The sequence below is a fragment of the Myripristis murdjan genome, chromosome 18 (genome assembly GCF_902150065.1).
Source record: "Myripristis murdjan chromosome 18, fMyrMur1.1, whole genome shotgun sequence".
Classification (NCBI taxonomy): Eukaryota; Metazoa; Chordata; class Actinopteri; order Holocentriformes; family Holocentridae; genus Myripristis; species Myripristis murdjan.
Window position 1 is genome coordinate 22,784,772 of NC_043997.1, and position 72,089 is coordinate 22,856,860.

The following is a 72,089-nucleotide window of genomic DNA, read 5'->3' on the forward strand; positions in this document are numbered from 1 at the left end:
GATCTACGTTTGCCCCTTAGAGACCACTGCATGCTCAGTACAGTGTAAAAAAGCACAAATTATAAACTATCCCCAGTTACCTGCACTATCTGTTGTCATGCTGATATTCCTGTTGTCATTCTGCAGGAGTCCTATAACAACGTCAAGCAGTGGCTTCAGGAAATCGACCGCTACGCCAGTGAAAATGTCAACAAGCTTCTGGTGGGCAACAAGTGTGACCTGACCACCAAGAAAGTAGTGGACTATACAACAGCTAAGGTACCAACATTTGTACAATTATCACACCTTTTCTTTGGTCTGACCTATAGTGGATAAGTTGACTTCATCACATTTTAAGGTGTGGTTCATCTAGGTTCCCACTACTCAGATGAAAACAAACCAGTGCTCGTAAACAAAAATCACACAGGCAAAACAAATCTGATCCCAGTGGCTGTAACTCTAGCTAAGTATGTGTGCTCTTTCCTCTGCTGTTCCTAACCAGTAGCTGAATATGACCTTCAGTCTAGACTTTAGTTTGTTATACTAGGCTTCTGAGCACAGGGGCAAGCACTGGCAGTGAGATGCCAGCATCTGCCTCCTTACATCCATAAACCCCTGTGTTTTTTGGGTTGTTTGCTGCATTTGGTCCACATTACAGTTGCAGTTTATTTGGAGAGTTAGAAAGGGAGACAGATAGTTTGAAACCAGAACTTGGGACCTAGACCTTTTCCAGTGTGTTTGTGAGGTTATTTAAGTAAAACACTTCCAAAGCCATATCAAGCCATGATGCACACAGACATGTTATAGTTCCTCTCATCATTGCAAGAGCAATATGAAAAGCTTCTGTATTCATTGTTCAGTTGGTTCAGTACAAGTGTTGTTCATAGTTAACAGCTGTCAATTGAAACTGCATGAAAACAACCCGCAAGATATTTTTGTGTAAGTTATAGGCTGAATAATCTTTTAAAAACTTTTCATATTTAGCACCAAAAAGTAGCCTGATGCATATGTATATTTTTATAAGTTGAATTGAAAAAGTAGTCCATGGCACTACAGTGCAGTGTTATATTACCTTTATATGTCAGTGTGCATTGCCACTGTGGCATTTCTTTCTTTCACTCAGTGGACATTTTTTCTCAATTAAATTTCAACAAATTCAGGTTAAGGGCTTCCCATGGACAGCCACTAAATGTAATCAGTAAAACTGTGTCATACCAGAGACGAATAGAGCCTTTTCTTAGCAGCTATTTTGACATGGAACAGTGGGGCAAACACTGGTGTCACTAAACACCTTGATTATGGTTCTGTTCCTTAAGCCTAAACGGAACCTTAATTAAGACCATAACTAACTGTGTTTACCCTGCTGTTTCATGCCAGAAAGGCAGGTATTGACCCCATATCAGTTTAATCTCGGTCATAATGCATGTTCGTCAAACAAGGTAGGGAGTGCATAATGTGGGTAATTATTTCCTCTGCTCTGTCTGGTAGGAGTTTGCTGACTCCCTGGCTATCCCCTTCTTGGAGACGAGCGCCAAGAATGCCACCAACGTGGAGCAGGCCTTCATGACCATGGCTGCCGAGATCAAGAAGCGCATGGGACCCGGGGCCACAGCTGGCGGTGACAAGCCCAACTTGAAAATTGAGAGCACCCCTGTCAGGCAGTCCGGTGGGGGCTGCTGTTAAAGGACCCTGCCGACCCCTCCCCCCGCCCCACCACCACCACCACCGACCACCAAAACCTCCCTCCCTCTTCCTCTGTCACCTCCCAGCACCCCCCCTCCACTACCATCACCAGTCTGGGCTCCTCATCTTGGCCTAAACCTACCACTCCTCCATAACATCTTGTTACCTGCAGACTAGCTCCCTGCCCCCCTCTGTCAGGCCACCAACAACCAGTGGGATAGAGATATAGGGATGACTAGGCAAACAGAGGAGGTGAGACAGAAAAAGTAGATGATAGGAAGAGGGGGAAAAGATCAAAGAACAGAATGAAACTTGGAGACAGTTAATTGAGGACTGTATCTCCACCAAATGACAGAGAAGAAGGAAATAGGCTTGAGAGGGAGGGAGAGAAATAGTGGCAGAGGCAACTTTCTCATTTTTGCCAAGAGGACAGAAAGTAAACACATATAGGGGAAAGATTGGTATTGATTTAGAGTGGAATGGGGGCGATGGAAGATTAGGTTTAGATTCCAGCTAGCTTATCTCTACATAAACACACACACACACACACACACACACACACACACACACACACACACACACACACACACACACAGACAGTATAGTAGGTGAAAGTAGGGTGGCAGGGGTTAAAGTGATTTGAGCCTTTTGGCCAGACATTTAACGGCCGAGCGGTGTTTCGGTGTTTCCATTTTCCCCTCCGGCTCTGTCTGTCTTTGCTGATCTCATCATCCAGGCTCCCACCTCAGCCCAAACTTCTTGATCCCTGGAATAATCTGCGTGACTACACACACACACACAAACACAAACACACACACACACACACACACACACACACACACACACACACACACACACACACACATGCACACAGCAAGTTCAACGTGCCTGAGTCACCCACTGTTGATGCTCAATATGCAGTAATGAAAGCTGCATTCATTATTAGGAGGCTGAATGGCATTAGTGATGTTAACAGTGACTCATCATTGTCATTTACTTATGAAGATCCAGGGGAAGCCTATTCAGTGAGCCTCTCTCCCTCCTTCCTCTTCCTCAGCTTAAAGCCTCACTAGTCTGAATGAAGTGGAATCGCATATACAGGAGGGAGAGACACAGTCCAGCTCATTTACTTCACATCTAGAGTAGGGCTGAACAATGTAGTAATCATATTGTGATTAAATTTGCAGATACTGTGATATGATTCACGAATTTAGTAAGGATGATAACTTGTCTGTACAAAAAAACATGTTATCTTACAACTGGAAAATATGATATGTAGGATAGGGATCTCTGTAGCAACATAAGACTTTTTTTTTTGTTTGTTTTGTCACTCATTTCACATCCAAAAATTGCAGCTTTTGCAATTAGGATATTGCACTTGGCCATATTGTGATTCTGATAAATATTTTGATTAATTGTTCAGCCCTAATCTAGAGGTAGACATCTAGTTGGAGCCGAGGTAGAGGCAGTAGTTGTGAGCGCTGTAATATATGGTGTTGGCTAGTCTTCATTACCCCTCAAAAGAAGGAAACATGTAAAAGGAAAGAAGAGAATATAACTTGATAGAAAACTCAGTGTTGTGCATTTTGGTGATCCTTAAATGACACTAGATATTGCGGTATGCGTCGGCATTGCACACATACAGATAACAAGGCATGACAAACTAGGTAGGGGGGCAATGACACATTCAATTTGACTTATGTGGACAACCAAGAGAAGCAATTAGCAATATTCTGCGTCCATCAAAGTAGATTCTTACAGTTACTCTTTTATTATTATTAAGGTTTTATTATTTTATTTTATTTTTTTCTCATTGATTTTTTTGTTTGTTTTCCTTTTGTTTTTCTAATGGAGAAAGCTTGTACAATTTGCTTAATGCTCATGTTCAGTATACATGGCATGGTGGGTTTTAGGATGTAGTCTGATATTTGCTTTGTGCTTGTTTGCGAGATGAAGCTGGGGTAGAGCTGCGGTGTGGGAGTGTGAGGAGGGCGGGTCTTACAAAACATGCTGTTCCTTCCCTGAGATTGACTTGGTCATTAGTTGAAGGACCATAGCAGTGATTTTGCTTGTTACGCATAATCTCTACAAAATGTCGCTCTGCTGGAAAATAGTCTCCGCGGAAACTGCTTTATACAGCCAATTATCATTTCTGTGCTTTAAAAATAGTGACAACTATGTTAGCTACAGAAGCAGATCATTATAAGGTGGGTGTTGCAACCAAAAATTCACATTTAAAAATCAAGGGATTTTGGGTATATGTTGTGAAATCTTTAGTACCCCCATATGATTTGCAAAATGGTTTGTTGCAATGTAAATGTGGGGAAATTGTGGTAAATGAGCCAAAAAAATCACAATCACCGGTATGGTCCTTTAAGCATAGTTTGTCACATCTCACAGTTGGTGGTTCACATTAGCCTGTCGACAGTTCCTTTACGTCCCTAAGCGTTTGTGTTTCCTAAGCAGTTGTTTTGGTGGAGCTAGCCTTAACGTCCTAGAGGCTTAAAGTGAATTTTAATGTCAGCAGTAGAACATTTCTCACACCTGCCAGCGACTTGTGTAATAACATCAACAGCAGAGAAAGTGGTTTGAGGTCTTTTCATTGCTTGGAGCTCTCGGACTTGTTCTTTGGGTCTCACAGCAGTGTGTTATTTCTCACTTGGCGTTTCCTTGGATCCTGGTAGGAATTTGGGGGAAAGAGCAACCTCTGACCTCCTGTCATCAACCTGAGCCGCAGCTTTTTACCCCATTTTAATAAACTGTAAAGAACTGGAAACTAATACAGACATTTGCTGTAGTAGCTAGTTTACTTTTTTACATACTGTCAGACAAGTAGCATCATGACCTTCAGAGAACTAGTTTGAATGGATGCCAAGTTCTGTTTTGCTGCCCCTCCTTAAGAGGCAAGAATGTCCACTATCAGTCCTTTCTCTTGGCAGCCTGTGGTCTAGTTACGGATGTTAACTTAGTTCTGAACACAGCTATACGCCTTACACTGCAGGGAAACGTCCATGCTGAACGGTAGCTGCTGTGTGCACATTCTGGTCCAGGTTATAGTCTGTTTCATCGGGTTGCACCCTGTCTTGGAGCGCCTGGAGGTCAAGGGACTGACTGGTCTTGGTTAGTAGACCGGATATGAACTCCCGACTCTCACCTCCGGCTCAACCGCGTCGCCGCAACCCAGTGAATCCCTCAAGATTCTCCTTGACCGGCGCCTCTGCTTCGATAAGGGAATCTCGTCTAGGTTTTGGTTGCATTCCTGATTCTGTTTGGCTCTCTCTGCAGCAACCCTCTCAGCATTTCAGGTACAACGCCTGTGGCAAGGTGTTGCAAAAAGTGCAATTCCAGCTTCTTCAAAGTGAGACTTGAAGTGAATACAGAGGAGCACATGCCATCTTCAAAACACTAGCCTGAGGTCTCATCGCTCTTTGAATGACGTGTGGTCAGACAGCCGCATCTACTTAAGTGTGAGCTAAGGAGTCATTTTTCAGTATAGATGTGTCAGTGTAAAGATAGCGGACGATGCATTAGAATCGTGTGGTTTGGTTTACACAGGTGTAGTTTTAGCTTTTTTCCCCCCGACCCTGTGATACAAAACTGGAAGGCTGTAGTTCGCTGCGCAGGATTGGAATCCGGTCGGCCTGAGTTGTCAGCTGACACTGAGGGGAAGGGAGGGAACAGCAGTATGTGTACGTATGTGTGTGTGTTTATGTGTGTGAGGAGCAGGGTGGGGTTGCGTGTAACATTCCTTAGCTTTTTGGACACATACCGGCTTCCCGGCATTACACCAATCTCACTTGAGTAGATGCAAAAAAGAAAAAAGAAAAAGAAAAAAGGCAATCATTTGAAACTACACATACACACACATGCATGCAAGTCTCACACACACAAACACACACATACATAACAGACATTTTGCACCATAATGAGTGAGTCCCTTTTTTTTGATTTCCTCTTGAATGTTCTTTCTTTCAAGGAGTCTTGATATTCTACTGATTTTAATATATTCATTGAATACTATACTGTGGTAATATTGTGTCCGGTCCATCGAAGGATAAGGGGACGCTGGGTATGAACTCCTAGGGGTGGGGCATCCAATGTGGGGGTGGGGTCAACAGGATTTAGGGTGGGGTTTGCTTATGAATGTGATTCTGATGGAACGTCACTCGACTTTTTCTTCTTTTGTCCCCCCCCTTTTTTTGTATTCATTTGGGAAAAGGGGGTATTTTCCATGTCATTTGCACACATCTTCATTGCTGTCCAATGGCTTAATAAAAGCACTCACTAGGTGGTGTTTGTTAATAGCAAAGCACCGGGCAGGACCTCGCCTGTCAGTCACTTTCTGTCTTTTCTGTTTCGCTTGTTCACTTTGGTGCTCTGTCTCACTGCTGAGTTTGATCATGTTTTTTTCTGTACATATTATAAATATATATATAATAAAATGATGAAAAAGATCAATGTTAACATGAGTTTGTGGTTGTTTTTCTTTTTAATTAGTGCTACTCCGAAGATAATTGTTGATGACCAATTTAATATTTCTTAAAGCTTGAATATTTTCTTGCCTGAAAATAATTCAGTGTTTCCTCCAGCATTGTGTTCTTGTCAGGGTGGAAACAACATTTAGACCACGATGAGATACAGACTCGACAGTGAGCACTGAAACTTCTACATTATTCAATGCAGCCTGATCAAAATGTGCAGTTTAACCCTCTGAAACCCTTGTGCTATTATTTTGACGTTTCATTTAGACCTTTGAGCAAAGTCCCCTTTATTTCTTCTTTTTTAAAATTGTCAATTGCTACTTTAGCCTATGAAGATTCATATTTTTGGTTGGAATGTCTAGAGATATGAAAAACCCTAATTCTAGAGAAGAGTCAAAATGTGTTCAATTTTCTGAGAATTTTTATAGGTATTTTTCTTTCACAGTATCATTTTTTAAGTATAGAATTTTCAAAACTGAAAGCCATCTCTGGGCTCATAGATCTCAGAGGCGTAAGAACTTGCCATGGACAGCCAGTGCAGACCTGATCAATATGTAACCAGACAAACTACATCAAATAATAGAGGCAAATTACACTGATAATGAAATCAAAGCCCGGTACACTGCATGTCTAGCTGTAATTAATGCTGCTTGTTATGTGCTAATACACAAAGAGTCACAGTGTTTCTCTTGAAGGGAGGTGAGTCACTTCCTGGGCCAGGGGTTTTCAAACTTTTTCATGCTCTGACCCCCAAGTTGACTTTGATTAAGCTGTGGCCCTCCATTTGAATAAATTTTGCCCTGCAGGGACCCTTATATCAAGAGGGATTTTTTAGATGAGCATTTAAACAAAAGAAATCTGAAGTCGATCCAAATGTAATTTTCAAAAAAGCATTTTTTTTGTGTGCAAATTTTCTGGTACATTTTTTTTATTTTTATTTTTTTGCACATATTTAATATTTCATTTTTCTAATTTGTCTAACTTCACCTTTCTTCCAGCAAACTCACTTGATTTCTTTCAAAAACATGAAAAAGGTGATGAGTAAATGAAATCAAGAAATAACCCCCAAAATAAATGGCCAGACGCAACAAGAAAATGACCAGAAAATTTTCACCAAAATATTTGTTTTTGAAAAATGACAAGTGATTAAAATGATATACCGTATGTAAAGGTCAGATCAGTGATGGTGATAAGATGTCTTGTGTTTCCCTCATGCCTCAGTTTCCTGAGGTCTCTGGGTCTCACTTTGAAAGCCACTGCCACTACACTGACACACTGTGCATCTCCACTATCTGCTGTCATCCACATGGTGTGTGGCCTTAATCTGCACTTCTGCCTCTCCCTTTAAACAGCCACACACCCCGACCTGATGATCTTAAAGAGCACGATGGTCATAATGCACGTTGGGAAATGTTCAAAGTTCAGTGAAAGGGGCTCCTGGTGGTGAATAATGCCATGCTGGACTATTACTGGTTGTGCGTGCAGAGATGTGCAGGGCCTGATTCAGACAGCTGATTTTAAGATGCTGCAGACAGCCCCTCTTAGGACTGCTGCTGCCTTCTGCAGTAAGAGCTTTTCAGCAGCAGTATCTGCTCACTCCTATCCTGTCAGGTATTTACATGAACATTAACATGTTGAAGATATGCATTTAGGTGCAAGACAACTGAATTCTGCAAAATGCTCCTAAAAACCTGGATTCGACACTTGCTTGGATGCTGAGTGGATGACAGGCAGCTCTTCTGTTGTCCTCCATTCCTCTCTGTCTCCTGGCGGTGAAGCAACGGGGTTGCTGGTGACCTTGAGTTATTTATAGCACAAAGGGGGCGCTGCAGACTGGTAGTGAGGCTGCACAGACACTCCTCAGGGCCTGGAGCTTACCACGTTGTAGCTGCACCTCCAGAGGGAGGGGCTTCCTACGGGAGAGTCCCTACTGGTCATCTGGCTAAATGCATACAGGTCGTGCAGAACGGGCCCTGCTGCCAGAGAGCTGAAGCTACACAGGTCCTGCAAGTGAGGGAGAGCTAAAGATCACCAAACACACATGTTCATTTCAACACAATTTATTTACATCCTCTCCAAACATTTCATTTTCCATTTTAAGCCTTGGCATCTATTATTCCATGTCATTTTAACAGTCTTTCCTTTCCTGTTCCCAATCAGTTCTTTGTCTTTGAACCCAGACTCGAGTGCTCCGGTCTTGCAGACAGTCTTTAGTGAGTAGTCCCATCCACCGTCATGTTCTTCTGACTAGTGCCCAGCTGTGGCCTCAGTCGACGGGGCCCTGGAAGATGAGTTTGATGTGGCCCTGCTCCCCGGTCAGCCAGGTGCCACAGAAGGGGCAGGCAGCGTGGAAGGCGTGGGTGCCGTGGGGCAACGGGATCTGGCTCCACCCCACCACTGTCTTTTCTGAGCACACGTGGCCGCAGGGGCAGAATGCATGAGTAGGCGGTCCGGCGTCCAGGTACAAGCCGCCCTCGCAACCCAACCACAGTGGCACGTAGGGCCCCACCCGCCGGCACATGGGGCACTCCCTCTCCCCGGTGCTGGCTGGCGCCGTGCCCCCTGGGCCGGCGGGACCCTTCTCCTTGCGGTAGCCCCAGTTGTGGTAGCCGTGCACGTGGCCGCAGTTGACGTAGACCCAGGGCTGCTTCTTGTCGACAATCTCGCGCTGGGCCAGGCTGGGGAAGGCCAGGGTGTTGAAACCCACGGGACACTGGGGCCGCGCGGCGTTCAGCTCCTGACGAAGGGACTCCAGCTGCTTTAGGGTGGGGGTGCGGCGCAGTCCGGCAGGCGTCCGCCACAGCAAGGTGGCTCCACACAGGTCAATCAGAGAGCCGTCCTGGAGGGTGTTGGACTCATTTTCCACCTGGGAAGGATGAAGAAGAGGTGGAGAGGAGTGAAGGACAGGAGTCAGTGTCTGTCACTCAGTTTGTGACACTCTGCACAGAGGAACCTTCCAGCATCTCCCTGCTGTCCCACCACATGATGGCACTGTGGGCATCCAGTTCAGCTGCAGCCAGCTTGTAATTCAACTATCTCAAAGGCCATCATTTACATGCACGCATCACATTTACAGTGAGGCTACTTCCAATTAAATAAATAGGAGGGGAACATGTATTTAGACATTTCATGACCTAATACAGAAGAAATGAATACAATGCACATTTTGGACAACATGTTTTCCTCATATTATCATTTATCTTATCACTTACCTCCTACTGCATACACCATATTGTTGCTATATTTTCATATCATACTTAAGATGTACTGTTACTGCTGTCACTGGTCTCTGCTGGAAAATATTCCCTCTTTGCTTTACACAGCAAATGATCAGTTTTGTGGTTTATGAACAGTGCCAACTTTGCCAAAGAGATAGAACATTATGAAGTGCATGTTTCAACTAAAAAATTTCAAAATTCAAATAATCAAATCAAGGGATTTTGAATATATGTTGTGAAATCTTTAGTACCCATACACGGTTGGCAAAATGGTTTGTTGCAATGTAAAATATGGGGAAATTGTAGTAAACAGGCCAAACATTCAAAATCACTGATATGGTCCATGACGTTGGAAGATTTTTTTGGTGTCAAATCAAGGTCACTAAGCGCCCCTTGTGACCATACCCAAGCAGACTTGAGACTCACTCTCCCATCAGCCCCCTCTTCGTCTTACCAATTTTCCCCTCTGCTGAGCTGAGCGGGTCTCCCTCAGGGCGAAGACGTTGCCGCACACCGAGATCTCCCTCCAGACTCCTGGCGCCGGCTCCGACACAAACTCCCCCGCCGGGTGCATCACCAGCACCCCGTTGGTGGTCAGGCCATCCATGAGGCCATCCGACGTCCTCCACTTGGCAGCCCGCTCCTAAGAGACCGCCCACGCCCCCCCGGCATACACACACACACACATACGCAGACAGAAACAGGCAGACATCAAGGTTAGGGGAGTGATGGGGGAGCACAGGGTCAGACAGAGGGATGCTGCTGGAGGTGGATGTCGGCGGCAGTTTGCAAGAAAAACAGCCAGCATTGCTCTTCTGTGCTGCTATATTTAGCTCCATACAGAATGACTACGGCACTGATTAATGGCAGAGATGCACATATGCCTAAGAATAAACACAATCCCAGAGAATGAAAGGAAAATATCATGACCACAAATGTGCTCTTGTGGCATTAAAGGGAAAGTTGTTTAACATTATTTCACTTCTCTATTTCACTTGGTGCTATATCGGATGGTAGTGGTGCTCCAAACTGTTAGCCTTGTACCACTGAGGTGGACTTCCCCTGGTTATATATCTATATCTATATCTATATCTATATCTATATCTATCTTAATAGATATGTTGACCATTAAATAACGAATCAACAGTAGAACTCTATTCTCATGTGGTCTCAGTTCTCTGTGCTGGTCCTCAGCTCCTACGGTGGCTGGCAGGAGCCTGAAAGGTTTGTGAAATGTGAGATAGAGGGGAGTGGAGGAAAAGAAGAAGCTAGCCAAGAAGCTAGGAGAAACAGAAATAGCCTATCATAGCATATTTAGTGAAGAAAACAAATGATAGCAAATTCAATCAATCTACTTCTGTCTCTGTGGTGGCTGTTGGTGCAATACAGTGCAGAAGTTACCGGATCTTTCCGGATGTTGATAACAGTAAAAATATAAATATTATCAAAAGTATCATCTGCGTACACTTGGTAATCGTATGTACATTTTATTTTTGGAAAGTGACACTTGTAACTTGATGCTACAAGTGTTTTGAATAGATTAAGGTGGGTTTTTTGAGGAATATTAGCTGGGGGGAAGTCCACCTGAATGGCAGGAGGCTAACAGTTACTATTTGGAGCATCCAGCCAGTATCCAGCACTCAGTAACAATGAGAGGAAGGTAGCACCACTACTGTCCTACAGAACAGCTAAGGGGGAAGTAAAATATGCAATATTCCAAAATGGGTGAACTGTCCCTTTAAAAAAGGTCTAGAGGGTTTTAATTAAAGTTTCCAAGCTTGTACTTGGAGAGGGCTTAGACAGGCTGACGTTTTAGTTCTAGAAACATTTCTTGGAGGCTGAGCTGCTTTGGAATCACTATTATCTCACTGGTTGAAATCTCAGTGGGTGGAGCCAAATAACCATACATATTTATGTAACCAGCATGTAATCTCAAAACGAGGCCAAAAGCCCAAAGTATCAAAAAATAGGGATGAAATTAATAACTTTTTCCACTCATTCATGGCCATGACATACGTGCTGTTGGAGGGTCAGCGGCCTGGCTAACTAACTAGATTTAGTGGTAGAGCTGCAACCTGCACCTGAAACACTTACATGTACCTTGCTTCTTCCATTCTCCTCTATCTTTCTCTCCTTCTTGTGCAATCATGAGCTCCGAGAGCCGCTGATTGTTTCTGGGAAACCTCAAGCACTCTTAGCACCTCTCCTGAAGTCAGCCATTCATTCTGATCGCTGGCAGAATTCAAAGCAGTCACACCAAGCAAGGAGCCCCAGCACCTACGCTGTATAATACCCTGGCAACACCCCCTCCCCCATACTCTCTCCATGTGTCTCGATGTCTCTCTCTCACTGTGACAGTTGACCTCGCAGCCTGACTCTGCATTCTGCCAAGGACAGTCTGTTGTGTTCCTCCAGTTGAACACGAGACTTGCTGGGTGGCCGCTTCACCAACAGCGATTATCTGTCCTTCTACAAACAGACTGATATGGTTTTTAAAGGACAACACCACTGATACTTTTGGATTGAGGCTGCCATAACCAATATTTACATACACATATGGTGTGCATGTAAACATTGTCAGTATGTTTACATGCACACCATATTCCGATTCGGGTCAATATTCCAGTTAAGGTAATTTTCTGAATAAGGTGTTTATATGCGCTGCAGCAACTGGAATATTCCGTTTACATGTTACTTGGCATATTCCTGTGTTTGGGTGTATTCCACGCTCTTATTTAATACAACAACACTCAACCTGCGGGGGGCAGCAGTGCGCTTATAGGCATCTGGTCTGCTGGAAATACAGAAGAAGAAGAAGCTGTCGCTATTTCTGTGTTTTCTCCCATTGATATACTCCATGATATTTAAGTCTTTCATTAGCTGAAGGCAGACTGCAGTCTCCTGGCTCTTGCTGCTGTTCGCCATGTCGTTCTCCCCGATTGCAGTAACCATAACAACAATGACGTCCCTGATTCCTTGCGAATCGAGCATGCACAGATGTAACTGAATATTCCGGTACGGGCATTTTCTGATTAAGGTGTTTACATGGCACAATGTTCCGGTTGGAACAGGCATATGCCAGGGGTCTGATTAGAAGTCTCTCCAACTGGAATATGACCTTAATCGGGTTTGGTGCGTGTTTACATGACTCATGTGCAACCGGAATATTGAGTATATTCCGAATAATACAGGGATATGGTGTGCATGTAAACAAGGTCACTGAAAGGAAGATAGTACCACTACTGTCCTACAGAACAGCTAAGAGGGGAGTGAAATAATATCACAAATTTCAAAGTGAGTGAACTGTCCCTTTAAGTATTTTGTGTCCCATTATTAATGTTTTTTGCTAAAGTTTGATTTTAAAAAGAAAAGGGAGCAATGCATAAAAATTACAAGACAAATTCAGTTCAGTCACTAACATTAACTCGGGTTAAGGTCTTCCCACATACAACCAGTGTATTAGTTCTACAATAAAGATACAATCAGTCATACTGTCTCAAATCCATCATATCAGAGGAGGAACAAGCTGGACCAGATCCACTAAATAAATTGAATAAAGGGACAATATGAGACATGTAAATCATATATCAGCCTAGGCCTGGTAAATGTGCAAGGGAGGGCCGGCAGGGTGGACGGGGAGCCCGGGGCTCCTGTGGAGGTGACGGTATTTTCAGATGGCTGGGCGACATGCTAAGATGAGTTATACAAGTCTCAGTGGGGGTGTGTGTGGAGCGCTGGCTGCTGGGTTGTGACGTTATCTCTCTGGCTGCTGTCCTAGTTGTCGGGGGTCCTGATGAATGTTGCATGGGATGAAGTCATGCTGTCATGAGAGAGGGCTGTTATTGGTCTGCCTGGGTTTGCACACCTAGCTGTCACGTTTTGGTCCGCCCGACCCCAGACACAAGGTTCCACCGAGACTGGATGACGCAATCCCGTGTCTGTTGTGTGAGGCTGTAGCATATTTGCGTGGGTGATGTCATGTTGTTAGGTGTACCTCAGCGTTATTCTTTTGGGATACTGTAATAAATTGTCAAAAATGTGTCAAAAAGTCCCATGAAAAAGTTTCAAACCATAATAATGCCTAATAAATGTAAGAAATCCCCAGCATAATGTACTGGGAATTTATTGCTGAATATTATTACTAACGATACAATAATAATTATTCTGAGTAGCGGTGAAAGGATAAAGAGAATACAATATTGTGGATTATTACATCCCTTGTAAATATTATCATAGTCATGTTTGACTATGACTATTATTAGTGACATTTTGTTTTTTATTTAGAATGTTTTTCACATTGTTTCATTTCATGCGAGATTTAAAGACTAATTGTTTCAACAAGGCAGTGATCTCCAGTATAATCCAAACAGGCCAAACAGACCAAACCTCAAAACTTGCTGGCAAAGTCTAGGAAAATCAGACTCAGGTTGAAAATAACCATTATTATCCTTTAAACAAGATTGACTTTTTTGTTTTAAAACTGATCAGCCACTTAAGTTCTTGTAAAAGAGCACTGATTTTGAAAATTTCAGAAGAAATCAAAATGAAATGAAACTCAAAATCCAAATAAAATATGCTATACTGATTATATGTTTATTACATGAATGGGCTATAGTTTTGACCTGTTGTTTTATTGCATTTTGATAAGCCATTACATGATTCTACATGCTCCCTGAAGTTTCCAGTGGACTACTCCACCCAGCTTCCTGAGGGAAGTTTCCTTTAGGAATCACTGCTGACCACCAGCATGCAATTTATCAGAGTGTATTTATTAGAGGTAGAGTGTTGGGTTGTTGGTGCAGAAAAATTCTCATGAGTTGCTCTGTGCTCCTGTAGACTGCTTATCCACAATACTGTATCTCTGTGTCCATTCACTTCCATAGCAAAACAGCTCCCAAAACAACACTTTTAGCACATAAAATACACTAACAAAGTGGATTATGCCAATATAAAAAAAATAACAAGACCTGGTACCCATTTTGTGTGTGTGTGTGTGTGTACCTGTGAGAGCACTATTAGGTCTCTTCTTCCTGGCACAAGTTCACTACACAGAAGTGTCCTGCAGATGCTACCTGCTGGAGCTATTCTCCAATTGCAAAAGGAAAATAACAAGAGAAAAGATGTTAAACTTCCTCAAAAAATGGGTACTGGGACTTGTTGTTTTTTATATTGGCATAATCAGCTTTGTTCGTGTTGGTTTATATGCTGGAAGTGTTATTTTGGGAGCTGTTTTGCTGTAGAAGTGAATGGAGAGACAGAAATACAGTATTGTGGACAAGCAGCCCACTGGAGCAAGGAGCAACTAATGAGGAGATTTCACCACCTATATAACACCTGTATATATAGAAACTATACAACCCATCACTAAAAGTTGAGTTTTGTTTTAAAACGTTGTCTTGAATGGCAATGCTTGACTCTGGTTTCGATCTGATTTGAGTCTGTCTGTAACCCAGAGTCTGATTTCCACTGACAGAGAGTGAGGATTTCTGGACTGCATCCATAACTTCCTCTGTAGGTTTCCCAATTACACAGCCACCTCCACGGGAGCGCCGGGTTACCCATCCACCCTGCCAACTCTCCCCTGAGCATTTACTAGGGCTAGACCGATATATTTTATGATTTACATATCTGACTGTATGTTGATGACACTGTCTTTTCATTAAAAATCTGATTTTCAGATTCTATGATAATCAGATTGATTATCATAGAACTTTTCTGTACTACTGCCTGTAAATAGGAAGATTTTAATTCTAGGAAGACATTTGATCAGATTCCAAATCATGCTTGTTTAAAAACCTAATGATCACATTTAAAGATCCTGACAAGCAGCACAAAATAAGTGCTTGTCGTGGTTTCACCTCCAGAATGTCGGTATTGGTACTGTCATTCAAAATCCTGCACCAGTCGAACCCAAATGCATTCAGCACCCATGTTCATCTCTGAGAGGCTCAGTCTCAGCTCGGTGCCCGGGGGAGGGAGGCAGGAATCAAGCACCTTTGCCAGAATGAATCAAAAGCTTATTTAGTCAATGAGTAAGCAAGTGTCCTGCTGCCCCTGGGCTCTGCACAGTGCACTGTCCTTTTTACTGCCTGCTGTTGTTGCAGAGATACTGGAATAACAAGAACAAAAGGCAAGCATAGCTATAATTAAAGCTGCTACCTGCGGCATTTTACCCGTCTGTATGTCACTGTCAGTTTATTTGTATTACCATGGTAGAATTACCATAAAAACAAGATTAACGTATTGATTTACGGATAGTAAAATACTAAACTCACCTAAACTAGCACTTTTAATGCATTCTCTCATTCTCTCTCTCTCTCTCACACACACAGATACCCATCCATTTGAGGGGGGCGGGGGGTATTAGCCCAGATAGCCTCATCATCTTTCTTACCAAAGAAAGAGTAAGCTGCTGCTAGAAGCTGTGTGGCTGGGCTCCAGACAGACCTGCTCACTGAACTCGAGATACAGCAAGACAGAACAGTGTGTGTGTGTGTGTGTGTGTGTGTCTGAGTCCAGCTGAGGACTGCTGAGTTGGCCGGGTGGTGTATGTGTACTACAGTAACGAACATCAGTCTCTGTTTCTAGGATAAAACACCAAACAGCTGAATAATTTTCTCTACACACATAATATACTGTGTGATGCACATATTGATATATTATGTTACATAAGAGAGCATTCACTGGAGCCTGTATATTACTACCACATGCTGCTGTAAACAGGATGCACATGATTATGTAACTGGACATATAATGCCCTTCTTTTTCTCTAATAGGTCTACGTAATAACACACGACCGGAAACAGCAGATTTAGGCTGGAGCACATTCATAACACACATGACTAACAGTAACAGCAATTCCCACCCACGCACACACACACACACGTAGAGAACACTGCCCCTTCCTCCGCTGTGCTTCCTCAAGCCAGGTCAGATGCACCGGCACCCATCCTCACAGCTATGATGTCACCCGTGGGTGGCACGAGGACGCCCCTGCTGTTGCGCTCGCTGTGGTTGCCAGGGTTACCAGCCCCCGGGCAGTTAGCCAGGAGAAGGCTGGAACCCACGGGAGAAACACTCACCCCCAGAAAGATGTTCTTGGAGGAGTCGAAGCCGGCGGCGTAGATGCGTGCCGTGTAGGGAGCGCTGCGTTCGCACATGATGCGGCAGGCGTAGCGGGAGATTGTGCTCTGGGCTGACTGGCCGCCGCTGCCCCCCTCCCCTGCCGCCCCTCCGCCTTGACCGCCACCGCTGCCACTGCTGCCCGCTGTATCTGTCACCACAAAGTCAATCATGCTTTCCGTGGACCGGCCAATCTAAGAGGACCAAGAAAAAGGGGTTAGTATTATAATAGTAACAATAACACTAATAATAGCAATACAATCTTCACTACTGTAACTATTCATAAAAGTAATATTTATTATAGTTGTGTGACTCAGCTCAAGAGCCTGGGGGGGTATTCCACAAAGCAAATCACTGTAAGCAGATAATAACAAAATATCCTCTGAAATTTTGTATTAGCAAAAATCAACAGGGGTGAATGAATCATATCCATAAACCATTCAAAACAGGTTTTATAGATTTAAATCACAATCACTGGCATACAACATAACTTTTCCACAGTTATGGATGCACAGTACAGTATAGGATAGTACTGTATGCAGGGGTGCAATATAGCAGTACAGTGTAGTTAGGTTTTTCTTCTGTATAGCATAGTGTAGTACTGTATAGGACAGTACAGTACAATGTTGTGCAGTATAGCATAGCATAGCATTTCATAGTAATGTAGTATTGTGTAGTGCAGTATAGCATAATATAATATAGTATTGTAGAGCATAGCATATCATAGTAATGTTGCATATTGTAGCACAGAATAGCACAATATAGTATAATACTGTATGGCATAGCACATTATAATAATGTAGTATAATAATGTAGTGCAGTATAGTATAACAGAAGAAATACACTATATTATATTATGCTCTGCTACTATACTATAGAATGGTGTAGCATAGCATAGCACATCATATTATAGCAATAAAGTAGTATAGTATAATGTAGTATAGTATGGTATAGTACGGTATGGTGTGGTATAGCATAGCATAGTATAGTGTAGTATAGTATGGTATAGAACAGTATAGTGTAGTGTACTGTAGTATGGTATTTTATTTAAAATGGTTTCACTTTCATACACAGTCATTTGAAGAAAACTGTACCATAAACCAAAGTCAAACCTCATCAGCTCACATCTGGTCACTAATACATGCTTCCTCGATACACAATACAACACAGCACAGTATAGTAATAGTAATAGTAATAATAATAACAATAGTTATTAGTAGTAGTATAGTATAATATAGTTTAGAGCAGTGATAATCAAACTAAAAGTCATGAATTTTTGAGGGCCACAAGATAATTAAGACATAAGTGAAAGAACGAAAAAAATTTTAACCTGCACAACTGATTATTGATTAAAATGATTCATTTTTTATATGTTACTCTTTTCTGTTTTCTCATGAAATGCTGAGTATTTTAAATGTAACGTCCCCACTGATACACACACACAATTGAAACAGCCTAAACGGTGACCTCCTGTGACAGGAGGTCATGAGTAGGCACTGGTTTGTCTTAAGACTGAGAAGCACTGGTTTCGAGTAGAGTTTTGTATATGATCGTATGGTGCAGTATAGAATAGTAAAATCTGTTTGTGTATGCCAGCGAGGTGAGAGTTGATCATAGCTTTACTACACTTTTCTAAGACCAATAAAATGAGTCATGCCATCTACTCTGGCAAAATACATCAGAGATTCAGCCAGTCCTTCCAACCACACCATCTGTTTCAGAAGTCTTCCAGAAAACACATGTGTAGTACGCTCTATCAGTTTTCATATGATGCAGTGGACAGAGGGGGGAAGAGGCCGATACACAGACAGGTAGATCCAGTGGACTGGAGCTGTGTGGCTGCTGTCTGCTGGAGCCACAGCTTTACATTTATCTCCTGGAGGGGGAGAGATGGACGGCTGGAAAACACAAGTGTAGCTTTGAGCTGCTGAGAGCAGACCAGTCTGACTCATTCTCTCTCTCACATATTTTATCTTCTCATTCTTTCTTGCCCTCTCTCCTTCTGGCTGATACTCTCTCTCTCTCTCTCTCTCTCTCTTCCCTGGTCTTTCTTCTTCCTCCCTCCATCCTTCTGTTTCTCTCCTGACGCCTTCCCAGTTCTCTCATGACTCGGCATTCTTGAGAAGCCCGGGGAATCTGCTAACAAATGACTTTCTCCACTCGCTGAGAGGCGTGTGTGAATGTGTGTTGTTGTTTTTTTGGTGCACATACACTCTGTATCTCCTTTACAGGGTCGAGAGGTTCACTTGATGTTCGGCTCAGTAGGCTATTAGACTGGCCAAGATGCCTGATTATAGCTGCTTTGTGTTTGGTGTGATGGTTGGCGGCTCTTTGGATTTTGGCACTACAGTGTGTACAGTTTATACAAAAATGTGCCATGACCAAAAACATCAGCCACGGTGTGGGGAATGGTTCCTTGGCTCACATTAGGCCCCACTACACGGATGATTGGCATACATATAAAACTGGTGTTTAATGATCAGCCGGAGGTGTTTGACTTACTTTAACACCCTGGAGATTTCAAATTACAAGACATTACAGCAGCTTTTCAAATTTAGCAAGCAATGTAGCTTGTTTTGTAGGTAGATACTGAGATGCATTTGTTTCTATTTTTTTTTTTTTTATCCAAGTGAGGAATCTTAAATGACACGTTTGTCTCATTGCTGATGTTTGATGTGTGTCTCGGTAGCTACACCACAGGAACCTGTAGCTGGGCTCTACTTGTTCTTCCAGGTAGAAATTCCCATCTCAAGTGTGACATAACTTCAAACTGCAGCTGCATGAATGAAGACTATAGGGTTTCACTCGGACACAAAATTATTCGGAGTGAGGGAAAAAACTGATACAGCAGTGTACCGCAATATTTTACATAGTAATACGGTAACACAAAGTATTGGTGCACCATTTATGATGGGTTTTTATGACAGAGTTGGTCAGTCTGTCTTGACAAAATTTTCCTTTGGGGACAGAATTTACAGCTGAAAAAAAAAAAGTAATAATATGTTAATGTTAATATGTTATCGAAATACACATATCGTGCAAAATGTTTAAAATTGCAACGCTTTCATCTTGTGATCTAAGTATCGTGATAATATCATATTGTGGTCCCTCTGGTGGTTCAGACCCCTAATAAGTATGTCTAAATATTGGAACTCGTAAGGTACATACCTCATATCTTTACACATAACACTTAGCCCCGGATTAACTGGCTTTTAACACTTGCAATCTGGGATGTCACCCTGGGCTAACCAAACCCTGCTCCAGAGCATGGGCATCCCTTTTTTATTTGGTGATATCCCCAAAAAGTCTGGCTCAGGTCTGTAGTGGGAATCAGGGTTGGAACAAACAGCAACAGAATGTTTGTGGTCCAATCAAAAGTGTGCTAGAGGGGTTCTGAGGACATTAATCCTGGGCTTTGATTTTCAAAGTGAATCCTTAACCCAGGGCCAGCTGTTAACCCAGGGTTACACAGTGTGAGTGTGAACCTAAGCCCTGGACAACAGGGAGCCAGTTAGTTTAGGGCTAAGGAATGCAAGTTGTAGTCTAGCCTTTGTCAAATGAAACAAGATCTTCAGGAACACGGAACTGACTTTAGTAACCAATCGCAGGATGTTTACGGCATGAAGGTGCCGCTGAAAAATTTGCAGAACCACATGGCACTATGGATCCCTGCAGAACTCTTTCATCGTCTTGTTGAATCCAGACTGTGAAGAATTCAGGCTCCACTGAAAGGACAAAGCGTCCTAAGTGACATCAGTGTCCGATGGCTAATGAGAACTGGATTTCACATGATCAGATCTGTCAGTCTGTGTTTACTGCAGGCCTTTCAAACACTGAAGATACTTATCTCTCTTTTGTTACTGGGTTATGCTACTTCTGTAACCATTTTGAAGCTTTTTTATAAGTCAAATAAATGGTTGCGGGACTCTTGTCTTGCAGCAGCAACTGACTTGATCAGGTCCTTAATACTATTCTGATCATCTGTAAAAAACATTGTTCTATTAGCCAACAAAGCTGACTTTATGACAGAGAAGTACATTTGCTAGACTGTGGTGAAATGCACTCTAGTCTGCTCTGCTCTAACTCAAATACAATAAGATATGATATCCATGTTCCACCAATTTACATTTGGCTTCTTGTCAGTTTTGCCCCCGAGTTCTGGACCTAAAAACAGTGGGCAGAGGAAGAGGGGGCCAGCAGTCGCAGAGATAGACAGATAGACAGAGATCCAGTGGACTGGAGCTGTGTGGCTGCTGTCTGCTGGAGCCACAGCTTTACATTTATCTCCTGGAGGGGGAGAGATGGACGGCTGGAAAACAGAAGTGTAGCTTTGAGCTGCTGAGAGCAGACCAGTCTGACTCATTCTCTCTCACATATTTTATCTTCTCATTCTTTCTTGCCCTCTCTCTCTCTCTCTCTCTCTCTCTTCCCTGGTCTTTCTTCTTCCTCCCTCTATCCTTCTGTTTCTCTCCTGACGCCTTCCCAGTTCTCTCATGACTCGGCATTCTTCAGAAGCCCGAGGAATCTGCTAACAAATGACTTTCCGAGAGGTGCGCGTGTGCCTCGTTTTTAACTTAATTACTTGTTAATTTTTGGGTATGATAAAGCCAAGGGGTGTTTGAATTTTTTTGGAGAGGAGCTCTGAAGTCTTTCAGTGGAAGTTAAAGGGCAACTTTGCCAACTGTCAGCCCCAGGTGACAATAAGAGGTGACTATTTGGATTTTAGAGACTTCATTACCAACATCTCCTGTAATTTGATGCCAGTAACCGTGTGTTCAGACCAAATGCAAAGTGAGGCTTTAATGCTGCGCAAACATGAGAAATTCATGCCATTCGTGCGAGTTGAAAATTTTCAACGCCAGCAAAAACTTCATGGCCGCATTCACGCAAGGCTGTGACATGAAAACTCTCCTTGCGTTGGGTCTGAACACACGGTAAGGGGTTGATTTATCGAGCGTTGCAATTTAGTGCCTGCAATTTAGACTGATATTATAAATGAATTCATGTCCACACAACTGTGATTCGGTCAGTGTGACCAAGATCCACACCTCACAGTTAATGTGACCCGGCGTGGCTGCACCGGTTAAAGGTGCTGCAAAGGAATTCAAATGTTTGTTTCGGAGGTGTGAAATTACAGGCACAGTTTCCTTTACCACACCAGCCACAAGTCATGATAAGTCAGTTTTAGCCTGTCATTTGAATAAATTTCCATTCTCTCCTCCCATACATCACAACAATCTAAAATACATATGCATCCAATATTCAGTGACGCTGCTTTTCTTTTGATTTCACTGGCTCATATCTGCGCGGCAACACCTTGGTAGATCAAGGGTGAGGACGAAAAGTCATGCAAATCCTTGATAAATCACCCCGAAATGTTTTCTTCTTTGTGTGTGACGGTGGAGGAGGTGAAGAGGCTGAGTCATCACTTGTGAGTCCAGCTCACTCGGTGCTGTGTAAGAGACAATTTTGGATTTCACTCTTAAGTTGTGAAGTGTGTGGGGATTTCCCACAAGTGACTATAGCAACCCCAGAATTTAATCTGAGCAAATATCGGCTGTGTCTCATCTCTGTTGCAGCCTTACTTTGTGTTTCAAGCTGGCTGTAATTTGGAAATTCATCTAAAAAAAATCCTGCCCAATCTATTTTTAAAACCTGAAAATCAACGAAACTGGAAATCTTTAAAGGATTTTTTTTTTTTTTTTGTGGAAGCGTGTGTGTTTGTGTACATGCCTGTGCCGGGTTTGTGTTTTCCTGCATGTTCAGCAAGGTCACACCCAGCCACCTCACTGACGCTGACCTCTACTGGCTTGGTTTTATTTCTTTTTTTTCCAGCAGGTCACAGCTCATATGTTGAGTTTGCATGGCACGTGTACGCACGTGTGTGTGTGTGTGTGTATGTGTGTGTGTGTGTGCATGTGTGGGTGTGTGTGACACTGACCTGAAACATGTCTGTGTTGGTGTCATGGGTGTACTCCACAATAACAGAGTGGCTCCGTGACAGTGTGTAGGAGATGCTGTGCTGGCTTTTGTTGCTGAGTGCCTGTCAATACAAAAGACATTATCCAGGTCACATCGCAAGGAGAGCTCAAGGTTTCTGTGCCTGGAGGAGCGCTCTGCCTCCAAACATCTGACAGTGGAAAACCAGGCTTGCATTACAAACATTCATTGAAAAGATTCTTGCAATTTTGTAAGTTCACTTGCCATTATGAAGGGGTTAGATCATGAAATTATCTGATTCCACATTTTTACAATAAAGGGAAAAATTAAATATAATTGCATGTTATTTTCAATAAAAAATACATTGAAGCTGGTGATGGCTCAGATTTTGTGTAAATATTTAACACCATGAAATGTGACCATGCTCAAGCCAAACATTCCAAGTATCCAGATTTTATCAAAATTTTATTCCAGTCAGGGGAAGAAAAAAGCATTTAAACCATGACACACTAAACTGCAACATTTTCATCCAGGTGATAACATATTCATGCAATTTTATATGGAATCCAATCCAAATTGAGAATATCAAACAGCAGATAACACAGAAAAAGCAGCTCTCCTGGTATTCTCCGCCGGTGTTTCCTCTGTGCTCATTAAGCAGCGGTGGGCCACCGCAGCACCAACATCGCCACAAGAGAAAATGTGAAATTAAAACAAGATTTTCATTTAGCCCAATTTTCTCAATGCCCCCTGATGGCTAACGCCTAAAATTAGCATTTTCATCATCGTGAAATGTTTTAGAGCTGCAGCCTGCACTCAAACCAAAACTAGGACCGAAAATAATCCCTATCCCCTTTCTGCTTTTATACTGAGGCCTCTCACAGTGATGTGATTCAGATGTTTTCATACCTCACCTCCTTAAACAGCTGGAATTGTTTGCATTATATCTGAATCCCCCCATTTTTTTTGGTTTCATTTACAGTACAGTCTATTTTTCTTTCCTAGGTCCTATTGCTATTCGTGCTGAAACATGCAAATACACCCACAGGAATCATTAAATACTCATTCAAATATTATATCTGAACAAAACATGGATGCAATTTCCATGTGGGTCAGCAAAACCCCTGGCGGACCCTCAGAGTGGATAAGGCCTGTGTTGTGGTGATCCACGTTGTGACCTCTCACCTTTGACACCAGAGGGGTTGACACATTGTGGATGACATCGGGTTTGACCCCGTTGGCTTTGGGCCTCTTGTACAGGGCCAGGCGACTTCTCCTGCGACCCTTGTCCCCATTGGCCAGCGAACCATTATGCCTGGGAGCCATAAAAACATAAAATGTACTTGATTATGAAAAGGTCATCCTGGCTGTAGTGTTTTGGCACTACACTTCCCATCTTCCCCTCATCTGCCAATCAACCAGTGTGTCCAGGACAGAGGCTGACATTTTTTCAGGGAGTCCTGTGGGTCACGGGATCCCTGTGGGATTCATGCAGGAGTCAGTCTCGCTGTTCATCATATAACTGGATGGGACAGGAAAAACAGTCAACAGGAGCAGGCGGGATGGAAACTGTATTAACAATAGGCCAGTTTTTATATATAAATATGCAGTTCTCATATGAATGCAGTTTTCTTTATTTTGAACATAATACCAGTCGTTCTGTGGTCTTTTTTATTCCTTTCTCTCCCGGGCTTTGGTAGGTGGTTGCAGCCACCTGACCCGTGCATGACGTGTGTGGAATGACGAAAATAGACTCTATAAAAGTGTGGGCCAACTGGCCAAATGGTGTGAATAAAAACTGTCCGGTAGAGCACAAAGTAATCTAAGAAAGGGATGGCAAGAACATCAAATCAAAATCATTACTTCATTTAATCATTAGAAAAAAAAAACATTTTTACTCTGGCATAGGATTGGGACAGGACAGCTGGACTAGAAAAGCTTTGTCTGCTGAGGAAGATGAGTTTCCGTGTGTTGTTCTTTGTCTGTTCAGCTACACTGGCTATTGCTCTCATGCAAACTAGGGTTTGACCAATACAATTTTTGTACTGATGTTCTCTACATTTAAATTCACTATTTTTTACACCAAATTTCCCCCCAAATTTCCCATGTTTCTCCTCGATTCTCTTTCTTATTCAGGGTAGGGAAGCCCCTGAAACAACATTTGCATCCTCATGTGACACTAAAACTCTGGTGAAAGTAATGAAATTGTTTTATGTTAATTGGCACTTCCTTAAGGCAAGGTGAAACAGGATTCACTACAGTGTCACCTCTGATCTTGTTGAGTTTAAAGCAATAATCACATATAAACTCGATAACAGTTCTTCTTATGTTTATTCCAAACCAGCTGTATTAAGCACAGGTCTTCCCTGGGTTTAGACCATCACTAACATCACCTGTTGGCAGGCTGAATCACTCCAGTATCGCATGGTATTAATCAGCTGATAGAGAGCAGCAAAATGGACACTGATTTTTATGAAAATGATGTGGAGTATAGTTTCAGGAAAGCATCTTTCAGGGTTGTAAATGACAATTTGCTACAGGAATAAAATGAAATGGCTATGATGAAACTGGTTGGACAAACAGAGCAAGGCATAGAAAACAAAACACACCTTTTTATAGAGCAGAGTAGGTGGCAAATAACAAATCAGATCCTGAACTGACAAGGAAAACACATCTTGCTCTTTCCATGCATGTATTTAGTGAGTTAGTTGGGTGTATTATCCTGTTCCTGCAGCTGTAATTATTCCATATCATGCTGCATTTGGCACTGACGGACAGTCTCAGTCCAGTCGTGTTCTATTAGCTGCAGAGAAGCCATGATTGGATGGACCTCGTAAAATGTCGGCGGCAGGCAATCCCCCCTCTCTGTCTAATCACATCGATAGGGAACCGAGCCATTCTCATAATCCATCAGCTCGTGGATCAATAGACCAAGGAGTGCAAAACATACGTCTGTGTCTCTGTGCCTCCACCAGCACCACACCACAGCCACGTGAATGATGTGCTTCTCGGACGCTTCATGTGTGATCAATAACCTCTATGTGTTTCAGCGTGCGCTCAGCCTCTGTCTCCGCTCCTTTCATTTTCCTCCATGGAAGTTGAGGTTTTAATTTGCCTACACTTCCCTTTGGCTCAGCGTGTGAATGACATCTTTGTATGGAGTCAAATGAGCTCTTTTTCCATGATGTGTTGAACCAAAAAGGTGGCTCGGGCAAAAGCCGACGCAGAAAAGGATCTCTTGTTAGGTGCTGGTCATACGGTTTCATTCAACACATGGAGGCTCATCCCAGGAAGGTGAGGGTGTTTGTAAAAGTGCAGTAGAGTAAACATCATGCTAAACTGCTGGACGCAAACACATACACAAGTCTGATTTCACATGCTTAAACAGAAAAGCCAAGAAAGGAAAAAATGAAGCTGAACCTACTATACTGGCTGGACATGTAAAAACAACATGCACAGGTACAAAAATCCACTTAAAGCAAAACTGAAATTTATTAAGAGTGTTGGGTTGTGCAGTTACTTGGACATGATGTGAGTCCACATGGTGGTGAAATCCCCTCATTAGCTGCTCCGAGTCCACAGTACTGTTTTTCATTCACTTCTATAGCAAAACAACTCCCAAAATAACACTTTTAGCACATAAACAAACTTGGACTAAGTGTATTATGCCAATACAAAAAACAACATGTCCCGGTACCCATTTTTTGTGTGTAATTACAAAAACCTGTGAAAGTACTATCAGGTTGTTTCTTCCTGTGCAAGTTTGCTATGTGAAATTTCCCTTTAGACACTACCAGCCAGAACTACTTTCCAAACAGCAAAATAAGAAGAAAGGAGCTGTTTAAGTTCTATAAAAATGGGAACTGGAACTTGTTGTTTTTCATATTGTTATAATCCATTTTGTTCATGTTGGTTTATATGCTAAAAGTGTTGTTTTGGAAGCTGTTTTACTGTCCCCACATCATGTTCAGGTAGTTACAAAACCCAACGCTCTATCAAAGTTCAACTGTGCTTTGAGGCTAAATGTTAAATGGGAGCTCACGATGTCCAATGGAAGAAAAAGAGTTGAAATTAATAGAGACACAGTAAGTGAACTTGCAAAAAGCACTGATGATGGTAACTGGAAACGATTTTGCGCCCCTTCTTGTCCGCCATGGGATGAATTCAGCCTGTCTGTCAAACTTTCTCAGGTGATATCTCAGAGACTGCTGGTCTGATACTGGCGAAAGTAGGAGGGACGATAAATCTTTACACTGTGATCCTGTGTTTGAAAAACTGCACTAATTGGTCTAATGGGTGTGCTATAATTAAAGGTCAAAATCTCACTCCAAACTCTGAAAGGCCATAACTGCTACAACACTAGTCTGATTTCAATGATACTTGGAGGGATGATGCTTCTTACTGATTACTGATTGGCCCAATGAGTAGCGGTATCATCTGTTGCAGAGAAAATGTTTAACTTTTCTCTTCAGCAAATCATTTTATTGGCCAGATGCACAGTAAAACAGAAACTTTGTATTTAGACATCTGGGATTGAGATGTTATCTTCTTCCATTTGTGATTGTGAGCTCTCTTTGGATCTGATCTTCACTGGACACAAAAGACACACAAATGCATCGCTCTCTCCCACATCACCAGCTTGCAGCCAGTGACGGGCAAGCGTGTCAAGACAGCACACAGCCACGGAGGTAGCGCCTCACCCTAAGACGATGAGCTCGCCATACTTGACGGGCTCCTTGTCCCCGGGGAAGACGCCGTCGTGGGGTTGCGAGCTCGAGCCCAGAGGAGGCGAGGGCTGGCTCTTGTTGCAGGATGGGCGCAGCTCCAGAGATGGGGGGGGACACAGCGCCTCTGAGCTACCCTCCAAAACCATGCCCAACGGCCACAACTGGGGCTCACTGCTGGGGGTTAAAGAAGAAAGAGCAGAGTCAGACAGTTTAGTATGCAGAGAGTGAGAATGTAAGAACTTTAACAGCTCTGAAGCTAAAGTAATTGTTAATGACATGTGGGCAAGTCTGGCAGCTTCGTGTGGTGAAATTTACATGAATATGAAACAAAAATAACACTGTTTTGGACTAGCTGGGACTACTTTCCCTGTTTCCATAGGAAGTAGGGGTGAGGGTGAAAGGAAAATGTGTGAGCTAAAATCACTGCACAGTGGATGAATACATGGCTGCTCACCTGAAATAGTTCCAAAAATAAACTGTGGCTACTTCAGCTATATTGAATTAAGGTTACTATATGTAAAACTTGAAACTTGATGACCCTGGAAACCTGCTGAGTCCCTAAGTGGTATTTTTTTTTTGCCACTGTGGCAAAGAAAAACACTTATCCCTGTCCCAATTTGCAAATGCACAGAGAAGACACTTAGATGAACATATGATAATGTACACTATATATACATATTTGTAAGGAAAGCGATTTTCCCGAGGCAAAAGTTCATTCTGAAATCAACTTCAGTTCAGTCAGTCAGCTCAATTTCAATTTTTCAATTTTGTCTGCAAATAAGCTATTTTAGTTTAGTTTTTTTTTTTTTTTTTTTTTTCATAACAGGTTTGGATTTTGTGAAGCTGGCAGAATCCTAACAGAATTCTCTCTCACCTTGTGTTGAGCTACCACTCCTCTCCAGTGTTAATAGTGTGTTAATATGACAATGTGCAACTGGAAGTGCAGGGCCCGATTTATGCGAGACAAAAATAGTTTTGCTGGCAAATATTTTAGTTACAATTAAATTGAGCTAGCAAAGTGAGAATCTGATCAATTTGGGCAAGACAAAGCCTTTTGGCTACCGGGCTACTGTGATGCTGAAAGACAACAAACGCACCAAAACGGATTCACACCAAAAGATTCATAGGCGACGAAAGCCGCTGGCAGTGATTCATTTTCAGTGTCTGAACTCACAAAATTAGTATCGCTGTTGCTGGTGATGCTGCTGAGCTGCACCAGGGGTCTTCAAACTGAGGGTCCCAGTATGGAGACAAGGGCATCATGGGAAGGCTACATGAATGCATTCTTTTCTCCATGAGGATGGAATGTTTTGAAATCATAAAATGCATGTCCAGTTTTTCCAGCCAGCAGCCCCATACAGCACCACTGCCCACAATGCCCTGCACAAGTGATGATGCCTGGAGAATGGGAGCAGCTTTTTTAGCTAGCTAACATGGACATGTTTCTAAAACCAAGGGCTGATGTGCTGCCCAAAAACAATAATGGTCACGCTCACTATGAATGGCATATTGATTGAGGTTTTGTAACTTGTCAAGGACCCGATAGTGAGGAAGCCCGCCAATGTCAAGTTAAATTGCCTTTGCTGTCATTCCTCCCATTGCAGTGTGTAAGGAAAAGAAGAAACAGTGGTGCCCCTGGGGGCATGTCATGTCACAGAGCATAGTGAAAAGTTGTCATCTGCTAAGATCAGATTCCTTAGAAACTGAAACTAAAACTAAATATAGATTTCACCGTAATGATGGATTTAAGTGCACTGAGAACTTTGTTACTTTTTGACCTAGTTCCACCTCCCAAAATGTGTGGTGGGTCTCAGGACAAATAGTAACACTACCTCCTGGCATGAAAACGTTTGGAAACCCCTGAGCTATACTCTACACCTAAGCTCAGCATTAGGTGTAGGCAGGCAGCAGGCAGCCAGTGACTGCTCGCTGCTCCCCACGACCCTCCTGGTCTGAGTGAAAGTGCAGCAGAGTGGGCCTGTTTTCTTGACAATACCATGGTGAACTGTGTGTTTATTATTCCAGGGCTGTTAAAACCTCCACTACACCAGCGTACAGCTGATGCTGAAAATCGAGCCAGGCTTTGTGGGACTGGACAGCATCAGTGCTTGTCTCTGTATTCGTTTCAAAGTGACTCCTCTTTCTGTTTTGATGGAAGCCCTATCTTTGTGCTGTCAGCCAGTCCTTTTGCCATAGTGGTGTGATTTCCCACCAGATACTATATAATACTGTCAAAATGAACTTTAAAAATGCTCTATCGTGGTACATATTCTACAAGGAAGATGATCAATTGTACATTTTTGAAATATGCAGGCATTTAATTTAAACAAGTAGAATATTTCAAATTACTAATTACAAACTACTTTGGATAATGCTAGTGGCCTACTATATGTCAACACAGTGTATGCTACATTGTTAGCATGACATGTTGTTATGCTAACCAGAGACACACGGACGTTGTCCTGTGTTTATGTCGCTAGGTCGTCTTCAGGCTCATCACTTAGTCTGAGCAATAAGAATATTACTGGGCTATTCAATATGTACGCATGTGGGAGGACAAGCATAACACCTTACCCCAGAGTACTGAAAGATAGCTGCGAAGTCATGTTGTGGCTAGCCTCTTATTGTCCTCTATCTCATGTTTAATGCCAGCCACTGTAGGAACTGAGAACCACCACAGAGAGTAAAACTGAAACTGTATAATAGTTCTACCTTTGATTTTGTTTTGTTTTGTTAAACAGTCAACATTTTGTGTTGACTGCTGCACATCAAACATTAAATTGAACAATTACAGTGGTTATTTTTCAGAATGTTAGCTGGGGGGAAGTCCACCTCAATGGCAGGAGGCTAACAGTTAGCATTTGGAGCATCCAGCCAGTATCCAGCACTCAGTAACAATGAGAGGAAGATAGAGCCACTACTGTCCTACAGAACAGCTAGGAGGGGAAGTGAAATAATATCATCTTTCAAAATGGGTGAACGGTCCCTTTAAACCTAAGTCGGTCTCTGGTGAGAAGTCGGTAGCGTGTATCTTTATGCAAAGTGTCTCATTTGCAGTTGCACTGTTAAGCAAATGGCTACAAGACCTTCACCTCTGCATCCTTGTTAACCCCTTCTTCAAAACAGCTAACAAATCAAATTCAGGAATAAATTGGCTCAAAGTGTCTAATTATGGAGACGCTGCATGGTGGTCAGATAGCCTCTCTGACGTCGGCTCTTCTGGTAATTGTCATCCCCCTTTATGTGACTGAAGTGCTCTCTGTTTGCTGACCCAGGGCATTTGCAGAGCGGCCGGTCCATCCTAATAGGATTGGATGGGTGCAAGTGATCCGGCTTTTTTCCACAAAGGCAGATAAACGGACACCTGCATCTGTGGACCCCTTTAGTACTTTATCATGTACCTAATGTGCCCCATCATTGTTCTCGTGGTGATAAATTGTGCCTCTATGACCACTGGCGAGTGTTACAGAGCTTAAAGATAAGCTCAGAAACAAGGAGCGCTGGGAACAAGAGCATGTCCGCCTCACAAGCTTTTACAGTTAACAACCAGATAGCCATCAATTGACAAACTGTCGTATACCGGATTCTTAACGAAACCCAGGAGGACCCGCAACCCTCCCCCGGCGACAGCCACCAACCCGAGAGGTGGAGCAGGTTCATCAGCTTGTTTTCATTTGCACGAAAGCTTTATTGCTCTGGCATTTCAAACCTCCCAACTGCAGCCCTATCACACTGAACCGGGGGCTTGGCATTAAAACATATTGAATTCCACATACAATTTTCTGATAATGGAATTCCATGATATGATACCAATAAGGTGCATTCCTAATGACGAGGATTTTAATTAACTGGCTTGAGAATAGAGAAAATATGAAATCTGCTGAAAAGAGTGGGATCATTTATACCATGACCGGTATGATTCACCATGTGGATATTTTGACATCTTTTTTTTTTTTTTTTTTTTTTTTTTAATGCAAGTACAACAAAAGCTTGAAATCCCGGGCTCTGCTGACAAGAGGTACACAGGTTCTAAGCCAGAACTTAACGCTCAAACCTATTATTAATCAAAAGTGGGCGAGACCTCCTACACAGTGCATAGTGAGTAGCGCAAAAGCATGACAAAGCCTCACAAGCTTTGTTCTTTGTACCGATTAGATAATCATCCTCAAATGATACTGAAAACATAACCCCGATTTCTGACGGGCCCCTTGCTTCCTGTCCGATTTCTCCTGTTAACTGTGAGTCAGCGCTGCACCTTCCACATCAACGTCCGCAAAAAGTGCATACCGACCTATATGGACTACACTACCCATATGTCAGCTGCACGCCCAATATTAGACTTGATTGAATCTCAGCCATCTAATGGAGCCCGACGAGGAGAATATCTCCTCATAATCAGATGACGGATGGCAGACGGCAGATTCGGGCAGCCAGTGGCCATTTCATTACCCATTGCCTTGGCTGGATATTGAGCGGTGGTGCGATGCAGAGGTGGAGGGAGAGTGGACTCAGGGGAGGCTGGATGGATGGAGCCGAAGGAGGAGAGAGAGGAGGAAAAATGACAGGAGATAGCCATAAGAGAGAAATAAAAGCAGAGGGCTTCCTCCCGGAAAATCCTGGCTTCAGCTCCAACTTGACGCCGAGCGTCGCCGCAGGTCATGCCCCCCCAATTTTCCATTTAAAGGTGCGTTCTTGGCATGAAATTAGAAAGCACCTCTTGCCAGAACAAAACAACAAAGCACAGATTCAGTTGGCAGCCCCGCTGAGTAATAAATTCATCAATGGACAAATTCATCAATGAACATCCAATCTACATCTTGTTTTTTCTTTTTTCCTTTATTGTTCATGTGCCTCCTGCCTCAAATTGCGAAAGCTTACAGTTGCTCCTCTTTTATGCGATGAAGTTTTTCATTTGGCAGAACACAAACCTCCAATGTACGCGACTCAACGGAGCAGAAATACCATAATAATCACCTTTAATAGCGAAAGAGGCATGGCGGCCATTGGAAGGTGGGTGGATACAGAGGAGGAGGAGTGGGCGGTGGGAGTGGGAGGAGGAGGACGAGGGACGGTGAGGGGATTTGGAGGGCGAGGAGAGGTGAAGTCACCAAATGAAAGGAGGGGCTGCTAAGTGATACTGCGGGCGTTGCGATACGCACATGGAGGAAACACAAGACGCAACGCATATCTAAACAGATGATGGTGAGAGGAAGCAAACGAGGAAGGGGACAAGGAGTCAGAGGGTGGGACTCTGTGTGTGTCTGTGTGTGTGTGTGTGTGTGTGTTTGGGTGTATGTGTCAGCGAGCGCATGCGCACCGTCTTCCAGGCTGTGGCAGGGTGATGGATTGCCTGTTCTGTGCCACGCATTTTCTAATCAACCCACAGCCACATCCTGGGGGTGGAGAGAAAGAGAGAGAGAGAGAGAGAGAGAGAGGGTGAGAGAGAGTGAGAGAGAAACAAAGAAAAGCTGTCTGACAGAGGAAGACAAAGGGAAGAGAGAATAATAGAGAGAAACAGATAAAGAGAATGCAGTCCATAAGAACGGAGTGGAGCTGCTGGAGGGTCTGCTGTGTCGGGGACTGCACGGTGCTCAGGCTGAGCGCAACACACTGTAACACACAACATGACGAGCTGTGCAGCACAACACTAGGCCACGCAGTGCAACAGCACCAAACACAAAACCAAGCCTCGCAGCCCCCCATATGGCTTTACTGATCATTCCAATCTTTTTTTAACTGATATTTTGTGCTGATATTCCACGTCGGCGTAATGGCTCAGAATTTCCAAAATTAAAGTCGTAGCTTTACCAGAAAAAAACAAGAAAAAACTCAGAAAAAAATACTTTTTCTTATACTATTGGGCTTTTTAAGAAGGAGATACTCCTGATTTTAGCCCAGAATCACACTTTATCTGCAGAATGTGCAGTTCAAGAGAAGCTCTGAATGAAACTGAAGAGGCGAGGGGGTGAGGTGGAGGGCAGAGGAGGAGCTCATCATCAGAAATTTAGAAAGCTCAAACCAGGCAACTTCAGCTTTAACAAGAGAGCCACAGAACAACACAATGTGACAACATGACACAACATGACAGGCATATACTAACATGTTGCACAGGTGCTACCACTGACCACCTGCAGTTCAACAATCCTGGCTCTCTTAGACATATTTTCCAAAGAGCACATGGGCTCCAAAATCCAAAGTTTGGGAACACAGTAAGTAAAAAATCCCACTCTTTTAAAAAGAAATCAGTTTCCAGGATTTGTCAAGGACATATTCAGTCCCTTCTATACATTAGGTGTTGATCACAGAAAGTCATCTTAGAATAATTCTGAATGAACAAAATGTCCAAAGAGCTCAAAACTGCATGAAAGTGTCGGCTCAAATTACACATCACCAACACCTTGTTTGCGCATTGCACACCGTGTTCTTTACATGTAAAAGAAAGTCATGTTAATAACACACTCACAATGTTCAAATGTGTCAGTCAAAGTGTTGGCTCTGCATGTTTTGACCTGTTTGGGCACATGTGACTGCACAAAACCAAACCATGCAAGCTGAACGGGAGCCGAAACAGGGCATCAGCGGCCACAAACCTGCAATGTGAGCTGACGAAAACATCTGAATGTGTCATCTCAGCCAAAATTCGTAATTTTCCATGGTCTTACTAATATTTCTGGGACATTATTTTAATCAGTTTTTGAATTTTCCGGGTGTTTTCCATGACTAGAGCACGAATTTGATGCAGTGAACTAGGATCCCCTATTCTGAAATCCCTGAATCTGAAGCACTGCATTGGCCTATAAGCCTGACGAAGAATATGATCCAGTTTGATTAAATACATATCTACTGTAGAGGTGTAGTATTTTTGGCATGAAAGTGGTCCAAAACAACACTGGATAGCCACACCAACATCGGCTATTAGCGGCCTCACTTCAGAAATCATCATCACTGGCGTATGATTTTGCATCTCCAAATCCCTCCGTGCCTACCCGGCTGCTTTTTTTGGACGCTTGTAGTCCTTCTCTTTCTTTTTCTGGCTTCCCTCTCTCCTTCACTCCCACCATTCACTCTCTGTATCCGCCTACTGCAGGGGAAGGGCGAGAGTGTGTGTGGAGTGTGTGGGAGAGATGGAGAAAGAGAGAAAGTGAAAGAGAGAGGGAGAGAGAGAGAGAGAGAGTCAAATGTGTCTCTTCCAGTAACAAATGAACAGAGAGCTAAATATACTGCTCTGACAAATGAGCTCTGGGATGAATTATGTATTCTTGACAACACGGATCACACTGCTTCTCCCCCTCAACCTGTTTAAATAAAGATTCTCCTGTTCCAGCCTGAAAATGTGCTCCTACCTGGTGTAATTGAGTTAGCGCTTTTACTGTGCTTGGTAATTTGCAATAGGAAGTATGATTTTGCTCTTGCCATTGGCCATAATAGGATGATTAGGGTCGTCTTCCTGTGCTACTGCCCGCTGACAGTCCCTTTCCTTAATATGTTCCATGAATTCCGACCATATAATGCAATAACAAGTGGAAATTTTGTTTATCAATCACGCAACAGTAAGAAAAAAAAAAATTAGATTAATGCAGACAAAGCAAGCACACATAAATATCCTTTTGATGCTTTTCATATTTCAAAACCTCACTGAGAGCCAGTGAGCATGTAATACTCTCTGTTCTGCATTACATAACAGTTTACACTGTACAAAGCCTACAAGACTGTTATGAACTGTTACGACCCCCCCTTCCCTTCCTCCCTAACACACACACACACACACACACACTGATCTATCTGACTGATATGTTTGTTCAGAAAGATATTTTTAAAGGTAAAACTCAAAATTTTAACATATAAATTTGATCATTTTCATGAAAAAAAAAATCTAAAAACATTAAATAGTGAAAGTACTGGGTGTTTTCTCCATTTTTTTATTTATTTTTTATTTTTTATGGTGGAAAAATCCCTGAAATGCCATTTATACCACTGGACTATTAAAATGTCTCATTAGAGTCAGTGCAGGTTAAGGCATTTTTTAAGGTGGGTTGTGATATTTTTCAGGGTAATAGTGACAACCGCAGATATTTTGTGGCTATATTTAATATCCGAAATATAAATTTGATCATTTTAATGACAAAGCAGGAACAAACAAAGGAAAAACAAAGCGTACTGGGTGTTACGGTAGAAAAACCTCTCAAGCACAATTTATACCACGGGATAAGAATCAATGTCTAATTAGAATCAATGCAATCAATGGTTAAGGGCTTCCCATAGACAGGCAGTAAGTATTGATGCAGTGTATAATAAATAGGAAATCAATCAAACGGTATCATAGCCATCTCAACAGAGGTGGGCAGCACTGACTAAACGGCGTGCCATTTTTATTGAGCGGCCCATGTTGGCCTTGGCCCCGTATGTTTGTAAAGTTTCTGTGGCTCCAGCCCTCATTAACACCATCAGTAACAGTGTGCTCAGGCCATGCTTACTTCAGCAGCCTGGCCAGAACACAGTGTGATGCAGCATTACTGTGCATCCTCCATCAGAACGCTCAGTGCACAACTTACATAACCCAGGAGTCTCCATCTATAACTAGATACCCCGGTGTTGCTCTGTGTGTGTGTGTGTGTGTGTCCGCTGCTATTGCTATGCTATGGGAGCTGGACTACTGTGATAAAGTATATGTCCTGCAGTCCTGTCTGGACCTAAATAGCCCTGCTGTCTGGGATGCAGCACGGAGACTAGAGATGAGGAAAGGGGCGAGAGAGAGAGGGACAGTAAATCTACCTGTAGCACTTGCCAGGGCTATTTGAATATCAAAGACAGCTGACAGGCGTGACGTCAGGCTTGCAGATAAAAGTGAAAGTTAGAGACTCTCACCTTTGCCCTCGCGTCTCATCAGGAGGGGCTGACATGCGTCACCAGGCGGCAGTGGCAGCACTTCACAAGGCGATCACACAAGACACTCAAACAGCTCGTCAAAGAAACCAATACACCACCTATTATTAGGCTGCATGACGATGGTTTCTGTAGGCCAAAACTAACAGTTTTGGAATGAAGCTGCTGACTGCTAATATGGTGATATTCAATATCTTTAAAGGGGCAGTAAGTAAGGGGTGCATTTAAAGGGACAGTTCACCCATTCTGAAAAAACTGTTCAGCTGTTCTGTAGGACAGTAGTGGCTGTATCTTCCTCTCATTGTCACTGAGTGCTGGATACTGGGTGGCTGCTCCAAATGCTAACTGTTAGCCTCCTGCCACTGAGCTGGACTTCCCCCCAGCTAACAACTGTCTAAATCCACTCAATCCACTCAGTGAGGTAATAACACATTTTTAAAAATGGGTGAACTATCCCTTTAATGTCCCATAGCTCGCTTTCTGTGTGGAACTCCTATTTTGATAGCAAGGCCTTGCTGAGCCAAAGGCAGCTCTTAAGTTGAAAATAAGATAGAAAATATATTTTTCTGCCCGAGTACAAGAAATTGTTAGCTTCCAGCGACAAGGTTAGCCACATCTCCAAGTAATTTCAAAATGGTAAACAAACTCTTTTGGAAACAAGTGAGATAAAATAAATAATATTTTGAATCAAAATGTTTTGCTGTACGTGTCTCATTGTGCCAGAATTCCATTTTTCTGTAGCAATTTATCAAAACCAATGATAAGGAAACCACAGACACTGGATAAAACAGGGCCTTCCTGTCTACCATTCATGAATAATATATTGTTACTGAAATGGTCCCATGGTTAGGACAGGAACTGTTCATATCAGAGAGAAACTGGAGGACAGAACCAAAGTTTGGTATTGTTTTGGAGGCTGTTAATCAGCATCTCCACCAGACCTCTGTCGTTTGTGCTGGTGTCAAGACCAAGAGGGCTGATGTAGCTTTTGGCTGCTAGCTTTTGCATGTAGCTGTTAGCTTGCAGCTTCGTAGCAATGGTGGACTTAGGGGTACCTGGGTGTTAGGGCTGGGACGATATTTATCCCCAAATTCTATACTATCACGACACTTGGGTGCCGATTCAACAAGCACTGCAATTTGATGTTATGATTTATTGTGATGATTGTTTTTTGAATTCTCTAGTTTGTGGCTGTAAAGTTTCATGAGGCTGTGATTATCCTAAAGGTCACTATAGGTCATTTTATACAGTGAGGTCAAGTTTCTGAAAATGGTCTCACTACAATGAAGTGGCTCCTATTGGGACTAATATCATCACACATGAATCAAATGTGGCTCATTGAATCCACAAGAGTCTCAGCTTTCCAATCAAAGCCAATTGATGCAGCTCCAAGACTGTTTAGGCCCCAGTCTGCACAAACACACCATTTTACAACAGGCCACAAGAACACATTTGGACTGCAGGGTTTGTGGGCCAAACTGCATGGGATTAGCATGAGGTGGGCATGTCTGCAAAGGGGAGAGCCGTGGCTGCCCAGAGAACCCATTTTCATCCAGATATCTGGAGGTCAGAGATCAAGGGACCCCGCTGGAAATGGCCATGCCAGATTTTCCCTCACCAAAACGTAACCTAACTTTGGAATGATATTCATTTGCCCTTGCTGACAACCTAGTGTGACATGCTCGGGACCAACGGATTCCTTAGGTCGCCTCCTTTCATATGATACCACTTTCCTTACTTTACTAATTAACTAACTGAACTAATTAAAGAATTGTTAAAAAAAATGTGATATTAAATTGAATCAATTTTCCCCCACCCCAGAGGGTATTGATCGAAAATTCAATGTTTTGGTTAAAAAAAAAGAAAAAAGAAGCTTGTCTGAGCCAATGAAATCATGGAAAGACTTCCAGTAGGATGCTCCTGGGTCCATAGTTCCCTCCATGTGCTGTTAATTTTTTCTCTGTCTGACATTGATATAATGTATGGCGCAGTTGACATGGAGCTCAGACCAGCACCACAAAACACATCACATACAAAAACATCAGCCATATAGTTTCTAGGCGATACACACCCGTTACAACCAAACCTCTGAAAATGACTGAAACAAGGAGTGGGTGCGTTCAGAAAGCATCATTAGTTACCATGGCTTTAGGCAGAGTGAGGCAGCTTTCATCAGGGTTTACAGACTACCACCCCTGAAATCTTCCCACATCACACTGGAATGATTTCTCTGGTCAAATGTACCGGTGCAAAACTGATAAATGATCATTAGTATCAGCCAACATATCTGTCTGAACATCAACAAAACACAGCCACTCTGGAAGCAAAGTCACCTTTATCTTGACTTTGACACCCAGGCTGCAGAGGGCCAGAGCCGCGTTCACCAGGGATCAGCGGGGTTCAAATGCACACATTAAAACACTTAAGCTGCAGCTCATTCTTTTATTTTTAACCTGCTCCTCCTGTTACTGCCACCTCTCCTCCTCTCTGTTTGACCCCAGTGGCACCGTAGGAGCCGGAGAGGTGGGATGCTACCTGTGTTACCTCACTTCACTGCCCCACACACACACACGCACACACGTCTTATCTCATCCTCTTGTACGCTGCTATATACTGCAGTATGTTAATTTGTAAAAAAAAAGTAATTTGTCCCACAATCCTTGTTTATTCAAAAGAAATGAAAAACTACCAACAGGATGGTGTAATTCGACTCGCCTCCTGATGCAGTTTTACCTGTTGCTGGAATTTTCTAGAAACAGGTGTCAGTGTCTTGAACCAGATAATGCAACCACTTTTGTATCAAAAAAGACACAAAAAACTTCATGAGAGGTATTAGAGTGTACTATTACTGCTGCCACTACACCACCACCACTACTACTACTACTACTACTACTACTACTGCTACTACTACTGTTACCACTACTACTCCTACTAATAGTACTAATTGTACTATTACTGTTAATACTACTGCAAATATATTACTACTACAATTACTAGATACTACTACTGCTAAAACTGTTGCTAGTACTACTACTTCTACAACTGCTGCTGCTGCTACTGCTAGTGCTGATACCACTACTACTACCACCACAGTTACTACTACTACTACTCATTCTACTATACTCCTAATATCACTACTACTACGACTACAACTACTACTACTGCTACCACTAGGACTATTACTACAACTACTGCTAATAGTACTACTACTATTACTACCTCTGCTAGTACTAGTACTACTGCTGCTACTAACACTGCTGCTGCTACTACTACTACTACTACTACTACTACTGTTACTGCTAATACTGCTACTACTACTACTGCTGCTAATACTACCACTACTACCTCTACTACTACTGCTAATACTATTACTGCTATTACAACTGCAAATAGGCAAATATTATCCCTACTATTACTCTTGATACTACTACTGCTAAAACTATTGCTAGTGCTGCTACTTCTCCTGCTAGTGCTGATACTACTACCACCACAGTAGCAGCAGCAGTAAAGTGTTATTGATACTAATAGTAGTAGTAGTGTAGTAGTAGTAGTCATAATTGTAGTGGCGGTAGTCTAACAGCAATAGTAGTAGTAGTTGTACCCTAGAAGTAGCAGTAGTTGTATTGGCAGTATAGTAGTAGAAATAACAGAAGTACTTTCCTGCTATATCTAATACAAGTACTACTGCTGCTGCTTCAACCTCTGCACTTACTTGTTTGCATGACATTGTTTTCCTCATTGGTATTGGTATATATAATTTTGTAGAATTTTTTTTTTTTTTTTTGGAAAAATGGCACAAAAAACAACTACTAAAGCTGCTGCAACAGGCTACTATTCATACACAGTCAAATCAGAAGAAGGGTTTACTTTTACATAACTAAATATATTCTAACTGTTTTTAAAGACTAACACAGGTAACAATTCCCGAGTGAACTCACAAATAGACTAAATTTTGTGCCAATACTCAATATCAGTAATTTGTGAAAATTCATGGCAAAAGATTAGAAGTATTCAATTCAATATTTATTCTTTTTTTCTCAGGTGAAAAAGGCTCTATAGAAACATTTAGACCATCATGGGACACTAAACTCTCCATCTATAAACGCTGAAACTAATGATGTCCTTTTGGGATTAGCAGCTTGACGATGCAGTGAGACCCACCCAGCCTATTCAACAGCAGGACAACTGCAGGACACATAACTGCCTTGTTGAATTCATTCACAACACACACAGTCAAATGAACAAATAATATATGCAGTAAAATTAAGGTTTTCTGGGATGTTTTTTTCCCTATAGCTGTAGCAGGGAGGACCCTACATTACATTAACAGAACAACAGAAGGCATCTGATATTTAGTGCAAGGATCAGTATCACTCTAACCATAATCACATCATACTTTTTCCAAAATAAGAGGCACCTGATCTCATTTGTGAATTTGGGAGCTGGAAAGGAAAGTGAAAACTGCAGCCATTGCTCGGAGAACTAAAAACCTCAGTGGTTCATGAATAAGATCAAAGCAGTGCCACTACTTTGTGAGTTGTGAACCATCTTGAGCTTGCAATGCCTAATTTCTCCTCATCATCCCACTGTAATGAACTGGAGGCCTCTCCACAGAACACCCCCCCTTCCTCCTCCTCCTCCTCTTCCTCCTCCTCCTCCTGTAAGCATCCTGGAACCATCTAGAATGAAAGCAATATTATATGAAAATATTATGCGCATAAAATGCACAAAAAAGGTGCTTCATTGCTGATGCGGGATGGGGAGAAGAGACAGAAGAGGAAAAGGAGACGTTCTAACATGGCCTCTGTTTCTCGGAGCGCTTCATGTTTGGTGTGCGCGGATTGCAGCGGATTGCGTTTCCCTGAGCCACGCTGTTTGGACGCGCTCTTCTCCGTAGCCCAAGAAAATATCATAGTAGCCTGATCGGATTTTTGGTCATAAACGGAGCAGACATCCTTTGCTTGATCATTCCAAAGCCCCTTGGAGAAAGCAATGAAGCCGATCGCTGCTTTTATCCCTCATAACATGCCGTTTGTCTCTGTTTGGGCCACTGACTGGGTGTCTGTGGTGCCAAACCCAGCCAAAACGTCTCTTTCAGCTTATTATAAAAGCCCAAGGTGGGTATGTACACAAGGGATTCCACGGCGCAGACAATACACACCACATAGGGGAAGACATCAACACACACGCACACACACCCTCCTTACGCACAAACACTCACAGACAGAGCAGCAGTGATGTAGAGGTAAATAATGGAAGAGAAAGCTCAACTATAACCACCATTATGAGGCAAACAGCCACCGCTGGGAACATGTAGTCTCCAGAAAAACACCATCTGACGCCTCTCCTCCCTGTTTTGACGTCACTTGCATCAGTTTTGACACTACTTACCATGATGCAGACTGTAATTTAGGCCTACCTCATGAAGATGTGTGTAAAATAAAATAAAATAAAAAAGGTTGGAAACTCTATATTCCACATATAAAAAGGTGAGTTTTGATGCTGATGGGTTTCTCCTCCTCTAATGAGAAAATAATAATAATACTAAAAAAAAAAAAAAAAAAAAAAAAAAAAAAATACACCAGGCTTCTTCTGTCGTCTAAAGAAAGAGGTGCTATGATAATAAAGAGAGGTGAGGATAAATGAAATAAACAGGCCCGTACCCGCTGATGTTTGCCGATTGGAGGTCTGGACCGGCTTGGATGTTGGTTTAATTCCCCCCTCGGATGTGGGCGTGTGGGGTTGTCAGTCCCCGCACGGCCTGGCAGTAGTGAACAGACGGCTGGAAACGGAGGATGGGACGGAAGCAGCGCAGGGCATCAGGAGCGGCCGCATTGCCTCTCCTCCGCTCGCCTGACGTTAGACTCTGAGAGACACGCTCATTCCTGCTGGACACACTGGAATATAACAGCACACATCCTGATGGCACGCCTCTCTCTCTCTCTCGCTCTCTCCCTCTCTCTCTCCCCCTCCCTCCCTCCCTCCCGTGGTTGCACGAATCTATTGCTGCCTTCAAGTGCCATGCTAAGCTCGGATTTCCGTTTTCTACTGTTGTAAATGTTGCTGCTTTGTGCGACGGCGTATTAGGGACATTGTAGGGAGAAAAAAAGAGGATGTAATGGGGGGTAATATTCTGAGAAAAAGAGATTAAAGTCATAAAATCGTCAAATGTTCTTTTCAGAGATTATAGTCACAGATTTGTGAGAGAAAAAATCAAAAAGTCTGAGATTCACAAAATAATGAGAAAAAACAAACAAACAAGGATAGATAGATAGATAGATAGATTTACTTTATTGATCCCAAACTGGGAAATTCTCATGTTACAGCAGCATCAATAGAAACCTAAAATAAAGTTATGTAGAAGTAAATACAATAAAGACAATAAAGACTAAAAATATACAATAAAGACTAACCTAAGAATATGATATATGAAATGTGAAATATACAGATGGTAATAAATATGAAATATACAGATGGTACTGAATTATATAGTAGCCACATGGCTTCTCTTTGCAAGGCCACACACTGCAGCCACACACACCGCAGATGCTAAGTAAAGGTCAAAATTTCACTCCAGCTTTGAAACACCATGACTGCACAGGTCTGAGTTTGGTGATACTGATTACTGATTGGTCATATTAGGGTCACTGCAGTGAGGAAGCAAGTGATGTTAAACCTTTTTGACCAGATATGACCATTCTGACCAGTTTGTTTTTAACAATGTCAAAGAGTACACAGTCAATCAGTGCATTGAATTAATATTTCAGTTTTTTTTTTTTTTTTTTTTAAAGTAAAATCTGTTTGACATAGCCTATCAGTTTAGTATGATAGGGAATTCAGACTCATTAGAAATCATATTAGTATTTTTATAGGGTCATGCACCTCAGGTACAGTCCAGTGTTAAAATGCAAAAATCTGATTGCATCAAATCGAATCAGATTGAACTGCATCTACTGTACTCTAATCTAATTTATGAAAATGCATCACTTTTATAGCTTCCACATTGTCTAAACGTCACATCTCAGAAAACGGGCTGTTTGCCGTCCTGTTCAGCACGCTGTTGGGATGTTAGGATGTTCCTGCGCGCTAATCTGTTTTTTCCGACATTTCTGATAGCACTGGAAGGCAGCATAACGTGGCCCAAACCAAACACCAGTGACAAGCCTGTTACAATAAAAACACAACTTCCGCTTACCGGAAGTTATGTTTTGTTTTGGTAACCTCACAGTTACCAAAATGAACACAGAGGAAAAGAATAGAAGTGTAATCCGCAGTAGAAAGACAATTGCATAGTTCAAAACATTATTTTCCTCAGATTTTAGTCTTTTGTATAGAAACATTATATTGGTTGCTGTGTTTATACTAACAAAGATGTGAATGCAATTTTTCTTAATAATCTAACATGATTTCTTGTCAAAGTCCACATTAACAAATGCCACTTTACAAACAAGAAAACGCACTTCTTTGCATTCATGAAGGAAAGGATCAATTCATGTGAACCATTTCTTCCTAACTAAACAAAAAAGAGATCAAAACAATGAATGTATGCAATATTTTCATCTCCTTTAAGTGAGGCATTTTTTCTTTTTTCTAATTTCTTTGTTTTTACTTGTCTTTTTTTTTTTTTAGGTTTGTTTTGTTCTTGCTGTATTTCTCTCTTTTGCACTACTTTGTGTTTTATTGTCTCCATCTATCTGTAGGCAGTGTTGTTATCTTCTTTGTTTGTGACTTGAAATAAATCTTTATAACAACAACAACAACAACAGCAACAACAACAACAATGTAATCTACAGGCTTTCTTCCCCAACAAAGTAATTTTCCCTTCACAGGATTATGCAGCTGCAGCCAAGTGAGACTTTACTTAGTTACTTAAAAAAAAAAAAGTGTTGATAAGATGCTCTTTCATCAGGAAACATCATGAACAATAACACAGTCTGATCCTTGCATTATATATTTCATACCATTATTTACAATATTTCAAACATCTATTTTCCTAAACTGTAGAATCCATGATGATACAATTAGAATACCTAAATTAGTGGTGAGTCTGCATGGTTCCCATTTCCCTTCTTCCCCGCAATTTCTATATATATTTATATAACAAATATCTTGACTGATTCATTTTAATTTTTTAGGGCCACTGCTGGCCATCAGTTAACAGCTGTCTTAAGTCATGTTGCTTAAATGTTATCTGAGTGTATAGCCATAAGCTGCCCCCATTCTGAGTATCTTGCCATCTTCATTGAGTGATATATTGATATTGTGATATGAACTAGATAATGACTGGGATTTTGTAATGTGGTGGTGATGTGACATGGAGTGTTGTCTTTTCCTATTGTTTTGTTTGGATTGACCAGTATCAGAAACATTCTGAGACCAAAGGCAACACTGGAATACTCTTTGGTTGTTGAGTGATTGACTGGTGATTGACTGGTGATTTCAAGGCTATTCAACCATAGCCTACAAGTTAAAATTTACCTTAAATTAATATTTTACCTCATTTATTTATTTATTTAGCCCTATAGGGGTACATTTGTGTAGATTGTACCTTGGACTGGAGAACAGAAATGGACACTGTCGTGATACTCAACTTACAGCCCATGGGCCAAATCTGGCCCCACATATGGTGCTGTGTGGCCCATGGCTGATTCAGTCCCGTTGCCACAGGCATATGAAATCCAGCAGCTAGCCATGCAGTCTGCCTTTACAAAAATTTGTGAAAGAATTGCTCGTTCTAAAGAGCTCACTGTATTCCAGCATGGTGCTGTAATAGTAATGTAATAGGATGCCACCGCTGCAACAAGTCAGCTGGTGAAGTTTCTTCCCTCCTAGATATTCCACCATCAGCTGGAAGTGGGATTATTGCCAAGTGGAAGCATTTAGGAACCACAGCAGCTCAGCCACCAGGTGGCAGCACCAAAATTACAGAGCGTGTCGCAGAGCGCTGAGACTCATAGTGCGTAAAAGTGGCCAACGCTCTGCTGACTCAGTAACTGCAGAGCTGCAAACCTCCTCTGGCATCAACATCAGCACAGAAACTGAGCGGCGGGAGCTTCATGGCTGAGCGGCCGCATGCAAGCCTTACATCACCAAGCACAACGCCAAGCATCGGATGGAGCAGTGTCAAGCACGCTGCCGCTGGCCTCTGGAGTGGTGGAAACAAGTTCTGTGGAATGACCAATCATGCTTCTCCATCTGGCGGTCTGATGGACGAGTCTGGGTTTGGTGAACACCAGGAGAACGTTCCCTGTCTGACTGCATTGTGCCGACTGTGCAGTTTGCTGGAGGAGGGATAACGCTGTGGGCTGTTTTTTCTGGGGTCGGCCTCGGCCCCTCAGTTCCTGTGAAGGGAAATCTTGATGCTTCAGCTCACCGAGACATTTTGGACAATTCTCTGCTTCCAGCTTTGTGGGACCAGTTTGGTGAAGGCCCTTCTCTGTCCCAGCAGGACTGAGCTCCAGTGCACAAAGCAGCTCCATAAAAGCGTGACTGGCTGAGTGTGGTGTGGAAGAACTTGACTGGCCCACACAGAGCCCTGACCTCAACCCCATCCAACACCTTTGGGATGAACTAGAACAGAGATTGTGAGCCAGGCCCTCTGGTCCAACATCAGTGTCTGACCTCACAAATGCTCTTCTGGATGAACGGGCAAAAATTCCCACAGACACACTCCAACATCTTGTAGCCTTCCCAGAAGAGTGGAAGCTGTTGTAGCTGCAAAGGGGGACCAACTCCATATTAATGCCTCTGGATTTAGAATGGGAGGTGATGAAAGCTCCTGTGGGCGAAATGTGGAGGTGGCCCAACACTTTTCTGTCTGTCATATAGGCCAACTGTCAAGCTTTGTCCCAAGTTAATTTAGTTCATGAGTTAATAAGTCAGTTGATTTGAAAATAAAGAATCTCAGAGAAAGATGGGTTTTGGGCCTTTTAATGATCATTGTATGTATAAGAGGCCCCCGGGCAAAGCAAGATGAGTGTCACTAATCTGGGGGTGAGAGACAGAGCACAGCGAGAGAGGGACACAGTGAAACACAAGCTTTAGACAGCTCTGGGATCTGTTGGTACATTACAGCTGTATGGGGCTGGGTGTGATAGGACCCAAACTGATATCCTCTTATGGGGCCAAAAATCTCTGGTGGGGCCCCTGCTGACAGATCGGCTGTAAAGAGAAGTCCCTTTATCTCAGTGCAAAGATGCTGCTACTACTGACATCTAGTGGCGGCACAGAGGACTGCAGGGAAGCAGAGAGTCAGTTTGGGGGAAGCACTCAAGTTCTGTTAGAAACCCTGAAAATAAATCTGAGTTAGGGTTAGGGTTAGGGTTAGGGTTAGGTCTTTCTCTCCCCGTGATTTATTTTAAACCACATCTTTATTGTTTACATATGTATCCAAACAATTAGGATTTTGTAATCGCACTGTATTCACTGGCACATACTGGGATATTCTACATTTTATAAAACTCTTAGAATATTACACCCCCTGTCTTTGTAAAAAGAGATGTTAAAGCAACAAAATGTTATTTTCAATTACATGTTTACAGAATAATAGCTTATTGTTAAATGTTATGTATTTATTGTTCATATGGTGTCTCTTTCTGCAGTATAATTGAGTTTAATGAGTATTTATTTATGATAAATAATGCCCAGCCTCATTCTTGCTTGACTTTTTTTTTTTTTTTTTTAACCTTTATTGAAAATACTTTCAAATATACAACCATTTCAGACATGTGCTCAACATAATCTTGTACAAAGAAACAGGAGAATGAATTAAAAAGTATTAAAAAAAATAAAAAACAAAAATTCCAATTAAAAATATCTTTGGGAAAAAATAGACTCTATTAATGTAAAGTCATTAGAGAATAAGAATATAACACATCACTTAACAGTACAACAGTACAGATTGAAATTTTATTTTTTTTTTTTTTAGCGTTTATAAGTTTGAGTCTATACATTCTTTATATCCATATAAAAGCAATGTCATTGGGAGCTTCGTAATTTTGCATTATTCATATGAAATTTACCGTAAATAATAAACAAATTTATCATTTAGTGTTGAAATCAATATTAGAATTCATCATGCCTATAAAAAGTAATGACATTTTTATATTCAATTTTTTAAAACTTTTTTTTCTTTATTGAAAATACATTCAAATACACAAATATTTTAGACATAATGTTGTTAAAAAACAGGAGTATAGATCAAAATACAGATGAAAATTTCTATTTAAAAACACTATATGGAAAATAGTCTCCGTTAATGTAAAATAAATGTAGAATAAAATGCAACCCAGAACTTATTCCTCTCTCTCCTTCCTGCTTGACACCAGTGGGCCGGGTGTGTGTGTGTGATGACGTAGAATTACAGCGCCGGGGAAGCTAGCACCCCCGCTAGCTAGCCTAGCTTCATGTTTTGAAAGGATACCTGACAACTACACCGCTGCTGTTGGCGGGGTTTTCATCGACTTCCATGGTCCAGGGGCCGAGCCGCTGCCGACTTATCTGTCCGTGTAGTCTCCGCTCCCCGTCGCCATGGCAGAGGAGGAGGATTTCTCGCCAAACATTCTGACAGAGGAGATGAACAGCAGCAATGGCGAGCTGGTGCCTCCGGACGGCTTGTGCTGGGTGTCAGTGTTGTCCTGCCTGCTGCTTGCCTGCTCTTACGTGGGGAGTTTATACGTATGGAGGAGTGACCTGCCAAGGTGAGCCGAGGCTTAGTCTTCTTTTTTAAAATAATTCTAGCTAATTAATGTAGGCAGAAGTCTTGTTGTTAGCCAGCAGGCTCCCTAGCTTTATTTCTCCAGCAGCGCGTCGTAACACGAACAAACATTACTGCGGCTAAGTTCGCAGAACCTCAAGTCCCATTCCATTCAAAACATCCGCCAATTTAGTGTTGCTTTGCTTAACATTACAAGTTGCAAACGCTTTTGCTTGCTAGAACATGACTCAAAACTTTTAACGACTTGGAAGGATGCATGCTGCATTTCGGCATTCATACCACACACCGAGCAGCACTTGAAGGAAGAAAATCCCAGCTTTGAAATTACATTCCCGTACGGGCTTCAGCCAAATGAAGCCTTGAGAGCGGCAGTCGGCATAGACCTACTGATTGGTGTGCCGGATGCATGCGGAACTGAAGAGTGGCTCGTAATGATTCAGGAAGTGTCATGTTGCAATAAGTGTGTGTGTGTGTGTGTGTGTGTGTGTGTGTGTGCGCGTGTGTGTGTGTGTCAGTTTCAAAATTGCCAGAATTTTGAATGGAGTCTGGCGTGACGGTCTCTCCGTGCCGGGGCTGCTGGGGCACTTGACAATCTCAAGTGCCTGCTGCTCAGCTCTTGGTGGCAGCCTGCCTGTTCACTGCTTTCAGGTTGTTTTATTTCCTCTGCTCTTCCCCTTCTTTGTGTTTTCTCCTCTCAGGGATCACCCCGCCGTAATAAAGCGGCGTTTCACCAGTGTGTTGATTGTCTCTGGCCTGTCACCTGTCTTTGTGTGGGCATGGAGAGAATTCACAGGAGTCAGGGTGAGTCTCTGCCTCCCTACCATACACTTAATAATGATAGATATTATTATTACTAGTGTAAGCATGATTATGTGCGTTTGGGCTACTTATTCAAAGCTGCTGACTGTTCTGTAGCTGAGCCTGACCTTACTGACTGTCAGTTCTGTCACATGATTATTTTTATATGTTTACTTGGCTTTATATATGCTGCTTACAACACAGTGGCTGTTGTATTCACCTGTGTGTGTGTGTGTGTGTGTGTGTGTGTGTCAGCCCGGCTCGTCGTTGCTGGCTCTCATGGGGATCCGTTTTGAGGGTCTCATTCCTGCAGTTGTACTTCCTCTACTGCTCACCATGGTGAGAACTCATACAATTTCTATGTAATAAACTCACTTTTCTCTATGATTATGATAATGATGATGGTGGTCCCATGGCTGGATAGAATTGCTGGATGGGTTTATCACCTGTGTGTTTAAATTTTGAGCAACACAGATACTTATATTAGTTATAATGCTGTACAATACTTGGTTACACCACTTGGGTTAAAGGCACAGTTTGCCTATTTTTTTTTGGTTTTTTTTGTTTTTTTTTTAAGATTATTTCACTTCCTTTCTAGCTGTCATGTAGGACAGTAGTGGTGCAGTTATTTTTAAGGTTTAAGGTGGTTAACAGGAGGCTAACAGTTTGCTTTTGGAGCATCCAGCCACCACTCAGTAACAGTGAGAGGAAGATAGCACCACTACTGTCCTACATATTTATATAATATGATCTAACCCTTTCAGATGTACCTTGACCCAGGGAATCCAGTTAAATATTTTATTAAAGCGCCACCATCTGGCCCAATTTGTATCATTTTGTTGTCTGAATACTTGCTTAGATTTCCCCCCTAGGTTACCAAATTTGATGGTGTTGCTCCAAGATTTTGGCAAATCAGATACTGTTAGCAGAGGAGTTGGACAGAATAATAATCTGCCCAGGCATAAGAGGGCTCCAGCATCTTTGGTACTTGTACTCCAAAATGTTTGTATTAATGTGAACTGTCAAGCTCTGGGCCCTGCCTAAAGCTGTGACCTGTTTCAGAAAGGCCTCATATGCTGTCTCACAGTTTTGGATGGTCAGTTGACTTCCTGTTGACTGTCTTATTGTGATGCAGGTCCTGTTTCTGGGCCCCCTCATCCAGCTGGCTATGGACTGTCCCTGGAGCTTCATGGATGGCATCCGGGTGGCTTGTGGTGAGTCAGCTGATGTTGTCCTGCTTGTTTTTTTAATGCCAGCAGGCATTTTAGGACCTTCTCAAACCTTCATGCACATTGTAATACATGTTGTATCATGAGGTCCATGCCACTACTAAGCCCTAATGATTACTGAATGCCAGTTTTTAAATGTTGTGTACTTAAATGAGTATATGCAGCTGTGTTTGGTACGCAGGGGAAACTAAAAATGCTTATTTCAGTAGGCATATAGTGAAAGTAAAATAGGCACAAGAGGAATAATCTCCACCACTTCACCCTAACCTGTATCCATGTTGGCGTTCCTCCATCCTGCCTGCAGACCCGTGGTTCTGGACGCTGTGCTTCAGTGATATGCGCTGGCTGAGGAACCAGGTGGTGGCTCCGCTGACAGAGGAGTTGGTGTTCAGGGCCTGCATGCTGCCCATGTTGGTGCCCTGTACCAGCCCATTCACTGCTATCTTCACCTGCCCCCTCTTCTTTGGAGTGGGTGAGTTCAGGCAGTAGCAGCCCCAGTCATAGATTTTTTGATTGATTTATTTATTTGAGTGTCATGCACCTTCTGGTGCCCAGCCCATATGGGCTTACAAGACACTAGATAACACAGAAACAAAGATGACCATATGACACATACTATTGTGGATACAATGTTCTCTGTCTTCGATGCCAGGCATCTTCCACAAAATTCGCCAAAACAAAAATCTCCACATTAAAAAAACAACTCATCATATCAGCTTCAGACAGCCAAAACAAATCAGGATTTTTCATCTGGGTCCTTTCAAACAAAACATTTCTCAGATCACAGTATAAGGGGCAATGAAATACAAAATGAAATTCATCCTCAACAACATTGAGATCACATAAAACACACAAACGTTGCTCCTCAGGCACACCTTTATATCTGCCTACCTCAATTGCCAGTGGTAAAGTCCCGGTTCTCAACTGAGCACACAGGGATCTTTACCTTCTTTGTAAATTTACTTTTACATATAATTCTGTGTGATAGTCATCTTTAATTTGAATATAGTTCCTAAGTTTTGGTTTCATACAAATTTCGTTCTTCCATTGCTCCTTACAAATCTCAAATAGTTTTTGTTTTACTGTATTTATATTACACTGCAAGTTATTCCTATAAATATAATTCAAATCAGACAGAGAAAATATTTCAGCAACTTCTCTCGACTAGGGATAGCTGTGTGCTTGGTCCCAGTTAAAGATCTTTTTAGCCAATCTCTCCTCTGGCAATTGAACAAGGCGGTTCCATAGTCTCAACATCTCACATCTCTGTTTTATCAAACATAGCTCCCATCCCATGTCCCCCTCAACAGCTAGCTTAGCAGTAATTAATAATCTGCATTTAAAGTCTTGTGGGGGCTTATTTCTTCTTCTTATAGTTGCAGGTATCTTTGTGCTGCATATCCACTTTTAGATTAATGAAGAGCAGTGTTGGTGGTACAGACTGCATCATATCTGCTTCACTAAACATAGTTGGAACTCATGTCCCTTAATAATTAATTTTCTGTTTTTTTTCTCTCCTCTCTCTGCCTATTTATAATTTATGTACATTCATTAGTGATAGGAAATAGGCTGCTTTTGCCAGCTTTGGGTGGGAGGGGGGTTAAATTTGTGTTTTTAATTTGATGCTAAATCTATTTCCTGGTACTTCAAGTCCAGTCAGCAGCACCAATGTTAGACCTTGAGGAAAGACAAGGAAAAAAAAACCCCAAGTAGTAACCTTGAGCAGGCCACAGAGGTACTTTGATGTATTTTTTGCCGTGCTGGGAGGCGGGGGTCTCTGTGTCATTGTGTCGGTCGGTCGGTCAGTCAGCGGTTGGGTCCTGAGAGGAATTTCTCAAAATCCATTTGGCTGATTGCCATGAACTTTGGTGTCAACATTCATGTGGCCAGAGGATAAAATCTGTCCATTTTGGTGACCCCATGATCTTCCCTCTAGCTCCACCAGCAGGCCCAGCGGGCATCTGCATTCAAAATTACCCATTTGTTATGCATTTATGTGTCTCTCTGTTGTTGTTCCTCCAGCCCACTTTCACCATGTGATCGAGCTGCTGCGGTTCAGACAGGGGACTGTATCAGGGATCTTTCTCTCAGCAGGTAGCGTGATTCACGTACAGTGTCTTTCATGCCGTCATCTACAGTATTGCTCTGTGGTGGACTGTGTTGGATGGCAGGGAAGGCTTGATAATGAACAGTGTTTCTCCTGTGTGCCACAGTGTTCCAGTTTTCCTACACAGCAGTTTTTGGAGCCTACACTGCCTTCATCTTCATCAGAACAGGTCAGCGCCTTTGTACATTGTGCCTTGACAGCACTCTGTTTCCCTATAAGATTTTGGTTACAACTAATTTACCTCTGGGATAAATAGTTTTGCCATACCATATCACGCAGATTTTGAAGGTCTGTACCCAATATTTTCATATCACGACTTCTAGGTTGTTTTAATGTAGCTGTGACAGGGAGGAGGATCTCTCAGCAACCCAATATGTCTAAGCCTGCCTACTGTGCTCTCAACAGAAAGTACTAATACAAATAATGTTGTAAAAGTCTCTTGCATAAGAACCAGTTCAAGTTAAAAGCAATCTCACACAGTTTGATGTGAATAAAGTACACAAAAGTGTGAAATATTTTATCACTCTAAAACTATACACAATGAGTCCTTAGAAAAGTTCAGATATCTTCATGAAAGTGAAGAAGCAGCCTGTCCAGTTGAATCTTCTGGCATCTGTGTCAGTCAGTTTTGGCTGACCACCTCTAATCCACAACAACATTGATCAAGACAAGTTAACTCACTAGTAATGCTATTATCACTAGCATAGGTAATGCTACAGAAACTACAGCGTAAATACAACTTGACGGTTTTCATTAGAAACTCGCCGTTGATTCACATTTAGTCAACAGTTAATTGCCATGTTAGTTCTTTTTGTTTGGCTTATTTGTAGCTGTTATGGATTTTATCATAAAGCTCATATCATAAAGCTAAAGGATAACAACAGCTCCATGTCCATCTTGAACACTGGTTCCAGACACATAATTGAAAAGCTAATGTGGTTGGTTGGTTGGATGGTTGTGGCGAGTTTTCTTTTGGCCATGTACCAAAAAAAATTGACTTGGACTTCGGGAAAATCGAAAAAGAAGACTTATCTTTGCAGTGCAGTTCTGCAGACTTTTGAAAGAGTTCATAGAGATGCATATTGTTTTGTTTTAAAGGGACCGTTTCACTCAGCCCAAATTCAAATCATTAAAACACAACAGTGCTGCTGCTTTCAGGAAAACTAATGTGGATGACTTTATTACTGTCATCCAAAGTATGACTGCTTGCTTTGGGAAAAGATTAGCAGAAATGTGAAGTATAGATATTGTAGATGTTAAACAAGAAAAATCACTGGTATGGACTTTTAAAGCCATGTTATGCAATTTTAAAATTTTGCTTTGTGCTAAAAATTCAGACTTTGTGTGCATAGGCCTTGGGGCTTCTCCTAACATGTAGCAGCCTGAATACAGAGGTATCAGTGTCTGCCTTCAAAAACTTTTACAGGTCAAACCAAGCTGTCATTTTTCATCCCTCGCTTCTGTGTCCTCAGGTCACCTGATGGGCCCAGTACTGTGCCACTCCTTCTGTAACTACATGGGCTTCCCTGCCATTAGTACAGCCCTGGAGCACCCCCACCGCTTTACCGTCCTCACCTGCTACCTACTGGGGGTCTTCCTCTTCCTCCTCTTCCTCTTCCCCCTAACCGACCCCATCTTCTACGGCCTCCCGACCCCGGTATGCACCCTGGCCTCTTCTCCCAGTTCCCTCTGCCTCTCCTGATCCCAGCCCTTCCTTCTTCCCATGGGACGAGCAGACCCACTGGACTGTTCCATAGCGGTGCCTCTTCCCGCCAGCCTGCTGGAGGCTTCAGGCCAAGCGTGTGAAGGAATGGGGTTTTTGTTGCCAAGTTGGAGTTGAGGTCACAACTTGTTTTGGCCCGACAGTGCTAACAGCCATGTAGCAAAAGCTAAGTTGCCATAGGCGCTTGGAGAAGCAGGTTCCCTATGGTCAGGGTGACCCCCACAGCATCAGTACATTTACATTTGACATTTTCAGTCATTTTGCTGATGCTTTTATCCAGAGCAGGTAAGGGTTCAGTGTCTTATCAAATGACACATAGCTATTGATGGAATCCAACCTGAGAATGTCCTTGTACGGGACAGTTTCTCTAATCCCAAGGCTACACTGCCACCTCAGTATGTAGTGTTAGTGTAGACTCAACAAGAGGTAACTTTAAAGGAAAAAATCCCCCTTCAGGTGCTCTTACACTGTTAAATATAAAGCTGTGATGTTCAGTGCATTTCATTGAGGTATTTTGTGATGAAGTGTTGTACCTTCTTTGATGAACCCACTTTCCTTCCACCTGCCTCATCTGATTCTCCTGCAGTTACCCATTTCCCAGGTTTCCTGCAGTGACTCCTCAATAGAACACATGTCTTGCAGCTGCATTGCATTCTGGTCTATTGAGGCTACTGTCTGTGGAGAAATTGATCTGTCCCTTCCGATGATGATTTCTCCCCGGTATGAATGTTGAACATCAGTGCAAAATGGCGTCTCTAGAAAGAATCCCTTTGACACCATATTAAAGTTTTCTGTTAATATTTTAGATCTCTGAAGCATTTTCTGCTCTCAGACTCAGACAGCTGTAGCTCCTTGGAAGTATTCAGATGTATTGTCATGTTATATGCGTTCAGCTAGTTGTCCACAGGAATAAGAAAAAATACTTGACACCAGATGCAGAAATGCAAGGAACATCACCAGTAGCCATCATTTTAACAGTGTTAAGGGTTTTTGGATGGATTTGTCCTTCAACTGATTTCAGTCCTTTGCTGTTTTAGAGACTCGATCTGCTTGAATAGGTGATTTTTTTAAAAATACATACAAAGGTGTTAATATTAAAGGTGTAGAGGGTTAAAATGGTTATTTATACACATCTGCATGAGTCAGTGCTGGTAGTTTGCTGTTCTTTTGGTGAGTGTTTGTGGTGGGATGGGTTGGGAGTCACTGTTCCTACAACTATAATGTGTTGTTAATCTCTAGCTGTTTTTTTTTTGTTGAGGATTTTCCTGTGAGGCCCTGACTTGGTCTCTGAGCTTTCTTCTGACACATATTGCCAAATTGTTGGCAGCGTCTCAAAGACCACATTATCCTGAGTTCAGTAATGTCCAGCTCTCATTCCATGTGTTTGTTCCAATGATCCTGCTTTTAGTAGCTTACAAGTGCAAAACTGACATCATCTTTACGGCTCAACTGCTTTTATAAGCTGTTACACCAATGATACATTTATGGAGTTCAAAGGGTACAGCTTAAGACTTAATGCTCATTTCCATCTCTTCTCTGTTTTCTTTTTTTTTTTTTGCTTCAACTGCCTGTAATCGAAGGATATGTAACTTTCAAAAAGAGGGTGCCATGACTGTTTCTGTCCCTTTTGCAAGGGACTCAAACCCCCAACACTCAGGTGTAGTTGTACAGAGGCGAGGATGCTCTAACCACTACTTTGCATGCTGCTAACTTAAGTATTTGCAATACAAAGAGTCAGGAGAAGTCATGTTGTTCCCACATAGATGTAACAACAACATTTATCTATATAAATGTCTGTGTATATCTATATATCTATATCTGTCTATCTATCTATATAGGTAGATAGAGATATATAGATATAGATATAGATGTAGATAAAAATAGAGGATGTAACTACAAACAGGACATGGAAAGATGAAATATTTCATAATTAATGCATGAGTGGCCAGTTCTGGACACCAGTGGCAAATTCTGTACATGCTCACTTTGATCTGATTTCCTGATCTTCAGTACTGTTCTTTGAAGAGATTTCCAGGGCAGTAAGTGATATTTTGAGAAGCTACAATTGAAAGTATACATTGAAAAGCGAGTGTGACAGATTTGGCGTATGGTGTCTGGCACTGGCCAGCACTATGGAACTTAATTTAAGAGCTCTCACCACATCGCCACATATTATTTATTTTATCTAAGACAGTTGTACTTCTTTGCACTAGACTTGCAATTTTGCATAGCATTTGGGGCTCTAGAGGAGATTTTAGGGTGCATGACCAATCTTTTTTCTCTCCCTCTCTTCAGAGCATCTGGATGCTAAATTTTGCCTGGCAGTCGAGTGAACATAAAGAGCAGGAAATGTTGCTTCTCTGTATCAGTTGAAACAGAATGTGGTAGATGATGATTGGTCAGTGGAAAAGGCTGATCGGCTCTTTCAGTATAACTTTCTACTGCACTAGTTGACATTGTTTACAGCTAGGTGGTTGTTAAGATGTGGTTGTTAAGAGTCTCACAGAATAGCGGCAAATGTATGTTATAAGCTATATCCTTACTGTGAAGAGGTGGGTTTGCTTGGATCTTCAGCAATAAACACATTTAAGTGGTGGGTGAGAGACTTAAGCGGGATGTGGAACTGGACAACGTTTATATGTTATGGAGTGGAGCAAGAGTCCAGAATTACCACCCGCCAAGCATTTAAATGCCAACAAAATAACCAGCAGCCACACAGGCCGCATTTTTTTCTTTTAAACATTTGAGCGCCTCAGTTATATGCATCTCGCGGTGAATTATGAACTTGATCCGATTTGTAAGCAAGCAAGCATTACCTGCATCTGTCTGTGAAATAGCGCTGAAAACAAAAGCAGGGTGATGTATTTCCGTGAAAAATGCATACAAATGATTTTGAACAGTAAAATAATTGTTATCTGGATGCTGGGTGGAATTATGCCTATGCCACTCTGCATCTGGGCTTGGACCGTACCTACGTAACATTGACACCAGATGGCGCCAGAGTGTTTTGTCAGATATAGTACTGCTGTGGACTTGAGGGCTGCCGAGGACCTCTGCAGTCTGTTTATTGACTTGTGTGACATTTGTCATCCGTCACTGGGAAAACCAATTCCCTCTAACTTATTTTTCCTTTACCCTCTACTCGATTATGGCCCATCCTAATCGAGGAGATTGATGCAGAAGTGCTGGAATTGTGCTCGGACCTCGTGGCGAGACTCTCCCTGCTACTTAGCATTCTCTGAAATTACATTAAGAAGCCTGACAGGAGAGTTTTAGCTCCGCCCTGCCTCCCACACCGGTCCCTCAGACCTACACTCTCTACCCTTACACCAGGAGCGTCTCGCCAGTTTGCGAGGCCTCATGCCAATGCAAGGCTTTTCAAAATCATATCAGCATAACATGCTGATATGATTTTATATGATAAAAAGATAGCATGCTGGACCCTGAGTCTTTTCATACATCCAAATGATGGTTAGGCTATTGGGTCCATATTGAGGTTTTTGGGAGTTTAGCATCTCATGATGGTCTGAATACTTAGAATTTCCTGGAATGAAAATAAGAAAAATGAAAATCTGTGGCACAAAATATTAGCTGTTGGCAGCTGTAATACAACAGTCTCGGTGCTGGCCTTCAAAAGCTTGAACCGGTTGAAATCTAATCCAGATGCACAAAAATACTAATAGCCAGGTGTTCGTAGCACCTTGCTTTGGCCCTTCAGCACCATTTTGTAAAAGGAAACATTCATGTCTCTGCAGAATTAAGTGATAGATTCCCTCCCGTGCGGTGGAGACGTGCTGTCAGCCAGTGGATGGATTGCCTTTGTAGTTTGGACGGGGGCTGGTTGGCAAATTCAAGAGAGAAATGCTCCACCAAAGTTCCAGCATGTGATAACGCCGTCTCCCCCGCAAAGCCAGCCCAGTTTAACTCAACCCTTCAGACATTATGTGATAATGTGCATCAAGACTCTGACTCTGAGTGCCACTGTCTGTTATCCTGCTCATTACTGCGCGCTTAACTTTGTACCTGCCTGTTCTTAAAGCAAAACTGAACTTTGGTAGAGTGTTGTGGGTTGTTTAGATATCTGGACGATATGTGAGTCCACATGGTGGTGAAATCTCCTCATTATTTGTTCCGTGCTCCCCTGGACTGCTAACCCACAACACTGTGTTTGTCTCTTCATTCACTTCTACAGCAAAACAGCTCCTAAAATAACAATTTTAGTGAATAAACAAACACTTTTGCAGCAATTGTTTATGGCTATTAAAAATACAAAAGTCTGTAGCCTATTTTCCTGTGGAATTATTCGTGAACGTTCTGTCAGGTAATTTTTTCCTGGCGCAAGGCTACTATGTGGAAGTTTCCTGCAGATGCTACCTGCCGGATCTGCTTTCCAATTCAAATTGGGGGGGAAAAAAACAAACAAGAAAAGAGACGTTTTCATTTCCCCAAAAATTGAGTACCCAGACTTGTTATGTTTTATATTGGCATAATCCACTTTGTCCATGTTTGTGTATGTGCTGAAAATGTTACCTTGGGAGCTGTTTTGCTTTGGAAGTGAATAGAGAGATAGAAATCCAGTATTGTGGATTAGCAGTCCAGAGGAGCACAGCGCAACCAATAGGGAGATTTCACCCCGGGAACTATACAACCCAACATTCCTGTCATTGACTTGAAACTCAGAGACGCTGGTACATTTGCAAGACACTCGGATTGAAACACTAGCTCCCTTTTCCTGCTGTAAGAAAAAAAAATAAAAACCTCACACTGTTTTGCCTCCAAAATGTCCATCCAACAATCACACATCCATATTTGCTGTTGAGGTGGTGCATAATCTGCACACACAGATTATATTATGCAGAGCGGACAGCATCGACAAAGATTCCAGAATCTATTTTTGCTAAGTTTCAGCAGCTCGGCTATTTTAATACACACCACCAGAGGAAGGATAATTTCAAATGTGCATTTTCAGAAGCCGTTAAATATGTATAGAGTCAGCTTGTGAAACAGCTATAAAGATGTTTATATTGAGCACTATATTTTGTAATCAGATCTATTTTGGTGACATGAACAGATTGTACAGATGTATGTGCATGTGAATTTTATGTTCTCACAGCTCCCAGTTCTACAATGCAATTATTTGGAGACTTCAGTTGGAAAAAAAGTGTTTTAATATGACAATCTTTTACAGAAACTTTGGAATCACGGTGAAAAATATCAGCAATTTGTAAATAAATGAGATAATTTTATAAACCGGGTGGTGGTTTTGCAGTTATTGCCTTGCTTTGCTGCTGCCATATGAACATGGCAGTGGAGATCTTGTGGCCACACTGAAACATGTTGTTTCCTCTTCTATTTCTTCTCCTCCTTCTTTGACAAACTGTTGCTTTGAATCACTCGCTCCGCTCTGCAGTCAGATGTTTCCTTAGCGGCTGAAAAGAGGTCTGTCATGCTCTGCAGTCTGTATGCCGAGGGCTGCATCAGCAGTGCATGTGTTTCTCATAAAATCCTCGGTGTCAAGTTCTGTTTGTCTCTTGATTTTCATTTGATAGCTACAAGGACTTCACAAGGTTCTTTATCACAACATACTGCACATATCAGGTTGACATTGTCCTTTTATTAAAAATGCAATCTGCTCCAGTTAGCTTCTCATTATTCTAATGAGACATTTTGATCAGATTCCCCTCAGGTAAAGAAAAATATGTTTGCCAGGATCATTATCAGCAGCATTTTGACTTTCACTGGAGAATTTTAATATCACATGATGGTCTAGATCAGGGGTTTCAATTGTTTTCATGTTCAGGACCCCCGGTTTGACTTTCATTCAGCCTCGGACCCCCTCTTAAAGAGATTTTGCTCCATAATTCCTAATATAAATTGGTTTGAATTCAGTATTAAATTGTTGTATGTTGTTGTTGAACACTAACAAAAAGATTCAAATTGGTGAGATCAAAGCAGAATGTTAAAATAAGCACTCATACACTTGTATTGTTGGCTTCCCAGTTTCTGGTAAATTCAGTCACATTGAAACTGACTGTTTTAAATGTAAGAAAGTTTACATGGTTTTTCTCAAAAACACAGGAAAAAAAGATTTACTAAAAAACCCCACAAAAATAGCATGACAAATACAAAATGACATGAAAATGACCAAAAATATATTTTTAAAAAGTAGATGAAAAGTATATTTAATTATTAAAATATATTCAAAGGTCAGATCAGTGATGCGAGATCGACATCAGATTTCTTGTGTTTAAATTCGCTTTTTCACATCGCACAAGAATTTAAACTTTTCCTTATTTCACTTCATTTGAGTGGGATCCCCTGTAAAGCCTTTAAGGCCCCTTGGGGGTCCCTGGACCACACTTTGAGCTCCAATGGATTGAGCTCTATAACAGGGGTTTTCTTGAAAAATGCCTCTTCTCAAGTTTTTAGAGAGAAATAAAGAACATTACAGATTAAAGAAAGACAAAAATACAGATGAGCAAAGAAGTAAGCATGTGGTAATTCTTTTTTTTTTTTTTTTTTTGGGCAAATTACCACGAAAAAATAATTACAGGGACATTAGTAAAAAACTTCACAATACAATTACCAGATAATAAAAAAATTAGCAAAAAACTATTTTAAAAAATGACAAAACTTTATTTTTAATTATATACAAAAAAACTGAGTCAAATCATGATCATATTGGTGAGGACCCCCTGGAAGACCCCCAAGGACCCCTTGGGGGGCCCCAGGCCCCACTTTAGAACCTACTGATGTGTATTATGCTTGATGGAGGGGACAATGAGCACATTTAGACTGTAAATGCTCAGTAATGGCCGCAGTTTCGTGTGCCGTGTCTCGCTCAGTGTGTGCCTGGCTGAAGGAACATGCCTCTGAAGGCGTTTATAGTCACCGCTCGCCTTCCTCTGGATGCTGTTTGCCACAGTGCCATGGGTTTTTATTAGGAATACTGCAGACCTCAGTGAGCATGGCATTTTATCGTTTGGAAAGTTTCCACAGAGAGCTGAGTGGCTGCTGGCTTGTGAAATGTCAAATGTTGCCTGAGATTTACCACACGGCTGATTCTGCCTCGTATGGCTCGGATTTCATGGGCCCTTTTGCATCGGAGCTCCCAGATGCAGCAGCTTCATATCGCCTCCTGTACCTTGTTGGATTTTTAACGGCTTAACCAATCTTTGAGAAATGAAACTTGAACTCTGAGACTGACGGCGGGAACGGCGAGGAGACAGAGCGGCCACTTGAAAATGGAACTTCTTTCTCTGTGTATTAAAATTCCCAGCTGCCGAGCAAATCAAGGTGAGGAAATGTACATATTAAAGTCCTGTCAGGAGCGCTATCTCTGCAGAGGAGCTTCTGTTCCACGTCTTCCCTTGATCCTCTGCTCCATCTATTACTTATCTGCCTCCACTGTCCTCCCTGCCCTTCTCAGCCTCCATGTTCCCGCCTTCCCTCCATCCTCCACTGCACCCGACACTCACCTGCTTTGATCAGGACCATGTGAGGCAGCGTGGTGTCAAAAAAACAGTTGTTGGCTGAGTTTTTCATTCAGTTAACATGGGAGGAGATGAACAGATAAAAAATGAATGAAAGAAAGCCAGCAGAGGTAATATCTCCGGTCCAGAATCTGTAATGAAGAGCATAAGCAGAAGCGGGCAGGGCCGTATCGACTAGCAGCTGTGTGCTGAGTCAGAGGACACCCCGCAAGGCCCCCCGTGGAGAAAGTGTGAAAAACAGAAAGTTAGCATGTTCCTTCCCACTAGACAAACCCAAATTTCTGACTTTACAATCTCAGAATCTCAGTGTTTTTTTTTCCTCATAAATTTGTGAGTTTTTTCTTGGACATTCACCACTTCAATCTCTGAGAATATCCAAGTTTTTTTCCCTGAAAATGTCTGACTTCAGTCTTAGAAATTCGAAGTTGTTTTGTGGCTCCATAATTTTTTTCCCTCCCTACATCGACTGTCATATGTCGTCGTAGTTATATGAGTTTTTGTGATGTGATATATTCTCCTGCAATGGAACCTCATTTATTTATTCATTTACTTATTCATTTAGTCATTTATTCTTTTAATGAATGTTTTATGGTACATGATTTTAGTTATTGAGCGACAGTAATGTATTCCCAAGCTGCATCGGCTTTTCCAACCTGATACTAATAAAATTCTGTGCAAAATGTTGAGCACTTTTTTTGGTATGAAAATGGTTCAAGTATTCAACAAAGGCCTAAAGTTACTACTACTGCAACATCAAAAAACTATATATCTATATATATCTATATCTATATGTATATATGTGTGTGTGTGTATAAAAGTATTAGTCGTAGTAGTATGACCACATATTTTGTTAAATTGTTCTAACGTGTTCTGTAAGTATAACTGCTTTCTGTTGACAAAGTCCTTCATTTTACTGCCTGCTACTTCGCCGCACGGTGAGGAGAAACACATGTCCACTTCTGTTTTGCTCTGAAACAATTTTCTAGCCTCAAGGTCACGCTGTTTCATTTCTGAAGTCCAGTGTTCATCCTGAATGCCTCTGTAAAGGCCTGAGAAGTTGGAGTACAGTGGACTAGTTGTATTTTCTGTTGTGTGTGTGTGTGCTTGAAAAGAAAGGCCGGGAGCTGGTGGGCAGCACACAGGCTGCTCTGAGGTCAGATCTGTGGACAGACAGCTCGCCACTCTGCAACAAATGATGAAGCCTCTGTGGCCGGCCATGCAGCCAAAGGTGAACTTTTCAATTCTCTGGTGTGTTATTTAGCCCTCTGGATTCAGGTCTGGAAGTGTGTGTGTGTGTGTGTGTCCACATCAATATATCACACCACGGAGACCCCTCCCTGTCTGAGAAATGTTGAAAATTCCCTTTTTAGTGTAGTCCAGTGGTCCTCAAAGTGGGGTCCCCAAAGGTCCGTGAGGGTGTCCAGGGGTCTCATGTCACTGTAATTGGAACGCTTGTAAACAGTGTCTGTACACAATCTGATCAGTCTGATGGAGATCCAGCATCACAAGTCCAACCTTTCAACACACACCGTAAATCTGACAGGAATTCTATCATATTATAGGCTATACATTTTCTTGTCATTTTCGTTGCTATTTTTTTCACTAATGTTCTGCTGATTTTTTTTTTTTTTTTTTTTTTTAATTTAAATGTTCAGGTAATTCTGCTAATGTTATTGAACGAAATCAAGTAAATTTACTCAGATTTCAAAGTAGCTACATGATGGAACACTAAACACAATGTCTCTTTTCATACCAGGGCTCCTTGGACAAAAATCACTTAGAATGGCGGTTCATGGCTTAATGAAAGTCAACTCGTGGGTCCAGAACATGACACACTTTAAAAACCCCTTGGGTAGACTTACTTGTTATAGTTTTTTGTACTTTCATGTTTCGCATTTTTTTTTTTTTTTAAGTTCCATGTATGCAAAAATGCCAAATGAATAATGAAATGATTAAATAGAGGACAGCGTGTCAGTGTTATGTTTTGTGTTGCCTATGCGTGAAAGAAAGATGCGTGGTTCTCTGAAGAAGCAGCAAGGTGACGGAGAGTTCAGAAGCTTCACCACAGGCCAGCTCTTCAGTTCCTCCTAGCTACCCCAAAGTAACTACCCACCACACGTGCAGCTGATCTGACAGGACTTAGGGCCCCGACATGTAAAGACTAAGGGGACGATGTGATTCCACAAGGCTGGACCAAGTCTGGCAGCTCCTGCCACCCAGTCCCCGGGCATCAGAACTGGTGGCGAGGTGTGTTGTTCCTCAGGGTTGTGGCCGTTTCTCTCCAAAACTCTACCTGTTCCAAACTCACAGGTTGCATTACATGTTGCCAAACCTTCAAGCTCACTGTTTGACTCCTTTAAACAGGTCAGTGCCTCTGCTGAGCTCTTGTATGGAGGAGGATATTTTGGTCAGATGTTTCCACCCTGGCCTCACAGCTCTTCACATTCCTCTGGACTAGCTGTGTATGTTACTTCACATTGCTGGGAATAACACACACATACACACACTCTTATCAACACCACATGTCCACTCACCTTCTATGCTCCACACACACACCCTGTGTCTCTGCGTGGACTCTGTGGTTAATATCAGTCCCAGTGTGTCTCTCCAAGGTCATGATTAATTAACACAACACGTCCTGCTCAGGGACCAATCAAACAGATGAATCTGCCGAGGACACAAAATGAGACTGACCGGGACGCTCTCCATCAGTGGCCACTAGACACGAAATTAGCAGGTGTTGGCGGTTCGCGTTGTCTCACCACGAGACCACGAGATGCTGGGGGATTAGAAAATGGTGGAGCAGCAAACAGAAGGCGTTCTCAGAGTCAGAAGCGATGGAAGTGTGTTTTGAACAATTTCAGAATTTGAGACGCAAAAGCAAAACAGCACTGATGAACCGTGGAAGGACAGGACATTACACATGTGCACCAGCCTTGGTGGGTGTAGGCATGCAAATTTAAACAGGTCATGTACAGTTTGCCTTGCCTGTACATTTCTGTGATATGGTTTTCCTGTTTTCGCCTGAGGCAAGAATAACGAGAGTGACAGTTGACCAAATGAGTCAAGATGAAGGCAAGATCAAGACCTGATGAGGACCCAAATGATCCCAGCCACATGCGCTCTTCTGTGACCTTGAACTGGTCATTATGAAGACCCTATTGACAGGACAGGTCATGTCCCAAAGCAAGCACATGAAGAAGTCCTTGAAAGGGGTCTGCCATGAGACACTGACCAGTATTGATTTTTCAAGGCTGATACCAATAGTGATAATTATTAATCTAAGACACTGATTACCCATATTTAGGGCCAATAATCATTTGTAGTAAATTAAAAAAAAAAAAAAAAAAAATCTAAACTGACATTATTAGAAAATCCAATGCAAACCTTGCTTTGAATGAACAAATATTTAATTAACATAAATTATTAAATACTAAAAAAAAATCCAGAAAGAGTACAAGAAAATTACAAGAAAATAAAGAACAGAAAATTTGTAAGAAAAAAAAAACATGACAGTTTAAAAAAAAGACAGAATTACAAGAAAAAGATATTTATAATGATTAAAATGCTACATTTAATTTTCAGATCATTCAAGCACCCAAACTGGAACAGATTGACAGAACTCTCCCTCTTGGAACAATGTTTGTTGAAAATTCAGGATGGAGAGCATGGTGATAATGACTAACCTATACAGAGTGCTAGCATCTGTGCTGAGGCTCATTCATTCCACTTGTGGAGAGAATTTCAATGAAGGATTATGAATGATTTCTAAGAACGCCGCCAAGTGTGGCAAAGATGAATCCAGATCAATCAATCAAAATTCCATTTTTGGCTCCCTGAAAAACTTGAATACAAATCCAGTGAAAAGGAAAATGCAAATTGGAACAATAGTACCGGAAACTTTGCCCTGCCGACTTGCTTTTGTTCCTTTTGCTTTTGTTTCTGTCTGTTTTCATGTCACCCATCATATAAATCAAAATAAATATACCAATTGTTGAAAAATCCTGAATATTGGCCCTGATAATTGGTTGATCCCTGTAGGGAATTTTTCATGCAGGGCTAAAGGGTGGCAGATAGATAGATAGATCACTTTTGCTAATGAACAAACACCGTAAACTGTTTGAATCCAGAGCCACTAGCCTAACACGGGTCTGATTATTCTAATTTCCTCAGAGCTGAAAGTAAATATGATCTTATTCTGGTTGTATCAGTGGTTCTCTCTCTATCTCTGGTGAAATCGCTCTGAAAAATGAGAGGAATCGGACCTGCTGCTGTGATATCTTAAGCCACATTCACTTGCACTCTGACAGCCGATTTTCAGTCTTCAGTTTCCGACCAGTGACGTTTAAATATTTTTTTTATTCGATTGCCCAACTTGTGGTGGCAAGGCATGTTGTTAGGGAGGCGGCTGCCACCCCGTGCCACCATGGTAGATCCAGCCCTGGATCCCTGGTGCACGTACCGTTGGGTGTGCATGAGACGTGCCCTTGTGCTCATAAGCCATACTTTGCAGACGTGCTCATCTGTTTGCTTTCTGAGTCATTATTTGATGGTGCTGCGGCTCTTTTCCAGGCCCTGACAGAGGCACTGTATCTGCGCTGCATCATAGTCCCACTGGGGTTTCCTCTGTAATGAAACACCCCAGCTGTCCCCTCCTCGTGTTATCTCTCCTCCGTGCACACACAGCGCACATGGCTCTTTGGCATGGCGTCATTCACATCTCCAGGTTCAGTAAATAAACCGTGCGGGGCCGCGGTGCCACTCGCTTGAATGATAGCGGCCACTTGGCAGGTTATGAATACTGTTTGACTAACCCGCGCCCTTTTGCCCGGTATCTATTTCTCACTGTCTCAGTATGTGGATGTATAGACACACACAGGCTAAGATACATAGATAAGATACACAGAGGCTCTATCTAACAAAATGTATGGATACCCCCTGCGTCTCTCTGCCTTTGTGATTATATACTCATGGTGGGCCTGACTGAAGCTTATTATTCTGTCTGCTGCGGAGCTGGAGATTTCCTGCCTGCGTGACACACCATACTGAGACAGCACTCAACGCTGCGATATGTGAAAATTCTTTGAGAGTGAATGTGTATAGACAGAAGGAGCGCGCGTGTGTGTCAGAACAAAGATCATCTCCCAAGGTCGCAGTTTGCATTGGACTGGGGCAAGAAGTACACAGCGTTCACATGACCCTCGTACGTGTGTGCACAGACACGACTGCGGGATGAAAAATATGCTTGAAGGAATGCCTGCCTGCTCGGAGAGGGGTCCTCACCCCGGCTCTGCGTTCATGTTTTCGAGCAGGAAAAGCGGGGGGTGGTATGCAGAGGCTGTGTGCCTGAGAACTGAGAGCAACAAGGAATGTGTTTCTGATTTATCTCTTAAAGGAAAAAAGAAATAAATATTGAAAGCCCCACTTTAACACTGTGAAAAACACAGCCATGGGGGATATGTGTTGTCCTTCTGAGTTCATTTTGTCATTGGGTTTAATTTTTTTTGGGATTCCCACGGATAAGCAGACTACGTCATGTCATCTCAAGATATTTCCAGTAACAAGTAAACATGTTGTCCCCAACCAGTGGTGCATCCCTTCCCTCTGCCAACTTTAACCGGTAGTAACCGAAAGTCAGTAGAGCTAACAGCTCCGGTCGAGGATGTGTAGTAAAGAACACAAACAGAAGTGGGCGTGGCCATGTGTCAACTTGTCGGCAGCTACACGCCGAGTCAATGCAGTGCACGTGGCCCGATCAGTGTGAGGATTCAATATGTCATACCTCAGCCCAGGACAAACCTTGTGTCAAAATTGTATGGTGTTATGTCAACACGTTGGGAAGTTGTGTGACATCCTGTGTTAGGCCACGCCCACTTTGACTGAAAAGTGCACCGGGTGCTCCGTGGCCCAGGACATACCTGCTCCAAGTTTTGTGATGACCCCGTTGAATCCGATCAGAGGCACAAACGATTGTCATGGCGAACTGTGGAGGCCAAATCCAAATTCTGTGTTCAGGTATTCATGTGTAATGTTATAATTATTTATTATAATTTGGAATAATTAATAATTTTTGCTTTTTGTTGTTGCATATCTGATCATTTTGTTTTTGTTTTCATTGCAGGTTACTATTTTTGTTTCAAATGCATAGATATTTTACTTATTTACTGGTCTTTACATTTGGCCTGTGTTTGTCTTTTTGTAATATTGATACAGTGTCATTTTTGCCATTGCTTGTTTTTAGTGATGATGCTGTTTTTGCATGGACCGCAGGAAGAGTAGCGACCACTTCTCTGGGAGCTGTTAAAGGTTATTCTGGGAAATGTAGGAAATTACAAACTGAAGTAGGGGTGGACAAGGCAAACTGAGGGAAAATCTGCACCTCAAAATCATAATTTACAACACTTTATCATAAAATATAACAAGAATAATAACAAGAAGACACATCAAACAAGAGGTAGCGGCAACAAAGGCCTCATGTCACCTGTGTTGGGGCCCAAAGTTGCTCTTGAACACACTGCAAAGATTACAGCCAACCGCTAACTAGCATGAATGCTCTGAAAGGAAATATCTCTCCATACCAGCAGGTGGCGGTAGTCTGTATTTGCCATTTATAAAGGGAAACCATAGGACCCAGGAATGCAGATACACAAACTGTAAAACAAAGCAGTGTTTGCCTTCCATTTTCATCCGACTCTCCCTTTACCGCTCCTGATCCAGAATGTGTCTGATAAGAGGTTGGAAATGGCACTGGTCTTGTCAGAAAGAAGAAAAGAAGAGGTGAAGGGGAAAAGTAATTCACTTTCTCTTCTGGTGCACTGTTTTACTAAGCTGAGCAGTCAGTCAGAGTGATCTCTCTCTCCGACCAGCTCTGCTGCCGATTCGAGATGTTCAATCGGCCGAAAAATCCCCAACAGGCGTCCAACTGGGGCCGACAGTGCAGGACACACCGCAAAAAGTGGGGCCAGGGACCAATGTTATTCTATTCTAGTTCACATAAAACATTCTAGTTAACAGAAATAAAAATAAAAACGAGCCTTAAGAAAAAGACGCCCACTAACTGAAATAATATTGTGTACTACCAAAATGAACTAAAATAAAAATGTAGGGAAAATGTGTTAAGTGTTGCTCAAAATAAAAACTAATGAAAAACTAAAACAAAACTACACATTTTTAAATAATAACATATAAACTGAAATGAGAAAATCCACTCTGGACACTGATGCTGAAATGGAAACAAAAAATTAAAACTGAAATAAGAATAAAAACTCTAATAGTGTAATAATAGTCATAATAACTCTGCCACAGACGCTCACCAGTGGCCAAACACCGGCCGCTGGCTGACCATTGGCTTGGTGTGTCATGGTCTTAAGAGTAGTCCTATCTGAATGTGGATTTTTAGCTTTAGGAAGGGAAAGCTTTGCATGGATGAATATGCTGTTCTAATTTTGAATGATGTTATGAAACAGTCCATGCATAGAAACAGCCTGGGAGCCCCAAAAGTGCTCTTGAAACAAGATAACAAAGTCAAGTGGTTCTGAGAGCGTGATCTGATCCGTCACCCCTGTCACTGCGGCAGGCGGCCCGCCCTCTGAAGTGAGCACGTATACGTTTCCACGCATGATAATTCAATTTGAGGGGAATCCGAGCTCCGGTATGCAGTAAAGGTGATCTCTGCCATTTCGAATGGGGTTTATTCCACTCTGCGGCCTTCCTCCTCTTAACAGGAAACACCTCTCCCACATTCTTGTTGTTATGGTTGTCGGGGCTGATAACTTGTGAGCTAAGGGAGCTCAAGCTGCTGAAAAACTACTCAGAAAGTGTAATTCCAGTGATCTCAGGAGGCACTGTGCACACAAACAGACAAGAAGAGGTTTGCTGCTGCAGCCTCACAGTGTGAGGTGGTAATTTAACCCACAGGGCTCAAACTGCAAGCACCACTGTAGGTTGAGGTAGTGGAGTTATAGAAAACTTTTTCCTGGTTTTGGCATGGATGTTGCAGTCTGGGATGTTATTTAAATGATGTTCGCGGATGGTGGTGCTGCTCTTTGCTCATGATGAAAAAGGGTTCTCTGTGGGAAATCATGTCACCAGAAGAGCCTCATCAAAAATAAACCAGTCCTGTGGGGCGGTGGCCACTGGCTGCACTCTGTTTGTATGGCGGTGTGCTGTTTAGGCAGAGTATGCTTTCTCTTTAAAGTCCAAAATCACCCAGGTCACATGCTGCTTACCCTATTTCGACAAGCTGATGAGACAGCAGAAATGGAAGTGCCAAATTGAGCCGGCCACTGTTAACACTGGGAAACCTGAAAAAAAAAACAAACAAAAAAAAACAACAAAAAAAAAAACATTTCGACGGCGTAGTAGGACCATTGTAGGGAGAAAAAAAGTACAGAGCTGGAGCAAGGGAAGTAATATTCTAAGAGAAAAACATTCCAAGATTTAAGTCCAAAATTTACAAGAAAAAAAAAACTTTGATATTCTCTGAGATTAATTGATTAATCTATGAGAAAAAACCTGACAAACATGTCAGATCTCACAAATTTATGACTTTAACCTTAGAGAGTTTCTGAGATTTTTTTTTCTGGCAAATTTGTGACTTCTTAAACTCAAAATTTTAATCTTGGAAATTCATGGAAAATTACCCCTCTCCTGACTCCGTAATTTGTTCCTCCTACAACGGCCCTAATAAGCTGTCAGAGCAAAAAGGTAGGAAATTAGGGAAAAAAAGAAAAGCCCTGGAAAATAAGATACCTCAATTATTTCCTCACAATTTTCTGACATTTAAGTGTGTTCATCATATAAAACTGCCCCCCCCAAAAAAAAAAAAAAAAAAAAGTTTGATGCCCTGCGAAAGTGATTGTCTGAACACATTTTTTAAACCAAGAACAGCCGATGTGCCGCCTAAAAACGACATGAGTCATACTTTAAACTGCATGGTGGAGCCCACTTGCTGCTCACAGCCTCATTACTGAGACACATCTTGCATCTTCCTGGGAAACAACATCTCAAGTCCGCTTGAAGGGCCGACGTCAAGCAAATGGAACGTAATCGTACATCATACGGGATGGTGCTTGTGGGACCGGAGCGTCATTCCAAAACCTCTTATGCTGTCGCTGCGGCTGAGCTCAGTGCGGCGAGGACATGCACACGCTCTTCAAGACAGGCCTTTAATCTTCAGGTGGCTTTAAAAGCAGCCTTGTTTTTTGTTACTGAAAGCTAATTACGGTTTTATAATGATGAGACGGCCTGGAAAAGGCACGGGGAGTCTTACGAGGGGTCTCAGTCATCATTTTTATTAATTCATCATGAACATAATCATACACAATTTAACCATGTGCAATAATTTATACCTGCAGGACTTGACAATAATTCAACAGTGCAATATCCCTGTGTGGATGTGATGTATATGGGTAGACTTTTTTTTTTTTTTTTTACATATACTCAGTTTATTATTTCTCTGTATTTATTGTTGTAAAGTTTTGTAGCATTAATGCACATATTTAGACATAATGCGCATTTTTTTCTTTACAACTATGATTAATGCACAAGTAGGATTAATGCACATATTTATTCATAATGCACATACACACACATTTCTAATGCATATATTTTTTTATATTTTTCATTTTTTTCTATTTCTCATAATATCAGGATCAGGCTCTGACAGGCCTGAAACATCCAGTCATTTAGGAAATGTGCCTGTTTAGAGGACTGTAACCAGGGTTGGGAAGTAACAGCGTTGCATATTTAACGTACAAAATGTAAGTAACTGTATTATGCGATTCGTTTTTCTTTCATTTGATCTAAAATTTATATGAGGCACACATTTTCCATAAAGACTATTTTTTTTTTTTTTAAGTGCAACAATTTGTGTGTGTGTGCAGTGCACCTGGCAGGCTGCCCCACACCACAGGACGCTGGCAGAGGAGACACACTGCCAGGACACAGCAGGTGATTTATTATTTAACAGGGGAGGATGGCCCAGTGGGAGCAAACATCCACAGTAAAAACTATATGTCACTTACGGTCACTTTGCTAAGGGGGATGACATTTTGAAGTATTCCAAAAGTTATCCAAAGTATTTAGAATATGTTACTTAACTTGAGTAATCTACTTAACTTGAATAATCTCAATACAATTTGAAAGTAACCCTCCTGGGTGTAACAAACGACCCATGTGGTCCTGTGGGTTGGGAAGATTTGTTGGGGTAAATTTAGGAGACAACTGAGTTTAAGGGGTTAAATAAATATTTCCTCTCTTTGTTATAATATTCATTAATATCCTTTTGTAGTGGCCAGGCCCTGATTCTCCCTCTCTGTCTCTGTCTCCCTGTATGTGTGTGGGTGTGTGTCCACTGGTCTGGTTTCTCTTCTCTCTCTCTCTCTCTCTCTCCCCCTCTTGATGGCAAGAAGCAGTTGTCAAACCAGCTGGTCTGAACCACTGTGGTACAGCCATGAGCGCATCACTTGAAGCCTGGCAAGATGGATTCTCACAAGATTGTGATCTTGCAAATCCAGCTGCCTGCCTGCAGGGTAAGCCAATACAGACATGATACTGATATACACTGTATGGACAAAAATATTGGTCCACCTACAGGAGCTTTTCTGACCTCCCATTCTAAATCCAAAGGCATTAATATGGAGTTGGTCCCCCTTTGCAGCTAGAACAGCTTCCACTCTTCTGGGAAGGCTTTCTACCAGATTTTGGAGCGTGTCTGTTCATCCAGAAGAGCATTTGTGAGGTCAGACACTGATGTTGGCCCAGAGGGCCTGTCTCATAATCTCTGTTCTAGTTGATCTCAAAGGTGTTGGATGGGGTTGAGGTCAGGGCTCTGTGCGGGCCAATCAAGTTCTTCCACACCAAACTCAGCCAGCCACGCCTTTATGGAGCTGCTTTGTGCACTGGAGCTCAGTCCTGCTGGGACAGAAAAGGGCCTTCACCAAACTGGTCCCACAAAGCTGGAAACAGAGAATTGTCCAAAATGTCTTGG

General features: G+C 42.1%; 3 protein-coding genes across 5 annotated transcripts in view; 2 read left to right on the plus strand and 1 right to left on the minus strand.

Moving 5' to 3' along the window:
• The window catches only part of rab1ba (zRAB1B, member RAS oncogene family a), a 12,042-nt gene extending 5,916 nt beyond the window's left edge, over positions 1-6,126 (plus strand). Inside the window, exons 5-7 of one of the 2 annotated variants that reach the window (XM_030076612.1) lie at positions 127-258; positions 1,468-1,679; positions 1,710-6,126. In XM_030076612.1, the coding sequence (XP_029932472.1) occupies positions 127-258; positions 1,468-1,662 (327 nt within the window). In that variant the 3' untranslated portion in view covers positions 1,663-1,679; positions 1,710-6,126. Of the gene's footprint in view, positions 1-126; positions 259-1,467 lie in introns of both variants that reach the window. The other variant, XM_030076611.1, reaches the window with a different exon arrangement.
• A 2,081-nt stretch (positions 6,127-8,207) lies between these two features.
• Positions 8,208-41,958, minus strand: peli3 (pellino E3 ubiquitin protein ligase family member 3). 2 transcript variants are annotated; one of them, XM_030076601.1, is made up of 7 exons: positions 41,697-41,958; positions 27,124-27,321; positions 23,609-23,738; positions 22,425-22,526; positions 16,444-16,677; positions 9,816-10,004; positions 8,208-9,009 (listed from the first exon to the last, which is right to left on the minus strand). In XM_030076601.1, exons 2-7 carry the CDS (start codon positions 27,294-27,296, stop codon positions 8,410-8,412), a joined length of 1,428 nt encoding a protein of 475 aa, XP_029932461.1. In that variant the 5' UTR covers positions 27,297-27,321; positions 41,697-41,958; the 3' UTR covers positions 8,208-8,409. The 2 variants fall into 2 exon arrangements, with proteins under 2 accessions (XP_029932461.1, XP_029932460.1); XM_030076600.1 differs by having other exon boundaries at positions 27,124-27,324.
• Positions 41,959-47,358: 5,400 nt separating this feature from the next.
• rce1a (Ras converting CAAX endopeptidase 1a) lies at positions 47,359-58,856 on the plus strand. Its single transcript, XM_030076605.1, has 8 exons — positions 47,359-47,732; positions 48,448-48,550; positions 48,803-48,886; positions 49,683-49,761; positions 50,081-50,248; positions 51,799-51,870; positions 51,990-52,052; positions 53,356-58,856. Exons 1-8 carry the CDS (start codon positions 47,563-47,565, stop codon positions 53,583-53,585), a joined length of 969 nt encoding a protein of 322 aa, XP_029932465.1. The 5' UTR covers positions 47,359-47,562; the 3' UTR covers positions 53,586-58,856.
• The last annotated feature ends 13,233 nt before the right edge of the window (positions 58,857-72,089 follow it).

Excerpts from the sequence above, each read along its gene's own strand:
- peli3 (XM_030076601.1), bottom strand. The coding sequence starts at position 27,296 with ATGGTTTTGGAGGGTAGCTCAGAGGCGCTGTGTCCCCCCCCATCTCTG. Across the intron at positions 22,527-23,608 it reads CAACCCCTCTGGTGTCAAAG|GCACTCAGCAACAAAAGCCA; the intron begins GTGAGAGGTCAC and ends TTGTATTGACAG. Across the intron at positions 10,005-16,443 it reads CCAAGAACATCTTTCTGGGG|GAGCGGGCTGCCAAGTGGAG; the intron begins GTGAGTGTTTCT and ends GCGGTCTCTTAG.
- rce1a (XM_030076605.1), top strand. The coding sequence starts at position 47,563 with ATGGCAGAGGAGGAGGATTTCTCGCCAAACATTCTGACAGAGGAGATG. Across the intron at positions 48,551-48,802 it reads GAGAATTCACAGGAGTCAGG|CCCGGCTCGTCGTTGCTGGC; the intron begins GTGAGTCTCTGC and ends TGTGTGTGTCAG. Across the intron at positions 48,887-49,682 it reads TTCCTCTACTGCTCACCATG|GTCCTGTTTCTGGGCCCCCT; the intron begins GTGAGAACTCAT and ends ATTGTGATGCAG.